This window comes from Gavia stellata, unplaced genomic scaffold, assembly GCF_030936135.1.
Source record: "Gavia stellata isolate bGavSte3 unplaced genomic scaffold, bGavSte3.hap2 HAP2_SCAFFOLD_42, whole genome shotgun sequence".
Lineage (NCBI taxonomy): Eukaryota > Metazoa > Chordata > Aves > Gaviiformes > Gaviidae > Gavia > Gavia stellata.
The window spans coordinates 1,933,408-1,984,477 of NW_026776913.1; the positions used below are offsets into that span (position 1 = coordinate 1,933,408).

Sequence of the window (51,070 nt, forward strand, 5' to 3'; positions counted from 1 at the left end):
GTCCTACGGTCTCCCACACCTGCACCTCTCTCTGCAGGCTGTAGACATCCACCCTGCTACCCCACCTGGCTCTCACCTGAGCATCTTCCTTTACTGATATCTCTCCATCCTTCCTCGTTGTCCCTTGCAACACAAAGCCTTGGGTTGATCCAGTCTCCTTCTGGGTGACTTCTTATACCACAGCACTGCCCTTCGAGTGACATTTCTCTTTCCTTGTGTCCAGTCTGGAGCTCTCCAGCTGCCCTTTGTGCTATAAGTTCTCCCTCATGCCGCTTCCCCCTATGAAAAAAAGATTCCATCATCCCTGAAACCACCTTTCCAGCAGTCTCAGGCTAATCCTATACTGCTCTGAGCCTCTCTGTCACTGGGTCAATGCTGCCCAGGTCCCTCAGCCGCCCCACACAGGTCATATTCACCCAGTCCCGTACCCCATCTTGGCAGACCTGCACTCAACACTCTCTAGTTCCTCCTGACTTCTCCAAATTGGGGAGCCGCCCACTGGGACACACCCATGTGTGTGGAGCCACACCAGTGCTGAGTCAAGGGGGATGATCACTCAAGTTGTCTGGGTGGCCCACACTCCTCCTAACACAGCCCCACGTGCAGCTGCCCTTGTTCATAGGGACCGTACGCTACTGGTTGTAGTGCATCCCTCGTAGTGCCCAGGCCCTGCTCCTCAGCTGCTCACGTCCCAGCCTGTCCTGATGTATGGGGTTATTCTCCCCACGCCCCCCACCACTGCAGCTCGGATGCAGAAATGTTGAACCATACGACTGTCACAGAGTTCCTTCTCTTGGGCTTCCCCTCCCTCCACCATCAGGAGTCCCTCATGGCAATCGCTCTCCTGGCTTCACACCTGGTAATCTTAGGGACAAACCTGCTGATCATTCCCTCATTCTTGCTGAAGGAGACCTCCACAGTCCCACGTACTTTTCCCTCTGTAACCTCTCCTGTTTGGAGGTTTTCATCACCATATCCATCATACCCAAAGCTGTAGGAAACTTGTGCATGGCCAGCAAAGCCATATCCTGCCCAGGCTGCTTAACTCAGTGCTACTTCTGCTCCCTTCTGGGCTGCATCTTCATGTATGTCCAGCCTTCAAGTCACCACATTTCCTGAAACAAGGCAGTGGCCCTTCTCAACACAGTGCCAACTCCTTTGATGAGTCCCTTTGTTTTCAGCCTCAGGAACCAGCTGATGAAAGATGCTCTCAAGGCAGGTTTCAAAAGAAGTGGGATAATCTTCAGAAACTGCTTTTCCACCTGAGGAGAGGTGTTGTAAGTGGATTTTGAAAGGGGAGAGGGGTGGGGAGGGCAAACACATGATTATGATGCATCTGCAGAAATGAGACCTCTCTTTCTTAGCAGTGTAAGATCTCCTTAATCGAATATCACACCAGACTCTCTTCTGCAACACGTCATCATAAGATGACCCTGCATAGCAATGCCTTTCAAATGACCTACAAGCACTTTACAAACCCTGGTGAATACCACAGTGGCATTTTCTAAGCGTGCAAACCAAGACAGAGAGCAACAAGCAGAGGACTTCATCCCTCCATGGCACACCCAATTCTCAACAAGCTTCGCCCTCGTCCGGTTCTCATGCAACTGCGCCTTCCTTCTAAATCTGGTTTCCTGATTATTTTGGTGACAGATCTTTGCTGAACCTCTTAGTCTTTAGGAAATGACAGGACATAGGTGGAACACAATGAAGAGAACAATAACAGCTTAATTTTTCCACCAAGTGGAAAATACATCTCCGTTAACGTCCTGGTCAGAACAAAAACATGCCTGAAATTCAGTCCAGTTGAACTGTTGAGAATGACCTCTCTTCTAATTTGGTCCAGAATCTAGAATATTGGTCAGGAATGTAGTTTGGAGTAACAGTGCACCTGTCTCCATATCACTCATGTTTGGTGAAATAAATGTCCAGTCCTTGACACAATGCTCCCAGAGCCAATACTTCAGCTAATCCAGCACATTCAGTGGAATTCGCTTGTTCAGACATAGACTTTTATAACTTTAATGTCTAAAAAGATGAGTTCATTCTCTGGCCTCCTTTGATAGCGGGGAAGGATCAGCACTCTAGAAGGTGATATCGTCTCCTCCTACAGTGGTCTTCAGGAGAACTGTACTTAGCATAGACTTGGCAGCTTAGTTTTCCCATAGGTAATGCCAAGTGCCCTGAGCCACATACCGGGCAACGTGTGGTCGTTTGCAGAAGAGATGGACTCTTGCTCAGCGGGGCCATCCTTTGAAGACATGAGGGTTACAACTGTGCCTTAAAGTCTCTCCCAAATTAAAAGGAAACCTCTCCTCTTCTCTAATCCCTGCCACAGTGTTGCCTGTTTGTGCCAGGGGCTCTTTGCACAGCGGCAGCTATGAAGCGAGACCACGTGTTTTGGTACAGCCCTGTCCTGCCTGTCTTCTCATTCCAGCTCCTCTTTCTTTAGATACCATCTCTGTGTCCTGGACACTGCTGAACCCAGATACAGGCAGCGTGGTGGTCAGTGCAGTCAGAGCTGTGGGGCATAAGCTAATGGGCACTCACACACCTCAGTGGACAGGCAGAGGTTGGGGCAGAGTGTATGGGGCCAGCGTGCCAAGACATGTCCCTTATGTTCTCAACTCTCTTAATCTCTCGCTGTCTCTTTCTCCATCTTGCTCGTATCTTAGGGATCCATCTCAATCCCTCAGCTCTCTCACAGTTGTCTCTCAGCCGTCTACATGGGATGTGATTTAGAGCGAGCAGTGAATCTGAGGCACCCTCCCCATGGAAGCACCTTCAGGAACAACGCACCCCAGTGTAGGTGGGGTGAATGACTGGGCTCCTCCATTCCAGGAGCTCTCTGGGCTGTCTAGGTGACTGCCTCAGCCATCTCCAACTCACGGTAAAGATAGGAAGTTTGAGACAGGGAATCATCAGGGACTTGTGCCAAATTGGGGAGCCACCCACTGGGACACACCCATGTGTGTGGAGCCTTCCCATTTGGACTCACACTTGTACCCTACATCTGCACCAGAGCTGCAGTCCTGAGGATCCCAACCACCATGGGGAGGCAGAAGGCCTTCTCCACCCGCTCCTCTCACCTCATCGTGGTGACTGTTTTCTATGGCACCCTCGTCCTTGTCTATATGACACCCAGGACAGCCTCCCTGAGGCAGCTCCATAAAGTCCTCTCCTTTTTCTACACCATCCTCACGCCCCTGGTCAATCCACTCTTCTGCAGCCTGCGGAACAGGGAGGTCGAGGGGGCTCTTGGAAATGCACTCAGAAAAACTGTGGCCTGCATTGAGAGCTCATACATGTTGTGATCCACCAGGAATAAACAGGTGGTGGATCTCTTTTGATCAAGTGGGGACCACTCGTAAGTGCCTCTTTTGTGTACCAGGTATATCTTTAGAAGTGCAGAATCTTGGGACTGGTTGTGGAATGAGAAGCGGGAGAAGGGAATTTGTGTCTTAAAGAAATATAGGTCTGGTCTTGAAGAGTGTAAAAAACTTGCCTGGCTTTCTTCCTTCTTTAAAGTAAAGCCAGTTGTGATCCTGGAAGTGGGAGCTGTTGAAATGCCGGACCTGCCCAGGAGTGGGAGGAAACTGACTCTAAGCATGCTGTTTTCTCTTCTGTCACCCAGCCAGGCTGAGGCGTGGCATTCCTGCATGTCTGGGATTCCTCTGGGCATCTCCCTATTGGCAGGGAGAAGTGGGCAGCTGGATCAAGCCCTTCCACTGGACATGTCTAAATCCAACTCGGTGAATCCCATCCCTCTTGTTCTCTGGGCTTCCTAGCAGAGGACAACTGTGAAAGCTAGTCTGATAGGGTCAGCGCCTCTGAAAAAAAAAAAAGTAGATCCTTGCGCAGAGGAAAGATGCACAAGTTGGGTCTCAGTTTCCCCATCTTTTAACACAGAAATCATTACTTCCCCCTTCTTTCCTTCTCATATTCTGACTCCCATCCAACAATGTAATTACTTATTTGTGTCCCACTGTCTGACTTAGATACTGCAATCCGAGTCCTCCTGTTTTCTTCTTTCTTGCAAAAGAGAGCAAGGTCAGCTCATGGGGCATGACTGAGCACAGACACCCCCAGCAGCAGGCTCTCCCCATTTCCTAGGCTGAGGCAAGCGCACAAGGTGGGAATGTCTCCATCATCTCTGATTTGCGCAAGGGCCTTCAGCCCTGACATACTCCCACAACACACTTGTTCCTCCTCCACCCACAGACAGAAATTCCTTCCCACTTCCAGGCTCAGGTCTTGGCTGCAAGAATTTGCTGCACTTCAGAAGAGGCCTTGAGCTTCTTGGCTCTTCTTGGTGCTTAAGGCAATCTTCTGGGCTCCCTCCAGATTTCATGGGGGGACTTCTTGTCTCTAACAAGGACTTTATGACAAGTTTTTATGAAATGTTTGTTTTTCTGTCATTCCTGTGTGTGGAAAGAGTAGACACAGAGAAGGAGGATATACACCAAAAGGGATGCGAGTGAAGTGCCAGTAAGAACCAGGTGAGCTCCCCCCATGCCTGTGGCTTCCTGGCAAGGAGTCTGTCCTGAGAAGGGGATCCAGCCTCTACCCCACTCTGGAGTGGGGAATCAGCAGCACTCGTGCCTCCTGGGGGACACAAACGATGACTTTTCAAGGGCACCTTTCCTCTGAACTGCTGTAGATTTGTCCTTGAGGATGAGGTATAATGGCCAGCACTGCAAATACTGATTTAACTGGCATTGCCCAGAGTGGTCATCAGAGATGCAAACTGCTATGCTGCAGATAATTATATTAAGGCAGATTAATGTTGCGGGTTTGGTTTTGTTTTGTTTCTTCTTTTTTGATACTGATACTCTTAGGGAAATCACACAAGCATCTGAAGGATTATTGAAGGTTTTCTGAGAGAAGCCCCAGCAGATTAGCATCTCAAGCAATGGGGTGCCGGAGGGCAAGGGAAGGATGGTTTGGGCACTGCCCTGGGATTTGGGAAACGGAAATGAGTTCTCCTCTCCTTGACACCCTGCCCTTCTCAGTGAGGGCTGTGAAAAACTCTGCCAACTAGGTCGGAACTCACAGCCGTGTCAGGGAACTTCTGTCGAACTGCAGGAATGTGGTCCTGACAGCTCAGGCGTTGAGTTTCCATTGGAGTCCAAACTGCTACAATTCACAATGCCTCCGTCTTCACTATGACACTGGGTGTTGTGTGACACAACTGTCCTGGATCTCCAGGCAGGATGGGCAAAAGTTTGATACCTGAACCAGAACTTTTCCTCTTCCTGGAAATGTCAATGCCACAGGCTCGAGCCAAGAGGCCCAAGAAACAAAACTTCCCAGAGAATCAAGTAATGAAAACCTCCCCCCAGCTGTGGGACTTGCTCTTGACTGACAGAGAATTTGTGAGTCTGGACAAATTTGTGAGTCTTCACCTATTTTTCCCTCTCTCTTTGTAACTTGGCTCTCAGCATTTACATATTGAAACTGCTTTGCCACTTTGAAAATGTGTCTTTGAGAAACTAGCTCGGGATATTTTTATTACCTTTTTTTTAGCCCAAATGAATATGCAGCATTGAAGTGGGTTTCCATATATGGAGCAGTTTTGCACAATGTCTGCTCCAAGAGGAGAAATATCTCAGCCTGCATCTGGAAATGAATGAAGCTGTGGGGGGTAAATGTGCTTCTTCAGACAATATGTGGTATGCATGCAAGAGAAAATGTTGTGAAGGTGATTGGGCATGAAAGAAATGGAAAACTGCCCATCCAATGGAGCTCTGCAAGCGGAGGATGGAGCCGTACATAACTTGGCATGATCCAAGTGGGATCAGCATGGAGAGAAGACTTTTGTAGGGAAGGCGTTGCAATGGAGTACCTTGACGTCACCGAACTGAAAAAGAGAGATTGGACAGTGTGCTGAAGTGACAGGCAGAAGTGTCCTCGGCTAAAAGACCTTTGCTAAGAGGACTTTGGAGGGATTTGGGTTGCAGAGATTTGAGGTCGTCCTTTCAAGACCTAAGCAAGCTGAGCTTTGGAGACAAGTGAAAATAAGGAAGCTCTCAAGGATGTTTTGGGATTCGTTGTACTATCTTTCCTCTCTCTTATAATTTAAAGATTACAGTATTGCCCTTAAGTAATCCATGCTCCATATCTTTTTTCTCTGCTTTTTTGAGGAGGGGGAGGTGGAAGAGAAGAATAGTTTCTTTTTTAACCAAAGGCAGCCAACGGGCAGATCCCAGGTTAGCGAAAAGGTACAAAGGAAGGCAGAATTTTGATGTGGTGTACACTGGCACAAGAGGATTACCTGCATTTCCATTCTCTGAAGCCCTAACTGGGCGGCAGAGAGCCTGGAAGCTCAGAGCTCCCTTCATCTGCCCTGCATTTCAGCATGTAAAATTAAGCTAACCTAGTCATAAAGTTGGTTTTGATTCTCTTCACAGCCTAAAGCACAGCATGGGGCGGGAGACAGGCAGGACACCTAAAGAGGACTCACACTGCTCTGCAAAAAAGCTTAGGTGCTTGCGGGAACCACAGGAGGCATGGCATACCGATTCCAGGGTTCAACGACCTGGTCAAATGCCCTGTCTCCTTCTCTGTAATGGTGGCATTGATGCATGGCAGTTATGTGCGGACTCTGTACAAGGATCATAGAATCATCAATTCATAGAATGGTTTAGGTTGGAAACGACCTTTAAGATCATCAAGTCCAACCATAAACTTAACCCTGCTAAGTCCACCACTAAACCATGTCCCTCAGCGCCTCATCCACACGTCTTTTAAAACCTCCAGTGATGGTGACTCAACCACCTCCCGGGGCAGCCTGTTCCACTGTCTGACAACCTTTTCAGTGAAGAAATTTTTCCTAATATTCAGTCCAAACTTCCCCTGGCACAACTTGTGGCTGTTTCCTCTTCTCCTATCACTTGTCACTTGGGAGAAGAGACCAGTATCCACCTCTCTACAGGGGGACAATCACTTCCCTAGTCCTGCCGGCCACACTGTTTCTGATACAAGCCAGCATGCAGTTGGCCGTCATAGCAATGTTGGCCAACAGATGAATGTTTCTTTTCCATAGGTATTCAGAGAGATCCTTCTTGTGCTCGGAAGAGGCTGTCCTGCAAGGCCTATCACATTTCCAGAACTCCTTCCCCCTTCAGAGCTGCTTCCCACGGCACCACTTGGATCAGTACCCCCGTACATCAAAGTCTTCTCCTCTGGAGTCCACCAGCCTGTGCTCTGCTGCTGGCCTTCCTCTGACACCTGGGACCCCAATATTTCCTTGTTTGCCAGTACCACCTCCAGGTGAGCATCCCCCTTGTTGGCCCTACCTGGCAGCTCTGTTAGGAACTTGTCCCAGGAGCCTCCAGGCTGCCGCCATCCTGTCGCTTTGCCTGGCCAGGGAATGCCAGGGCACTTACAGTCCCCCACAGGAACCTGCTCCTTAACCTGGACACTTCCTCGGCTTGCTGAGAGAGGACTGTTGCTGTTTCCTCTCCCTGACCAGGTAGGATATGACTGCCGAGACCATGTCACCCTTACTGACTTCTCTTCTCATCCTCACTCACAGAAGCTGGCCCAACCTGTTGCCCATCTCATAGAGGAGCTCCATATATCCTAGTTGCTCCTTCACACAGCGTGCTTCCCCCCAATACTTGTCCTCCCTGTCACCTTCTCCATCAGAGCCTGTATCCCTGCACTGCAGCACCCCAGCTCAGCAAGCTGTGCCACCACTTCTCATTTAATCCCAAACCATCACAGTAGAGTGACACGTCCTGGGGCTTCAGCTCCTCCTGCCTGTGCTCCAGCTCCTCCTGGCCATGCACCTTTGGGCTGCAGCACCTCAGCCGTGGCACCGGGGTGGAGTGCAGACTTCTCACAGGGAAACCTGATCACTGGTCCTGACCAGAAGACCATTGTGAATCGAACAGTTAGTGCAGTGCTGCGCTGTGCTGCGTGTACAGCGTGGCCTCCACACCTGTACTGTGCTGAAGAGATCCCTTGGGCACAGGACAACCTCAGCAGCTCCTTGTCACAGTGCAGCCTGCGGGCAGCTCCCACGCGGTACTGGCCATCACGGCACCTGCATGGCCTTGTCTCTGTCTGACAATGCAGCAGGAAGGTCTCATGAGAACATCATTTCTGACTGACTGTGGAGAAGAGGAAGAGAGTCGTTTCCTCCTAAGGGAATACAGTATGAGTTTGATTGACCAAAACAGGAGACTGTCTTCTCTGGACGGGCTCTGCATGGTGTGCTGCACATGGCTGGGAGTCCCATCTGATGTTACACCACCTAGGCATCCCACCACCTAAGTGGATCAAAGATTACCTATACTCTTCTTTCCTTATAATCCTCGCCCTCACAGCATTTTAAATGGTACCTCACAGAGTGTGAGTACCTTCCTTACTGGGATCATCATGGACCAGGATCTACTGGTGAAGAACTCTCCCAGCACACTTGGATGCAGCCCCTACGGTCCAATGGACTGGTAGGTGTGCAGTTTGCTCAGGTAACCCCTGGCTTCATCCCCATTCACAGCTGGTTGTTCTCCTCCAGAGCCCTGCCTCAAAGCACAAAGGCCTGGGAGACCTTTAATGGTGGAAACTGAGGCAAAGGGGACACAGAGCATCTCGGATCTATCTACACCTACTCTTACTAATCTTTGCAGTTGTTCCACAGTCTCTCTGTCTCTTCCTTAACTCTTTCTGAAGTAGCAACAGCTCATCTAGGTGCCCTTGAATTCTTTTTTGGGTTTCAATTGAGTTTTGGTATGGACAACTGCTGTGCTTGGAGGATGCGGTCCATGAAGACAAGATGTGCGCAAGCACACTGAGAAAAGGATTCTTCTGTTCCTGGACTGTATCATCATGGGAGTGAATAAAGATCCCTGTGTGATGTGCTTTGTGTTCACGCAATGCCTGCAGCTATTGGGCAGAGAAGGGACAGACGTTGCCTCTCTGATGACATCTGATGACCAATACCTCTGAGTGATGGCAACAGCAATGGCACACAGGCACCAAATTGCATTGTCTGCAATGCCGCCTGCGGTGTCTTGTCACGCACCCACCCTGAATGGGAATTGCTTTCCTGTTGGTCCTGTGATTTTCTTGCCAGCCCTGGCATCTCATGTAGCTCTGTGGGCCTGGATTTGAACATTACATTGAGCAGCTGCCTTGAATTCTGTACCACAATGTGGGGATGAACACGAGACACCTGCCAATACAGTCAGTGAAGGTCTAGTGAATCCAACACATGGAGGAGAGGAAGAAAGAGACTGAGCTCTCCCTATGGCATACGACTGCATTCCATCCTATGAATATCTCTATAGGCTGACCTGAACATAACGAGTAGGGACAGGTTCAGTTGCCCTTAATTTGGGCAGCAGCTGTCCTTTCAGTTGGCCAAAGGAAATTCCCAAGAGCCTCCAAGAAGATGCCCCAGATGTTGGCCTGTCTCTACATCAGCCTGCACGTACCTTCAATCTGTCTCTATTACCGGCACATATCTTTGACCACCTCTGGCACCTCAGATGTCACCAGACAACTGCATCTGAACAGCTCACTCCTGGCCTCCAGCTCCATTAATTACCATGGGAGCTGAGAGCAGGAGCTCACATGCAGGTGCCTATTGTGTGTCCACCTGAAGGGGGGCAGGAGGAATCCCACCTGCTGTGGGTCTGTGGTGTGCATGGGAGGGAGCTGAGTGCCCTTCCAGCCCCAGCACTCCAAACCCAGGATGAGATGCCTTGTCGGGCTCAGCTGCATCCCTTCGCTCAGCAGGGGTAAAGGAGATCCCTGCCTGTCGCTGTCTGGCTGTCCTGTCTAAAGATGGGCCAAGAAAAGTTGATATTTGCGTGTGACTCTGTCTCTCAGCAGGGAAATGTCAGTGCTGGGAAGAAGTGTCTCTCCCCAGCTGCGGGAGGGAACCTCAGTGATTGCTCCAGCCTGTTTCACAGCAGGTTCCCCTGGAGCCCCAGGGACCCCTGGGGGGAGTCCCGAGGGGCAGAGAAAGTGCCACCTTGGGCTGCTCCTCTGCTGCTGAGCTGGGCCGGGCTCCTGGGATGGAGGGAGCTCATGGCAAGCGGGCAGCGCTGAGGAGAGACAGCTCTGGCCAGGAGCAGCTCCTCTGCAGAGCACAGCAGGGCTGAGGGCACTGCCTGCAGGCACCGAGGGGAGAGGATCAAGGCAGAGAGAGGTTAAAGGCAGTCTGGAATGGGAGGATGCTGAGAGCTCACTTGGAAAGATGTTTTCACAGCCCTTGACACGGTAAGTATCTGGCTGAAGGGGAATGGATTTGCGGTTCCTACATGACTCTCCAAAAGCTTTTACACCCCACAGACTATGGGATCTTTTGGGAGGGTTTTCCTCTGGAGGAGGAAAATGTGCTCCAGAGCAGGTATTTCCTGCTGCACCATCAGAGGGACAGGACTGCCTTCTCCCAGGGATGATATCAGGGATGTGAACTCGGATTCTTCGTTCTTGCTGTCAGGCTCTCTGGGGATGGGAGTTTCATCTGCAGAGTCACACACTGATCTTGTGCGTCCTTCCATGCAAGTGTGTCCATGGGAACAAGGGTCCCAGCTTTCCTCACACCTGTGAGGCTGTGGACAGTGCAGTCTGTGGGGCTGGGGAATGAGCTAGTTTTCCCTTAGTGAGACTCCATCATGAAAAACATAGGTATCTCCTTGAGGTATCCTTCATGCTGTGAGCTGCCCTCCAGGATGCAAATCTGTCCCAAATCTTTGTATTATCTGAAAGCACCATGGATAAGCACAGAGATGTTATGACCAAGGAAATGCTGTTGGGTTGGTGAAATAAGCCGTGTGTGTCCTTGGCTAGAAATGGGTTGCTGAGACGTCGAGAAAGAGTGAGACATTTAATGGTCTGCAGTGGATCCCTCCGCTCTCAGCAGTGTCTGGGGGCTTTTCACAGAAACAAAGCAGTGGGATCGCCCTCAGTCTCAGAAAGACGCAAACCCAGGGCATCTCAGACTGACGGACAGACCAGCTCCCCTCGCTCTGCTCTAACCCAAAGGCAATCCTCTTGCTTTCACTGTGTTCTCACTGCATGCAACAGAAATACTGAGGGTTTCTGAAATCCCAAAACCATCCTCAAACAAGATGGGGGAATTTAAAAACAAAGAGAAAACTTTCAGTCTGCTTTCTGCCAACCTCGTTCCTTAGCACTGGGAATGCAGATGCTGACAAGCTCTTCTGCATTAGGGGTGGTTTCATCTGACATATTTGAACACCAGGACTGGCCCCTGCTTCCACCGTTCCCGTGAACTCACTGCTGCAGAACAGGGCTGAAACCTCAGCAGCCCACTTCTCACAGCATATTCAGGCAGCACCAAACCAGTGCTTCAGCCATGGAGCTGAAGGAAGGTCTCCTAGAAAAGTAAATCAGGGGAGCAGGGTGTGTAGCAAGGGGAGGGTCTGAAGGAAATTGCTTTGGTTTTGCTCAGAAAAGTCTCCCCTAGCTTCTCAATGACTTTTCTTCCTTGCACAGGTCCCTATGCCCAGAGGCAGCAAATGTCCAACAGCAGCTCCATCACCCAGTTCCTCCTCCTGGCATTCGCAGACACGCGGGAACTGCAGCTCTTGCACTTCTGCCTCTTCCTGGGCATCTACCTGGCTGCCCTCCTGGGCAATGGCCTCATCATCACCGCCATAGCCTGCGACCACCACCTCCACAGCCCCATGTACTTCTTCCTCCTCAACCTCTCACTGCTTGACCTGGGCTCCCTCTCCACCACTGTCCCCAAAGCCATGGCCAATTCCCTCTGGGACACCAGGGCCATCTCCTTTGCAGGATGTGCTGCCCAGGTCTTTTTCTTTCCCTTCTCAATGGTAGGTGAATATTTTCTTCTGACCATCATGGCCTATGACCGCTACATTGCCATCTGCAAACCCCTGCACTACGGGACCCTCCTGGGCAGCAGAGCTTGTGTCCACATGGCAGCAGCTGCCTGGGGCAGTGGGTTGCTCACTTCTCTGCTGCACACAGCCAATACATTTTCACTACCACTCTGCCAAGGCAATGCTGTGGACCAGTTCTTCTGTGAAATCCCACAGATCCTCAAGCTCTCCTGCTCAGATGCCTACCTCAGGGAGGTTGGGCTTATTGTGGTTAGTATCTTTGTGGACTTTGGGTGTTTTGTTTTCATTGTGCTGTCCTATGTGCAGATCTTGAGGGCTGTGCTGAGGATCCCCTCTGAGCAGGGACGGCATAAAGCCTTTTCCACGTGCCTCCCTCATATGGTCGTGGTCTCCCTGTTTATCACTACTGCCATGTTTGCCTACCTGAAGCCCCCCTCCATCTCCTCCCCATCCCTGGACCTGGTGGTGGCAGTTCTGTACTCAGTGGTGCCTCCAGCAGTGAACCCCCTCATCTACAGCATGAGGTACCAGGAGCTGAAGGTCACACTGAAGAAGCTGATTCTGTCAGTAGTCTCTCAGAAGCATTAACCTGCCCGTGTCTCTTTACAAGTCATTCAAATCCACCTTGGAACCTCCTGTGCTTTGGGCATTTTATGTGTGATAACAATGTTTATCCAGGAATGGCTGCATCCACTCCACTCCACCAGAGGCACGAACCCAGCCCGTCTGACCCAGAGGCCTGTTTGCATGTTTCTGGCACAATGGTACAGCCTCCCGTGTCGTGTCTCCGTAATAAAAGGGGATTTCCTCATTGCCGGTGTCTGGTGGTTGGGTTCTTCCAAAGCTGAGGTCAGGTTGAAGAAATTGCCCTTACGAGGTCATGCTGCTTTGCTTGGGCTCTCCATGGGCTCAGGGGAGAAGGGCATGGGGCAACGTGTTAGGGAATGGGCCTGGGATGAGCCTTCACCTGTGGGTTCCCAGTGTCCCGGGAGATGGTGAATGATCCACAGGGATCTGCCTGGGACTGGCTCCGCATGGCTTGCAGGCACCACAGCCTGCTCGCTCTGCAGAGCACCACTGCCAGCTTGGGGTCCTGTGGGGAGCACAGCAAGGGGGCAAGAGAGGCCAGCCAGGCCAGCACGGACACAATTCCTTGGGAAAAGGCTCTCTGGGGGCAGGGACATCCCTGGACAAGAGCAAAGGAGCAACTCTGTGCTTCCAGGGGGGCAATAAATCACCAAGAGAAACCTATTTCTGCATGCACCAGCTCGGGGCAGGCTTCTCTATTGCTGGGGCAGCCGGAGCAGCCTGAGGAGCCCCTGGGCCAGGAGTCTTTTCCCGGGAGAGGGACTGGCACAGAGGGTCTTGCTGGCATTGGACGACAAGGATGTCTTGGAGACAGGAGCAGGGGGCACAGGGAGACACTGGCCTCTGTCTCCTCATGCCATGGCTGGCCCTCAGCCCTGGAGCTGATGGGAAGGCTGAGACACCTCTCTGCCCCCCAGGAGTTACAGTGACTTCCAGAGGGGCTGGGGCTGGGGGGTTGAGTGCGCAGAGCTTTGCAGCACCCATCAGTGGGCACTGCCGTGGGGTCAGCCCAGAATGGGCTGCTTTTCTGGGCTGGGTAGGGGAGAGATGGGTGGGAGGTGGGAAGTGATGGGGAGAGCCAGAGAGGGACTGGGCTGGGCTTGAAAGTGCTCGGGAGAAGAACACACTAAAGTTAGCTGAGCTGTTGGACCATGCAGGGTGCGGACTCACGCGAGGGGGTTGGTGGTGCAGAACCAGGGCTCGTGGAAGGCAGCTGAGACTTGCAGCCGCGGGAGGGATGAGGCTGCTCTGTGCTTTTGGAGGCATGGAGAGTTGGGGAAGGTGGGCCAGGGCATTTGTAACCCCTCAGCCTTTCTCGCTGGCTGTTTCCAACACTGGCAGCACACCCCAAGTTTACAGGTGAATTTTCCTGCCTGTCCATCTCCATTCTCCTGCTGGGCTCAGAGCTTGAATCACTTTGCTTGAAACAAAGGACCTCCAGGATGGTCAGGGACTGGAGCACCTTTCCCATGAGGAGAGGCTGAGGGAGCTGAGCTAGTCCAGCCTGGAGAAAGGAAGGCTGAGAGGGACCTCATTGCTGCCTGCTACAAAAACATTCTAGAGAATAGAGGAAGAGGCTTTACACCATGGTGCATGGCCGGAGGACAATAGACTGTAGGTGGGAGGTGAAAGAGGAGAGATTAAGCCTGGAGATAAGGGAAGTCTATTTCACCATGAGCTGAGCCAAGCGTTGGAGCAGGTCACACAGAGATGCTGTGCAGACTCCGTCCCTGGAGGTTTTCAAACTCTGACTGGACCAAGCCTTAAACAACCTGGTCGGACACTTTTTTCTGGCAGGTTGGACTGCAAAACTCCCAAGGTCCCTTCCGACTTGAATTGATCCTATAATGTCAGGCCCTTTTTCTGACAGCAACAGAGCAAATGTTTATGGGACAAGAATCTTCCTCTGCTGCATGTGACCACCTAAACTAACATCTAAGCCAGCAAAGAGACGTCAAGACCACCGTGTGACTCTCTCTCTGCAAAGACTGAGGGGTATCATTGACAGTCCTGAGCAGGAACTGTCTTGGGGGCACAGGGCTCTGTGTGTTGTAAATACTCTGATTTTTTTAAAATAATCAAAATATGATCATATAGAAAGGTTAAATTTGATTAATAAATGAAATAATAAGATACAAATGCATAAGTTAGGATTGTGAAGTTAGAAACAATAACCATAGGAACCTCACCAGGGAGTCACTGTTCCATTCTAAGGAACTAATAGTAACGAGATGGAACAATGAAGAATTGAATAGAAAAGTCTTGCTTGAGTCCTGTGACCATGTGACCTGATATGCACCAATGATGCTGCTTGGAAAATTCCTTACCTTTCCCATCTTGATTTGAATATCAAGAATGCCGATCAATAGATATTAATAGAAATAACCATTGATTATTTTAAGTATGGATATTGATAGAATAGTATAGTCCAAAGAGCGATTAATAAAAATTAAATTACATATATATTTTGTATGAAGGTAACTAGGTATGATTTATCTGTGATTTATTCATAAACTAACTGTTGAACAATGTAGCATTGTGAAGAGGTAGAATTTGCTTGTCAAGAGAATGATAAGTTGTAGGCCTGGTCAGTAAACCGGGGAAAACTAAAGAAGATTCCAAGAATGGGATTTTGCAACCAACCTGAGCATGCGCAAAGATTGGGTTCAACTAAAGGACACCATGAGGAAGACTATGGCCGACCACCAGAGGACCTTTAGACGACCACCTGTATACCTGAAGGCGCATGCGTCACGAGCATTTACATATATTAATGAGTTCTTGGAAATTGTATGAATATGTTAATTGTTTCTTGGAAATATGATGAATATGTATACTTTGATTGTATATAACTTTTGTAGCAGAGAAACTAAGCACGCACACGAGGTGGAGCGATCTCCTGTGCGTCCAGCACTGCAATAAAGAAGTGCCTGCTCACCTACATACACTGTGTAGATGAGTTTTTATATTACAGATTTGTAACATGTGCAAGACACAAAATGACCTTTTTTAAAATGCTGCCAGCCTGATAAGAGACATGTTTAGAAAATGTCAATAAAAATAAAGCAAAGAACTAAACATGAAGATGCAAAGCAAAGAAAATGTTTAAAAACACTTTTCAGCTTTTAAAATCTTCATTGTTTTATTTTCTTGTGTTTTAATATACTGGTCAATGGGGGGAATTTGTGTCCTTGTTCTTTTTTTTTTTTTTTAAAAGGAAGGTTTTTTCCAGAACTGGGTTTAGATGTAAGACACAAATGCCTTCAGCTATGGGGACACAGGCACCTCCTGCCAGTACAGATGCCCTGGACACCCCCTGCCCAGCCTGAAACTGTAGCTCCCGAGAAGCTCTGCTCTCCCACACATCCTGTCTGATAGCTGCCAGTCCCGTGCAAAACCTCAGGTACACTCAGGTCTCTAAAAGTGGCCCTGGATATTTTATGGTCAGACAGACAAGGTCTGCCTGGAAAGATGAACAAATCTGCAACATTAAAAAAACATATATAAACACATTTTCATCAGCTGAAACAATGGAGTACTTCTAATATAATGGCAATGTTTTCACACCATGTCAGAATGGGAATTTGCAGGAATTGCATTGATCATAGGAGAAAAAATAGTCATCTCCTGTACTTGCATTACGACTACTCTATCTATTATATTACGTTGCATATTTAATGTCCCTCATCTTTCAGGTGTTCCTACCTCTCCTGGTTAAATGACCATGTCTAAGGGCATCTTTTCAGCAGATGTATTGGGACATTTGCCCTTCCCATTGCTGGCCAGATTTCCCACTCCCCTTGCTCTTTGTTCATTCAAATACCGTCCACCCATCTGGTTGCTGCTTTGAGCGTCAGGGAGTTAGAAACTTGCCCCATCTTTCTGAAGTCACGTTAATTCTTTAATCAGCTCCTTAATTGCGTTTCTACCTATCTCTTCCTATCTCTCTCTCTAAACCATTTCTTGCACGGCTATCGTTGTTGGCCATCTCCACCACAGGATGCCCTACACTGTCCCACACTTGCACCTGTTTCCCTGCAGGCTGTAGACCCACTATCCGCTTCCCCACCTTGCTGTCACCCTCACAGGTCCCTGCCTGTACCGATGTCTCTCTTTGAAACAGAAAGCCATGGGCTGATCACAGACAAACACCGCCAGCCCCGGTGACCTCTTGTTGCACCATGGCATAACCCTTCAAGTGACATTTCATTTTCTCTCATGTCTAGTCTCAGCCTCCAAAGCTTTTCCTTTCTCATGCCTCTTCCTCTACAAAGAAAAGCTTCATCCTCTCTGAAACCACTTTTCAAGTAGTTGCAGGCTACTCCAACATTGCTCTGGCCTCTATGTCATGAGGCCAAAGCAGCCCAGGTCCCTCAGCCTCTCTGCACGAGTCATGTGATTCAGCCCCTTCACCCCATCTTGGCAGACGTCCTCTGGACCTTCTCCAGTTCCTCCCCACTCCTGCAGAACATGGAGCCCCACACCAGGACACATTATTTTGGATGTGGCCACACCAGTGCTGAGTCAAGGAGGGAGGTAACTGCCCTTGTCTGGGTCGCCACGCTCCTCCTAATTCAGCCCCATATGCAGCTGGCCTTATTCGTGCCCAGCATGCTCCACTGGCTCCTAGAGCATCCCTTGTAGTGACCATGGCCTTCTCCATAGGGACACTCCTCAGCCATCAGCTCCAAGCTTGCCCTGATACATGCCCTGATGCAGAACTGGCCACTTCTCCTTGTAAAGCTTGGTGAGCTTTCTCTTGGAGAAATCTCAGAGTTTCTCGAGGTCCCCCAGAACTGAAGCTTCATTGTGTCAGCTGTTAATGGGTGCGTGTAGGTGGCTCACCCTGTCCTGTGGTGCCTCGAACAAGACGACAGCATGAGGAACTGAAGGACATGATGGATCATAAAAGGAGGTACTAGTTTAATGGACTTGCTGACCAAGGTAAGAATTCCCAAGGCAGCCATCCCAGAAACACCAAAGGAGAGCAACAGGCAAGCAAAGCCAGGGCCAGTGGGTAAAGTGAAAACAGAGGTGGGCTTCTTGTATGAGAGGCATTGAGGATGACCAAAGGGAAGAACTTGGGATGGGGGAATCAGGGAAAAAGGAAGTTGGAGGTGAAGCAAAGGGTACAAGCAGGGCTGCTTATGGACACCTGCCAAGTAGCCCTCAATCTGAGCAGGGACATCAGCATGGCTGGGCACACCTCTGCTGTGCCTGTCCAGGAATGCACACAGAGAGGGGAGCAAACAGGAGGAATTTGGAGTCTGTGGGCAGTTCCTGAGCTGTAATCTGACTTAGATACCAGAGACACAGTCAGACAGCTCACACCACTGGAATGTGGCCATGGCTGGATGGAGGCTCTTGAGGAAGGACGGGGCAGGTCAGTGAGGAGGGGAAGTTGCCCTGTATGTGGGCGAGCAGCAGGAAAGCATGGAGCTCTGCTTGTGACAGACGATGAGCCAGATGAGAGCTGATGGAGCAGGATAAGTGGGCAGACCAACGTGGGTAACGTAGTCGGTGTCTGCTGTGGACCAACCGTATTCGGAAGAAGCAGCAGATGAGGCCTTCTTCAGAGAAGTAGAAGCCTCTCGTTCACAGACCTTGGTCCTCATGGGGGGCATTAGCCAGTCAGGCACCTGCCCGAGGGGCAGCACAGCAGGGCACAAGACACCCAGGAGGGTTCTGGAGGGCACCGAGAACCTCCTGAGCATTCAGAGAGGGTGTTAGGAAAGTCAACGTCCATCTCGAGTTCAATCTGGTAATTCAGCCTGGATGTGAAAGGCCTCAACAAAGGATTCAACAACAGTCCAGGAGCAAGAGGAAGGCTTGGGAAAATGCAGGCCTACTGCTAGATGGGGCAGAGACCCTAGTGACAGAGAGCACAGAAAGGGCCAAGGTACTCCATGCCTTTTCCTCTCTGAGTTTACTGGTAAGACCAACCTTCAGGAATCCCAGGCACCCAAGACCAGAAGCAAGGAGCAAGGAAGACTTTCTCTTGGTGCAGGAGTCTCAGGTTAGGGAACGTTTAAGCAAACTGCACATGCGTAAGTCCTTGGGACCTGAGAGGATGCTCTCATGAGTGCTGAGGAAGCTGGCTGACGTCATTGTAGGCCACTTGAAACCATGTGTGCAAGGTCGTGGTGACTGAGCGAGGGTCGTGAGGGCTAGAAGAAAACAAAGGTAAAACCTATCTTGAAGCAGGGCAAGGAGGAGGATGCAGGGAGCTGTCAGCCTGTCTCCCATTATACCCCTATAGACAAGCTGAGCAAATATGGTCTAGATAAGTGGAAAAGGAGGTGGACTGGAAACTGATGGAATGGCTGGTCCCAGAGGGTTGTGTCCAGTGGCACAAAGTCCAGCTGGAGGATAATCAGCAGTGGTGTTGCAAAGGGGTTGTTACTGGGTCCCATTCTATTCAACTTTTCATTACAGTCCTGGATGATGGGACCAAAGGCATCCTGAGCAAGTTTGTGGATGATACAAAATTGGGAGGAGTGGCTGATACACCGGCTGGTTGCACTGCCGCTCAGAAGGACCTGGGCAGGCTGGTGAACTGGCTAGAGAGGAACCTCATGAAGTTCAACAAAGGGAAACACAAAGACCTGCCCGTGGGCAGGAATAACTCCATGGCCCAGTACAGGCTGGGGGCTGACTGGCTGGAAAGCACGTTTCTAGAGAAGGATCAGGGGGTCCTGGTGGAAACCAAGCTGGCCACGAGCCAGCAGTGTGGCTGTGTGGCAAAGCAGACCTACAGCCTCCTGGGCTGCATTCAGGAGAGCTTGGCCAGCAGGTCGAGAGAGGTGGTCCTTCCCCTCTAGTCAGCACTGGTGAGGCCACATCTGGAGTGCTATGTCCAGTGCTGGGATGCCCAGCGAAAGAGACATGCACTTACTGGAGTGAGTCCAGCAAAGGGCCACAAATATGATGAAGGCACACAAGCATCTCTCACAAGGAGAGGCTGAGAGAGCTGGGACTTTTTAGCCTGAAGAAGGGAAGGTTCATGGAGATCTCATCAATGTGTATCGATACCCAATGGCAGGGAACGAAGATCAGGGAGCCAGACTCTTCTCCATGCTGCCCAGTGACAGACAATGGGTAGAATCTGAAGCACAGGAACTTCCATCTCAACACAAGAAAACACTTTTCTACTTTGAGGGTGGTTGATCACTGCAACAGGTTATCCAGAGAGGTTGTGGAGTCTCCATCCATGGAGATACTCAAAACCCAGCTGGACCCTGTATTGGGCAACCTGCTCTAGACTAGGCTAGGCAATCTCCAGAGATACTGCCAAGAAGGGTCAGAAGGAACCAATGGAGGTGTCTAGTGCTACGATGTGCTCTGAGCAGGGAGAGCTTGTCAGTAGGATCACGTTGGTCAGTGCTTTTCCACTTGAGTTTTGAAAACCTCTGAGCCCCACACTCTGTGCTAATCAACTATGAAAGTGACTGGTTGTTTTCTTAAACCTCAGTTGAAATTTCCCTTCTAGCTTCTTGTCCTCATTGTCTCTTGTCCTCTTCTGCCCTTCCTGACTGCCAGGCAGATCCTCATGCCTACTCTGACCATGGACAATCACAACCTTCTCTCCAAGTGTGGCCTCATTGAGATCCCCTGCGACTGCACAGCCAAGCATTGGTGGCCAGCTCCAAGCAGACCTACACCCTGGGGGTCCCTGCGTGGGCTCAGAGGAGGTCATGTGGAGACACCCAGCACCTCACACAGAGGGAATGTGGCAGTGCCTGTGGGCTGGCACCAAGGTAGAGTTTGAGGCAGAAGGGGTGAGCAGAGAAGCCCTCCAGCAGCTCCTCTGCATACCTGGTCAGGGAGTAATGCACTTGGTGGTGCTCGTGAGTGAGGACGATGGCATGGGAGGGGAGGTACTACGAGCTGTGGTGCAGGGCACTGGGACTCAGCCCTGCTCTGGGGCCTGCCAGGGTCTGGGCATGTGGGAGCCCATGCAGGTCTGGCTGTTCCCCCAGTGCAGACACTGAGCCCAGCAAGAGGATGGAGCTGGTCATATTTCAAAGATCAGCCTTCACCTGGTCCACGGTGAATGGCCAGGGCTGGAAATGGCTGGTATGGGGAACGAGGACTGGGCGTGACTTTGGGGTAAGGGCCAGCGCATGGGGTGGAGGAGGCTGTCTCAAGGGCATGTGCTGGGCACAGAGACCAAGGGACAGCAGCAAACTCATATGGCTCCCCAATATCTTCCCAGGGCCCCGAGTTCGTGGTGCTGCTCTGCAGAGCTATTTGGCTGTGGTGCCTGGGGCCACCAGTGACTCCACACTGGCCTTCCTGGTCAGGGAGGGAAGCAGCTCCAGCTGGATGGGGATGACTGCTGCTAATCTCCCCAGTGCTCTGGGGAGATCCCATTTCATTACAGGGATGCCATGGGGGAGGTATAACCCATGAGCACACAGCGGTGGCAGTAGGAGGGGTGTGAGGTCACCATCACTATAACCCATGAGCACACAGCAGTGGCAGTAGGAGAATATGAGGTCACCATCACTATAACCCAGGCGCACACAGCAGTGGCAGTAGGAGGGTATGAGGTCACCATCACTATAACCCAGGCGCACACAGCAGTGGCAGTAGGAGGGTATGAGGTCACGTCACCAGTGGCAGCCCATGGCCATCGGGGCTCGGTGCAGAGCAGCCGTGTGCTGTCACAAGGGCATCACGGGGGACAGGAGCTGCCCGGCCCCATGCCTGCGAGGCCGAAGGAGCAGCCCCTGCAGCCCTGGCTGGAGCAGTCGGGGTGGGGGTGGCTCGGGGGCACCGCAGGGATGTGCCAGGGCACGGCGCCAGGGGGAAACCACAGACTTCCTGCCTGGGCGTGATGGGGGGGAGCGCGGGGAGCGCTGCGAGGCCACGTGGGCTGTGGTTTGTGCACCTGCAGGCTGCAGCTCCGGAGCCACCCGCGGGGAATAACGGCCCCTCAGTGACATGCCAAGAGTCAGGGATGCATGTGAGCCTGCGGGCTGCATGTCTGCTGCCAGGACAGGGACACATCCCAGCTCCAGCTCATTTGAAGGGACCTTCCATGGGGCTCTCCAGGGAGGGACAGGCGAGCCAGCATTCCTGGCATGGGGCTCTGGCCTGGGCTAAGGCCCTTTCGCAGCTGCTGCTCCCAGTGCAGCGGGGTCTGTAGCAGGGGCAGGGGCTGTTCCCTTCCCTTCCTGACACAGCCCTCAGTGCAGTCCCAGCCCTGCGGTTCCCATGGCAGGGGGATGGCTGGACACTCGCGCCTTGGGCTCTTGGATGTGCCCAACATAGGAGATGCTCAGTGCTCCTGGTCCACACAGCAGGGTTCAAGGGGTGAAAAAATGCATTTCCCCCACTACAACCGGTCCTGTCCTGTGATGTCCCACCACCACAGTGACGTGACATTTGCAGCGGAGCCATCCCTCATATATGGTCATGAATTGAACTGGAGAAGTTCATTGGAGGGCTCGGCTGTGTCGGAGGGGAGATAGCTCCCGATAATGTCTAAAAAGGTGCTGCTGCTGCTTCGATTGGCTCCTTCTGTAGCTGGGCTGGCATGTGCGGAGATATATTGCCATCCCGCTGCCATTGTCCCCATGAGTCCCCAGGTGCTGTGGCAGGGAGTGTGGCAGAGCAGGAATGTGCTGGCAGGGCAGAAGGCTCAGGATGGGCACAGAGGGACTCCTGTCCCCTGAGGTGCTGTGGCTGCTTCTCTGGGTGCAGCTGTGCAGAGGTAAGTGCCGACTCCCTTGTCCCACAGCCCAGGGCCAGCGGGTACCAGCGTGGTCATTGGGATCTGTCTGGGAACGGGGTTTCTTTGCAGGTGCCACTGAGACGAGGGCCAGAAGGTGCTCAAGTCCATGGACCCTGTGCCTTTCCCTGTGCCCATCTGGGTGGGAGAGAGTGTCTCCTTTTCCGGGGTTCCAGTGTTTAGGGCAGCCTCTGCCTAGCTTGATTCATAGACACCCTGTCCTGGGGTACCCTTTTGGACACCCCCCTCTTCCCCAACACGGTGCCTTTGGAGCCAGTGGTGGCCTAGCTAGTGATGGCAGCACCCAGAGATCCCCAGGGCACTGCCAACCTTTGGGCTACCCCGGAGGGTTTCTGTGCGGCTCGCTGCCCCCTTGTTCCAGGGGAGCCCTGACCCCATGACAGCAGTTCGTACCTCTCAGAGAGAAGGGGACCGGGCATCTCCAGTAGAGAGACATCCTTCCTGGGGGGCCTGGCTCAGTGCAGGGACTGAACTGACACCAGAGGCGAGGAGGGGATGTGGGTTGGGGGACCATCGGGATCGTCTCGGTCCTCCCTGGGAACATGGAAAGCCCCGGCATGGGGTTGGGTTTGGACGGTGCTGGGGCAGGCGGTTTGCATGGGAAGCTGCAGGCCTGGGTGCCTGGGGCTGTTCAGGGGGTGCTGGGCTGTGGAGGAGCGGGTGCCCAGTGCAGGGCTGGGCAGTGTGCGGGTGGGTATGGGCGGGGGGGCACGTGGTCATTGTAATGGGAAAAGGTACCTTGTGTGGTGGGATGGCGAATGACTCAGCCAGGCCAGAACTCAACACCCCCAGCCTTGTGCAGCCCCTGAGGATAGAAGGGACCCTCACATTGTACTGGGGACAGCCTGGAAGGGAGTGGGCTTCCACCCTGGTACCTCTGACTCTACCTGGGCAGGGGGTTCCCCCAGACATGCAGTGCTAAGGCTTGGTGCTCTCCTGACCCATCCCATGTTGTTGTTTAAAGGAGCTGCGGAGGTGAGGCTGGCGGATGGCGGCAGGCGCTGTGCCGGGAGAGTGGAGGTGAAACACAGGGGCCGGTGGGGGACCGTGTGTGATGACTATTGGGGCATGGATGATGCTGCAGTGGTTTGTAAGCAGCTGGACTGTGGGTCTGCTGTTGAAGCTCACCAGGCTGGCTCTTTTGGGCCAGGATCTGGCTCCATTTGGATGGATGATGTTGGCTGTAAAGGCACCGAATCTGCCCTGTCTGACTGCACACACGATGGATGGGGTGAACATGACTGTGTTAGCGGTGAGGATGCTGGAGTGACATGTTCAGGTAAGGGATCAGCCTGTTGCCTGCCTTTGGGGCTGGGACAGGCAAAGGAACCTGGCTGTGCCCTCAGGGAGCAACAAGCAGATGTCTAATCAGGGCCCAGTGTGGCCAATCACACTGCCGAGCCAGGACTGTCGTTGCTGGTGTAATCGGTCTCCAGGGAAAGCCCAGTGGGAGCCTACCCCAAGGCAAACTAACTCTGCCTCAGTTTCTCAGCCCCGCCTCAGTTGGTGTCTTGGGCTGCAGATGAATCCTTCATGCCTGACCCAGGGTGTCCATTGGGCTTCATCAATCTCCACCTATTCTGCCAGTTCCCAGACAAAAATGCTGAGGGTCCCTGTCCTGGAAACACCACGGGGGACTTGCTTGGCACCCCACATCTTGGAGGACTGGCGTGAGATGGCTGGTCACACTGGGTAATTCCCCCTCACAGACATGAGCACCTCGACTGAATTGAAGGGACTTTTTAGAGTGGTGGGCCCTGGGCAAAGGAGCAGGGTGGCCACAAAGCCCTTTGCTGCCTGTCCCGAGGGCTCAGGGCTTGGTGGCTGCTTGACCCTGGCTGCTTCTTCCATCGCCAGAGTCCCAGGCTGGCACTAGGACGTCCCTGAGACTGTGACAGCCCTGCGGGGACATGACCCCGTGCAGGTTGTGCTGGCCACTGCCCAACCTCTCCTGCCTGCCCACATCTCCCTACACTGCCCCATGACACGAGGGACTTTGGCAGCACTTGCAGATCCTCATCTGTGCCGGCTGTTCCGTGAGAGTAGGCATGGGCCCAGGGGGGCATGTGAAACTCCTGCCCCTCTGTCTGGGTGTTGATCCGGGTTGTGCACACATCCAGGCAGAGCGTTGTGTCCCTGGCTGAGAACATTCCCCCTTGAGCAGGCATCAGAGGGGTCTGGACAGGCACCAGCCATGATTACAGCTGCAGCATTTCTGTGCTCTGTGACATCTCCTGCTTAAAAGGAACCTCCCAGCACCCTAGAGCACCCCTGGGAGTGTGTTGTATTTATGGCTGTATCAAGGTGATGGCCCTGCCTGGTCGCTAGCTCTGCAGGGACTGAGCAGGCTGCAGCAGTCATTATCATCTGGGCCAGTTCTTGTGGACCCAAACTGCGCACACCACTGCGGTGATGGGGGGACCATGCCGGGCAGTGAAGGGCACTTTGTGCAGCAGCAGATTGTCAGAGTGGAGCCTGGTGCTGCACCAGACACATAAACTCTAGTGCCCTGAGGGTGTAGAGAAGGGGTGCGGGGAGGGCGGGGCTGGATGTGTTTATGTCACCAACACTCCCGCACAGCTTCCTCTGGGATGTGCAATGGGTGATTTGGTCATGGCTTGCTTGAAGGTCACCAGAGATGTGGAAATGTAACTGCCAGAGGGCTCTGGGAACTCCCAGCTGCTTTGGTTTTTTTCCAGGATTTGTCCGGCTGGTGGAAGGGAAGAGCCGCTGCTCAGGACGTGTGGAGATCCGTGATGGGGACCAGTGGAAAACCGTCTGTGATTCCCACTTTGGTCCCAAAGCTGCTGACGTGGTCTGCAGGGAGCTGCAGTGCGGCGTGGCCCTGCCTGTCACTGGAGGAGGTCACTTTGGAGAAGGGGTCGGTCCCATCTGGGATGGAGCGCTGCAGTGTGTGGGGAATGAATCCCTCCTGGCCTCCTGCCCCAGAGGGTCCCCCAGGGACCAGCCCTGCACCCACGTGAACAGCGCTATTGTCACCTGCACATGTAAGAATTCCGGTGGGGTGTTGAACACTGGGTTGAGCCCCAGCCTGGGGCGGGGGAGGCAGGTTGTGCTGTGGAGACAAGGGAACTGGGGTATCTGTTGCCACAGGCTGGCAGAGAGGTGACCTTCCTGGGGGATCCTCGACAAGGGCAGGGCTGGGCTGAGGCCTTGGGGACAAGGAGGGGGCATGGGTTGGGAGGGCTCCCTGGGATCACCGTGTTGCCCCACAGGGGGCACAGAAAGGTCTGAGGGTGGAGAATGGGTTGGGAGGTGCCCTAGGCAGGCTGTGGTCCAGGGGAGCTGGGGGCCCCGGGGAGAAGCAGCAGTGTGTGCCTGGGGGAGCCCTGGTGGGGACAGGTCTCTTCTCAGGGTGCTGGCTGGGGAGGTGCGGGTGCCCTGGGCTGGGGACAGGGGACAGCTGGCCATTGGGTGGGAGTGTCAAGGTCTGTGGGGCCACAAATGACGCAGTAGGGCTGGAGCTGGGCACCCCCAACCTTGCACAGCCCGTGGGGATAGAAGGAACCCCTGCACTGCCCTGGGAACAGCCTGGCGGGGAGTGGGCTCCCACCCTGGTACCTCTGACTCCGTCCGGGCAAGAGTTTCCCCAGACCCACAGTGCCGGGGCTCGGCACTGTCTTGACTGGTCCTGTGTCAGTGTTTGAAGGTGCTGCGGAGGTGAGGCTGGCGGATGGCGGCAAACACTGTGCCGGGAGAGTGGAGGTGAAACACAGGGGCCAGTGGGGGACCGTGTGTGGTGACGACTGGAGCATGGATGATGCTGCAGTGGTTTGTACGCAGCTGGACTGTGGGTCTGCTGTTGGAGCGCCTCAGTACGGACACTTTGGGCCAGGATCCGGCCCCATTTGGATGGATGATGTTGGCTGTAATGGCACTGAGTCTGCCCTGTCTGACTGCACACACGGAGGATGGGGTGAACATGACTGTGGTCACGGTGAGGATGCTGGAGTGACGTGTTCAGGTAAGGGAGAGCCTGTTCTCCACCTTGGGCGGTAGGACAGGGAAAGGGACCTGGTTGTGCCCTCAAGGAGCAACACATGGACGCTTGAGCAGGGTCCCATGATGTTGGTTGAACTGCTGAGCTGGGATTGTCATTGCTGATGTCCTCCATCCCTGGGGAAGGCCCAGTGGGAACCTGCCCCAGGGTGTCCATACCCTGCCTGGCCCCTGAAGTGGCTCAGATAAATCCCCCACCCAGCCCCGCAGTGTCTGTTGGTTCCCATCTTTCTCCTCCCTTTCACCCAGGGCCTGTCTGGCAGCACTGAGGGGAGGGCCAGGTCCCCCCATGCCAGAGGCACCAAGAGTGACTCACGCAGACACCCACAGCCGCAGGGAAGGGCGTGAGATGGATGGGGAATTTTGGGTTGTGCCCCCTGGCAGACAGGAGTCCCTTGGCCCAAGCAAAGGGATTGCTTGGAGAGGAAGACCACGGGGCTTGGGCAGACGAGTGGGGTGGCATGTGGCACTTCATTCCTCTCCCAGGGTCACCCCACAAGAGACTTCCCGTGAGGATACAGCCCTGACCAGGCAGTGCTGACCCGCTGCCCAGCCTCTCAGGTCTCTCCCAGTGCTGGGCTGCCTTGCACTTTTGGATGTGCCACCGTTTACTGGCTCTCCTCTGTGCCTGCCCTTGCACTGGGAGCTCGTGGAAGCCCAGGGTTGCTCTTCTGTCCACTCTCCTGCCCTCTTCCCGGCTGTTGGCCAGGGACATGCGCATCCAGAAGTGCACTCTGGCCATGGCTGAGGACCTCTTTCCCAGGAGGGTGCTGGAGCGGGGGGCTGGTACAGACACTGACCGCAGGTACAGCCTCACCATGCTTCTGCTCTGTGACTTACTCCATCTACCCGAAGCACCCCAACAGTTCAAGACGCCCTGGGGAATGGGGTGCATTTCTGGCAGCTCCAAGGGGTTCCTCACGTCTGGCCCTGAGCTCAGTGGGGCAGAGCAAGCTGCAGCAGCCAACAGCGCCTGGGCGCATTTCCCTGGACCCCAAGTGCTTCAGGTGCTGCAGTGCCCAGGGACCAGTGCCAGGCAGCCCCAGGCCTCTGGGGCAGCAGCAGTTTGTCTGAGCGGTGCCTGTGGCTATGGCTTTGGGAGAGAAGCAAGCCCACAAGTGCTGTGCTGATTTCTGAGGAGCAGCAGGGGGGCCCTGATGTGTTTGTGCCATCAGCACCCCCTGAGAACAGCAGGGGTGGTCGTGGGGCTTTTTGCCCGTGGCAACCAAAGGGCTGTGGGAAATCTCAGGGGTCTTTGGTTGGTCCAGAATCTGTCCAGCTGGTCTGAGGGGAGAGCCGCCTCTAAGGACATGTAGCGATGCATGAGGACGACCTCTGGATAACTGTCTGTGACTCACACTTTGGTCCCAAAGGCAGCAACATGGTTTGCAGGGTCTGCTGTGGGTCTGAGATAGGCACGTACCCTTGAGTGCTGTGATGGTGTAGTGAAGGGGCGCAAGGGTTCCTGGATGCCTTTGTGGCACCAACACTCCCCCACAGCTTCCTCTGGGATGTGCAATGGGTGATTTGGTCATGGCTTGCTTGAAGGTCACCAGAGATGTGGAAATGTAACTGCCAGAGGGCTCTGGGAACTCCCAGCTGCTTTGGTTTTTTTCCAGGATTTGTCCGGCTGGTGGAAGGGAAGAGCCGCTGCTCAGGACGTGTGGAGATCCGTGATGGGGACCAGTGGAAAACCGTCTGTGATTCCCACTTTGGTCCCAAAGCTGCTGACGTGGTCTGCAGGGAGCTGCAGTGCGGCGTGGCCCTGCCTGTCACTGGAGGAGGTCACTTTGGAGAAGGGGTCGGTCCCATCTGGGATGGAGCGCTGCAGTGTGTGGGGAATGAATCCCTCCTGGCCTCCTGCCCCAGAGGGTCCCCCAGGGACCAGCCCTGCACCCACGTGAACAGCGCTATTGTCACCTGCACATGTAAGAATTCCGGTGGGGTGTTGAACACTGGGTTGAGCCCCAGCCTGGGGCGGAGGAGGCAGGTTGTGCTGTGGAGACAAGGGAACTGGGGTATCTGTTGCCACAGGCTGGCAGAGAGGTGACCTTCCTGGGGGATCCTCGACAAGGGCAGGGCTGGGCTGAGGCCTTGGGGACAAGGAGGGGGCATGGGTTGGGAGGGCTCCCTGGGATCACCGTGTTGCCCCACAGGGGGCACAGAAAGGTCTGAGGGTGGAGGATGGGTTGGGAGGTGCCCTAGGCAGGCTGTGGTCCAGGGGAGCTGGGGGCCCCAGGGAGAAGCAGCAGTGTGTGCCTGGGGGAGCCCTGGTGGGGACAGGTCTCTTCTCAGGGTGCTGGCTGGGGAGGTGCGGGTGCCCTGGGCTGGGGACAGGGGACAGCTGGCCATTGGGTGGGAGTGTCAAGGTCTGTGGGGCCACAAATGACGCAGTAGGGCTGGAGCTGGGTACCCCCAACCTTGCACAGCCCGTGGGGATAGAAGGAACCCCTGCACTGCCCTGGGAACAGCCTGGCGGGGAGTGGGCTCCCACCCTGGTACCTCTGACTCCGTCCGGGCAAGAGTTTCCCCAGACCCACAGTGCCGGGGCTCGGCACTGTCTTGACTGGTCCTGTGTCAGTGTTTGAAGGTGCTGCGGAGGTGAGGCTGGCGGATGGCGGCAAACACTGTGCCGGGAGAGTGGAGGTGAAACACAGGGGCCAGTGGGGGACCGTGTGTGGTGACTATTGGGGCATGGATGATGCTGCAGTGGTTTGTAAGCAGCTGGACTGTGGGTCTGCTGTTGGAGCGCCTCAGTACGGACACTTTGGGCCAGGATCCGGCCCCATTTGGATGGATGATGTTGGCTGTAATGGCACTGAGTCTGCCCTGTCTGACTGCACACACGGAGGATGGGGTGAACATGACTGTGGTCACGGTGAGGATGCTGGAGTGACATGTTCAGGTAAGGGAGAGCCTGTTCTCCGCCTTGGGAGGTAGGACAGGGAAAGGGGCCTGGTTGTGCCCTCAGGGAGCAACACATGGACACTTGAGCAGGGTCCCATGATGCTGGTTGAACTGCTGAGCTGGGATTGTCATTGCTGATTTCCTCCATCCCTGGGGAAGGCCCAGTGGGAACCTGCCCCAGGGTGTCCATACCCTGCCTGGCCCCTGAAGTGGCTCAGATAAATCCCCCACCCAGCCCCGCAGTGTCTGTTGGTTCCCATCTTTCTCCTCCCTTTCACCCAGGGCCTGTCTGGCAGCACTGAGTGGAGGGCCAGGTCCCCCCATGCCAGAGGCACCAAGAGTGACTCACGCAGACACCCACAGCCGCAGGGAAGGGCGTGAGATGGATGGGGAATTTTGGGTTGTGCCCCCTGGCAGACAGGAGTCCCTTGGCCCAAGCAAAGGGATTGCTTGGAGAGGAAGACCACGGGGCTTGGGCAGACGAGTGGGGTGGCATGTGGCACTTCATTCCTCTCCCAGGGTCACCCCTCAAGAGACTGCCCGTGAGGATACAGCCCTGTCCAGGCAGTGCTGACCCGCTGCCCAGCCTCTCAGGTCTCTCCCAGTGCTGGGCTGCCTTGCACTTTTGGATGTGCCACCGTTTACTGGCTCTCCTCTGTGCCTGCCCTTGCGCTGGGAGCTCGTGGAAGCCCAGGGTTGCTCTTCTGTCCACTCTCCTGCCCTCTTCCCGGCTGTTGGCCAGGGACATGCGCATCCAGCAGTGCACTCTGGCCATGGCTGAGGACCTCTTTCCCAGGAGGGTGCTGGAGCGGGGGGCTGGTACAGACACTGACCGCAGGTACAGCCTCACCATGCTTCTGCTCTGTGACATATTCTGTCTACCCGAAGCACCCCAACAGTTCAAGACCCCCTGGGGAATGGGGTGCATTTCTGGCAGCTCCAAGGGGTTCCTCACGTCTGGCCCTGAGCTCAGTGGGGCAGAGCAAGCTGCAGCAGCCAACAGCGCCTGGGCGCATTTCCCTGGACCCCAAGTGCTTCAGGTGCTGCAGTGCCCAGGGACCAGTGCCAGGCAGCCCCAGGCCTCTGGGGCAGCAGCAGTTTGTCTGAGCGGTGCCTGTGGCTATGGCTTTGGGAGAGAAGCAAGCCCACAAGTGCTGTGCTGATTTCTGAGGAGCAGCAGGGGGGCCCTGATGTGTTTGTGCCATCAGCACCCCCTGAGAACAGCAGGGGTGGTCGTGGGGCTTTTTGCCCGTGGCAACCAAAGGGCTGTGGGAAATCTCAGGGGTCTTTGGTTGGTCCAGAATCTGTCCAGCTGGTCTGAGGGGAGAGCCGCCTCTAAGGACATGTAGTGATCCATGAGGACGACCTTTAGAAAACTGTCTGTGACTTACACTTTGGTCCCAAAGGCAGCAACATGGTTTGCAGGGTCTGCTGTGGGTCTGAGATAGGCACGTACCCTTGAGTGCTGTGATGGTGTAGTGAAGGGGCGCAAGGGTTCCTGAATGCCTTTGTGGCACCAACACTCCCCCACAGCTTCCTCTGGGATGTGCAATGGGTGATTTGGTCATGGCTTGCTTGAAGGTCACCAGAGATGTGGAAATGTAACTGCCAGAGGGCTCTGGGAACTCCCAGCTGCTTTGGTTTTTTTCCAGGATTTGTCCGGCTGGTGGAAGGGAAGAGCCGCTGCTCAGGACGTGTGGAGATCCGTGATGGGGACCAGTGGAAAACCGTCTGTGATTCCCACTTTGGTCCCAAAGCTGCTGACGTGGTCTGCAGGGAGCTGCAGTGCGGCGTGGCCCTGCCTGTCACTGGAGGAGGTCACTTTGGAGAAGGGGTCGGTCCCATCTGGGATGGAGCGCTGCAGTGTGTGGGGAATGAATCCCTCCTGGCCTCCTGCCCCAGAGGGTCCCCCAGGGACCAGCCCTGCACCCACGTGAACAGCGCTATTGTCACCTGCACATGTAAGAATTCCGGTGGGGTGTTGAACACTGGGTTGAGCCCCAGCCTGGGGCGGGGGAGGCAGGTTGTGCTGTGGAGACAAGGGAACTGGGGTATCTGTTGCCACAGGCTGGCAGAGAGTTGACCTTCCTGGGGGATCCTCGACAAGGGCAGGGCTGGGCTGAGGCCTTGGGGACAAGGAGGGGGCATGCGTTGGGAGGGCTCCCTGGGATCACTGTGTTGCCCCACAGGGGGCACAGAAAGGTCTGAGGGTGGAGGATGGGTTGGGAGGTGCCCTAGGCAGGCTGTGGTCCAGGGGAGCTGGGGGCCCCGGGGAGAAGCAGCAGTGTGTGCCTGGGGGAGCCCTGGTGGGGACAGGTCTCTTCTCAGGGTGCTGGCTGGGGAGGTGCGGGTGCCCTGGGCTGGGGACAGGGGACAGCTGGCCATTGGGTGGGAGTGTCAAGGTCTGTGGGGCCACAAATGACGCAGTAGGGCTGGAGCTGGGCACCCCCAACCTTGCACAGCCCGTGGGGATAGAAGGAACCCCTGCACTGCCCTGGGAACAGCCTGGCGGGGAGTGGGCTCCCACCCTGGTACCTCTGACTCCGTCCGGGCAAGAGTTTCCCCAGACCCACAGTGCCGGGGCTCGGCACTGTCTTGACTGGTCCTGTGTCAGTGTTTGAAGGTGCTGTGGAGGTGAGGCTGGCGGATGGCGGCAAACACTGTGCCGGGAGAGTGGAGGTGAAACACAGGGGCCAGTGGGGGACCGTGTGTGGTGACGACTGGAGCATGGATGATGCTGCAGTGGTTTGTAAGCAGCTGGACTGTGGGTCTGCTGTTAGAGCGCCTCAGTACGGACACTTTGGGCCAGGATCCGGCCCCATTTGGATGGATGATGTTGGCTGTAATGGCACTGAGTCTGCCCTGTCTGACTGCACACACGGAGGATGGGGTGAACATGACTGTGGTCACGGTGAGGATGCTGGAGTGACGTGTTCAGGTAAGGGAGAGCCTGTTCTCCACCTTAGGCGGTAGGACAGGGAAAGGGACCTGGTTGTGCCCTCAAGGAGCAACACATGGACGCTTGAGCAGGGTCCCATGATGCTGGTTGAACTGCTGAGCTGGGATTGTCATTGCTGATTTCCTCCATCCCTGGGGAAGGCCCAGTGGGAACCTGCCCCAGGGTGTCCATACCCTGCCTGGCCCCTGAAGTGGCTCAGATAAATCCCCCACCCAGCCCCGCAGTGTCTGTTGGTTCCCATCTTTCTCCTCCCTTTCACCCAGGGCCTGTCTGGCAGCACTGAGTGGAGGGCCAGGTCCCCCCATGCCAGAGGCACCAAGAGTGACTCACGCAGACACCCACAGCCGCAGGGAAGGGCGTGAGATGGATGGGGAATTTTGGGTTGTGCCCCCTGGCAGACAGGAGTCCCTTGGCCCAAGCAAAGGGATTGCTTGGAGAGGAAGACCACGGGGCTTGGGCAGACGAGTGGGGTGGCATGTGGCACTTCATTCCTCTCCCAGGGTCACCCCTCAAGAGACTGCCCGTGAGGATACAGCCCTGTCCAGGCAGTGCTGACCCGCTGCCCAGCCTCTCAGGTCTCTCCCAGTGCTGGGCTGCCTTGCACTTTTGGATGTGCCACCGTTTACTGGCTCTCCTCTGTGCCTGCCCTTGCACTGGGAGCTCGTGGAAGCCCAGGGTTGCTCTTCTGTCCACTCTCCTGCCCTCTTCCCGGCTGTTGGCCAGGGACATGCGCATCCAGCAGTGCACTCTGGCCATGGCTGAGGACCTCTTTCCCAGGAGGGTGCTGGAGTGGGGGGCTGGTACAGACACTGACCGCAGGTACAGCCTCACCATGCTTCTGCTCTGTGACATATTCTGTCTACCCGAAGCACCCCAACAGTTCAAGACCCCCTGGGGAATGGGGTGCATTTCTGGCAGCTCCAAGGGGTTCCTCACGTCTGGCCCTGAGCTCAGTGGGGCAGAGCAAGCTGCAGCAGCCAACAGCGCCTGGGCGCATTTCCCTGGACCCCAAGTGCTTCAGGTGCTGCAGTGCCCAGGGACCAGTGCCAGGCAGCCCCAGGCCTCTGGGGCAGCAGCAGTTTGTCTGAGCGGTGCCTGTGGCTATGGCTTTGGGAGAGAAGCAAGCCCACAAGTGCTGTGCTGATTTCTGAGGAGCAGCAGGGGGGCCCTGATGTGTTTGTGCCATCAGCACCCCCTGAGAACAGCAGGGGTGGTCGTGGGGCTTTTTGCCCGTGGCAACCAAAGGGCTGTGGGAAATCTCAGGGGTCTTTGGTTGGTCCAGAATCTGTCCAGCTGGTCTGAGGGGAGAGCCGCCTCTAAGGACATGTAGTGATCCATGAGGACGACCTTTAGAAAACTATCTGTGACTCACACTTTGGTCCCAAAGGCAGCAACATGGTTTGCAGGGTCTGCTGTGGGTCTGAGATAGGCACGTACCCTTGAGTGCTGTGATGGTGTAGTGAAGGGGCGCAAGGGTTCCTGGATGCCTTTGTGGCACCAACACTCCCCCACAGCTTCCTCTGGGATGTGCAATGGGTGATTTGGTCATGGCTTGCTTGAAGGTCACCAGAGATGTGGAAATGTAACTGCCAGAGGGCTCTGGGAACTCCCAGCTGCTTTGTGTTTTTTCCAGGATTTGTCCGGCTGGTGGAAGGGAAGAGCCACTGCTCAGGACGTGTGGAGATCCGTGATGGGGACCAGTGGAAAACCGTCTGTGATTCCCACTTTGGTCCCAAAGCTGCTGACGTGGTCTGCAGGGAGCTGCAGTGCGGCGTGGCCCTGCCTGTCACTGGAGGAGGTCACTTTGGAGAAGGGGTCGGTCCCATCTGGGATGGAGCGCTGCAGTGTGTGGGGAATGAATCCCTCCTGGCCTCCTGCCCCAGAGGGTCCCCCAGGGACCAGCCCTGCACCCACGTGAACAGCGCTATTGTCACCTGCACATGTAAGAATTCCGGTGGGGTGTTGAACACTGGGTTGAGCCCCAGCCTGGGGCGGAGGAGGCAGGTTGTGCTGTGGAGACAAGGGAACTGGGGTATCTGTTGCCACAGGCTGGCAGAGAGGTGACCTTCCTGGGGGATCCTCGACAAGGGCAGGGCTGGGCTGAGGCCTTGGGGACAAGGAGGGGGCATGGGTTGGGAGGGCTCCCTGGGATCACCGTGTTGCCCCACAGGGGGCACAGAAAGGTCTGAGGGTGGAGGATGGGTTGGGAGGTGCCCTAGGCAGGCTGTGGTCCAGGGGAGCTGGGGGCCCCAGGGAGAAGCAGCAGTGTGTGCCTGGGGGAGCCCTGGTGGGGACAGGTCTCTTCTCAGGGTGCTGGCTGGGGAGGTGCGGGTGCCCTGGGCTGGGGACAGGGGACAGCTGGCCATTGGGTGGGAGTGTCAAGGTCTGTGGGGCCACAAATGACGCAGTAGGGCTGGAGCTGGGTACCCCCAACCTTGCACAGCCCGTGGGGATAGAAGGAACCCCTGCACTGCCCTGGGAACAGCCTGGCGGGGAGTGGGCTCCCACCCTGGTACCTCTGACTCCGTCCGGGCAAGAGTTTCCCCAGACCCACAGTGCCGGGGCTCGGCACTGTCTTGACTGGTCCTGTGTCAGTGTTTGAAGGTGCTGCGGAGGTGAGGCTGGCGGATGGCGGCAAACACTGTGCCGGGAGAGTGGAGGTGAAACACAGGGGCCAGTGGGGGACCGTGTGTGGTGACTATTGGGGCATGGATGATGCTGCAGTGGTTTGTAAGCAGCTGGACTGTGGGTCTGCTGTTGGAGCGCCTCAGTACGGACACTTTGGGCCAGGATCCGGCCCCATTTGGATGGATGATGTTGGCTGTAATGGCACTGAGTCTGCCCTGTCTGACTGCACACACGGAGGATGGGGTGAACATGACTGTGGTCACGGTGAGGATGCTGGAGTGACGTGTTCAGGTAAGGGAGAGCCTGTTCTCCGCCTTGGGAGGTAGGACAGGGAAAGGGGCCTGGTTGTGCCCTCAGGGAGCAACACATGGACACTTGAGCAGGGTCCCATGATGCTGGTTGAACTGCTGAGCTGGGATTGTCATTGCTGATTTCCTCCATCCCTGGGGAAGGCCCAGTGGGAACCTGCCCCAGGGTGTCCATACCCTGCCTGGCCCCTGAAGTGGCTCAGATAAATCCCCCACCCAGCCCCGCAGTGTCTGTTGGTTCCCATCTTTCTCCTCCCTTTCACCCAGGGCCTGTCTGGCAGCACTGAGTGGAGGGCCAGGTCCCCCCATGCCAGAGGCACCAAGAGTGACTCACGCAGACACCCACAGCCGCAGGGAAGGGCGTGAGATGGATGGGGAATTTTGGGTTGTGCCCCCTGGCAGACAGGAGTCCCTTGGCCCAAGCAAAGGGATTGCTTGGAGAGGAAGACCACGGGGCTTGGGCAGACGAGTGGGGTGGCATGTGGCACTTCATTCCTCTCCCAGGGTCACCCCTCAAGAGACTGCCCGTGAGGATACAGCCCTGTCCAGGCAGTGCTGACCCGCTGCCCAGCCTCTCAGGTCTCTCCCAGTGCTGGGCTGCCTTGCACTTTTGGATGTGCCACCGTTTACTGGCTCTCCTCTGTGCCTGCCCTTGCACTGGGAGCTCGTGGAAGCCCAGGGTTGCTCTTCTGTCCACTCTCCTGCCCTCTTCCCGGCTGTTGGCCAGGGACATGCGCATCCAGCAGTGCACTCTGGCCATGGCTGAGGACCTCTTTCCCAGGAGGGTGCTGGAGCGGGGGGCTGGTACAGACACTGACCGCAGGTACAGCCTCACCATGCTTCTGCTCTGTGACATATTCTGTCTACCCGAAGCACCCCAACAGTTCAAGACCCCCTGGGGAATGGGGTGCATTTCTGGCAGCTCCAAGGGGTTCCTCACGTCTGGCCCTGAGCTCAGTGGGGCAGAGCAAGCTGCAGCAGCCAACAGCGCCTGGGCGCATTTCCCTGGACCCCAAGTGCTTCAGGTGCTGCAGTGCCCAGGGACCAGTGCCAGGCAGCCCCAGGCCTCTGGGGCAGCAGCAGTTTGTCTGAGCGGTGCCTGTGGCTATGGCTTTGGGAGAGAAGCAAGCCCACAAGTGCTGTGCTGATTTCTGAGGAGCAGCAGGGGGGCCCTGATGTGTTTGTGCCATCAGCACCCCCTGAGAACAGCAGGGGTGGTCGTGGGGCTTTTTGCCCGTGGCAACCAAAGGGCTGTGGGAAATCTCAGGGGTCTTTGGTTGGTCCAGAATCTGTCCAGCTGGTCTGAGGGGAGAGCCGCCTCTAAGGACATGTAGCGATGCATGAGGACGACCTCTGGATAACTGTCTGTGACTCACACTTTGGTCCCAAAGGCAGCAACATGGTTTGCAGGGTCTGCTGTGGGTCTGAGATAGGCACGTACCCTTGAGTGCTGTGATGGTGTAGTGAAGGGGCGCAAGGGTTCCTGGATGCCTTTGTGGCACCAACACTCCCCCACAGCTTCCTCTGGGATGTGCAATGGGTGATTTGGTCATGGCTTGCTTGAAGGTCACCAGAGATGTGGAAATGTAACTGCCAGAGGGCTCTGGGAACTCCCAGCTGCTTTGTGTTTTTTCCAGGATTTGTCCGGCTGGTGGAAGGGAAGAGCCACTGCTCAGGACGTGTGGAGATCCGTGATGGGGACCAGTGGAAAACCGTCTGTGATTCCCACTTTGGTCCCAAAGCTGCTGACGTGGTCTGCAGGGAGCTGCAGTGTGGTGTGGCCCTGCCTGTCACTGGAGGAGGTCACTTTGGAGAAGGGGTCGGTCCCATCTGGGATGGAGCGCTGCAGTGTGTGGGGAATGAATCCCTCCTGGCCTCCTGCCCCAGAGGGTCCCCCAGGGACCAGCCCTGCACCCACGTGAACAGCGCTATTGTCACCTGCACACGTAAGGACTCGGGGTGGGGTGTTGAACACTGGGGCTGTGCCCGGGGTTGGGGAACAGAACAAGGACCGTGCTGGGCCGGGTGTGAGGGCAGGAGGGATGAGGGGATTGTCTGCAGCATGAAAATAGTGCAGAAGGAGAAGAAAGGCATGCTGTTCCTCTGGCCTCCCCGCCAGCTACTGGGGGTACAAGAGCACCAATCCGCCCTCTCTCCTCCTCCTCTGTCCCCAGAGTACACAGGGTTCAGGCTGGTGAACGGCAGCACGCCATGTGCAGGGAGGGTGGAGGTCCAGGTGCTGGGGACCTGGGGGACCCTCTGTGCCTCCCACTGGGATCTGTCGGATGCCCACGTTCTCTGTCATCAACTCAACTGTGGGTTTGCCGAGTCCATTCCTGGAGGAGAGTATTTTGGGAGAGAGACTGGCCCTGTCTGGAGAGACTCATTCCACTGTGACGGGACTGAAGCCCACCTGGGTCAGTGCCCAGTGATCACCCTGGGGGCCTCACCATGCTCCCACGGGAGCAACGCTGCTGTTATTTGCTCAGGTGAGTGCCGGAAAAATGCTGCCTTAACTTCATTCGCCCTTTGTGTGCATCATGGCCACCCAAAGTAGGGGTCGCAAGGCAGTACCAGGCTGAATTTCTCCCTGGAGAAACCCAGGAGCCAACGGGAGGGCTTTGCCTGCTTAGTCTGACCACTCTGCTGCGGGAGAGCTGAGGACTGAAGCATCAGGGCAGTGGCTTAGGCCCTGGTGCCGCTGCCAGGCCTGGGCTCCTCTGTTCCTATACTTTGGGATGAGCCCAGGACAGGGCTGCAGGGCACTGCCTCAGCCCTCTGGCTGCAGACAGCTGCATCCCATCCCCACAGAGGGCCCTGCAGAGCCTCATCCCACCACCCAGGCAGGAGCCCCCAGCAGCAGCAGACCTGGGTGTGAGCTGTAGAACAGGCCAAAGCTTTGCCCTCTCTTCTCACCAACACAAGGCTCAATCTTGTCCTGTTTGGTCGGAAAATCCCCTCTTGCCCTGCTCCCTGAAGGGTACCATGCTCCCCGGTGCCGCCAATGGCTGTGGTATCTCTGCTCTCCCTAGGCTCAGCCAGCTTTGCATCCCTGCGGCTGGTGGGTGGAGGGAGCCGGTGCGATGGGCGAGTGGAGATCTTCCAGCATGGGACGTGGGGCAGAGTCCTGGATGACCAGTGGGATGTGCAGGAGGCCAGCGTGGTGTGCCGGCAGCTGCGGTGCGGAGAGGCAGGGGGAGCTTACAACCCCCCAAAGCCGGAGCGAGGGACGGGCCCTGTGGGGCTGCGAGGGGTCAGGTGCACAGGGCACGAGGCCAACCTGACCCTCTGCAACACCTCGCTGCCTGAGAGTGCACTGGCGGCAGGGGTTGCGGAGGACGTGGGAGTCATTTGCTGGGGTGAGCGGCGTTGCACGGGCCCCCCAGGTGACAGGGTGGGTGGGCAGCCGGCCCCTGAGAGCAACAGGGGTTTCTACCCACTACAGGGAGCCGGCGGGTCCGGCTGGTGAACGGGGCTGGGCGCTGCGCCGGGAGAGTGGAGATCTACTACCAGGGCAGCTGGGGGACTGTCTGCGACGATGGCTGGGACCTGTCTGATGCTGCCGTCGTTTGCCACCAGCTGGGCTGCGGAGGGGCAGTGGAGGTGGCTGGCTCTGCTCAGTTTGGGGAAGGCTCCGGGCAGATCTGGCTGGATGGCGTGAACTGCTCCGGGGCCGAAGCTGCTCTCTGGGACTGCCCTGCCAGGCCCTGGGGGCAGCACGACTGCGGGCACAAAGAGGATGCGGGAGTCGTCTGTTCAGGTCTGTGCTGGGAGCTGTGGTGGGAGCCTGGTTCCTGGGGAGGCCAGGACACACGGAGGGCCGGGCATGGCCAAGGCTCTCCCTGGCTGCCTCTGAGCTCCTGCCCAAGCCCGTCCTGTGGACACCCATGCATGGGCACCCTCAGTCCCACCGGGGGTCCCTGGGGAGCTCAGCTGTCCCCAAGGGTTAGCGGGAAGGGCAGGGGTGTCTGTCCATCAGGGACTTCTCTCTGCCCCTGGGTGCAAGGCGGGTGTGCTGGCCCTGCCCCTGCCCGTCTGAGTGCCTGGCGGGTGCAGAGGTGTCCTGGCTCCCACAGCCCCAGACCAGCCTGTTCCCCCTTGGTGCCTTTCCTCCCAGAGCTCGTGGCCCTGAGGCTGGAGAACAGCGACGGCTGCTCTGGGCGCCTGCAGGTTTTCTACAACGGGACATGGGGGAGCATTTGCTCCAACTCGATGACTCTCGACACGGTGTCGCTGGCATGCAAGGAGCTGGGCTGCGGAGACAGAGGATCCCAGGAAACAGGCCTGCCCTATGGTAGGGTGTCTGGCCCCGCGTGGCTGGATAAGGTGCAGTGTGGGGAGAAAACCAGCTCCTTCTGGCAGTGTCCCTCGGCTCCCTGGGACCCACAGTCATGCGAAGACCTGCGAGACGAGGTCCACATCATCTGCAACGGTAACTCTGAGCCGTTTGGGCACCCGTGTCACCCCAGATCCTGCTACCCGCTGGGCATAGTCAAACACAGAGAAAGGGCTTGGAGGGGCTTTTCCTTTCCATGTCAGACCCTTGTGTTGCCAGTGGCACAAGCATGACCGCAGCCACACATGTCCAGCAGCAGTTGCCACCCAGGTTGCCAGCAGTGCCCAGGGGAGGCAGAGGTATCTCTAGGTGAGGCCTCAGAACAGACTAGACAGGATTCAGAGGTGCCTTCCCTCCATGGACACCCTCCTGCTGCTCTGCAAACCAGGGACCTTTTGGGGCTGAGCAATCTGGGTCCCCCCACAGTCCAACGCGTGTCCCCTGAATGACCGGTGTTCAGTTGCTGCCGTGATCATGATGGCAAAGGGAGGCACAAGCAGAGCTCAGCCCTGCTCTGTTCTGCACGATCCCCCAAACAAACCCCTTCACCACAGTGTTTCCTTCTTCAGGGGGACGCCCAGAAATGCCCCAGAGCCCGTTGGCCCCGTGCCCCAACTCCACGAGCTGCACAGGTAGGGAGCTGCTCCCCTGTGTACCCTTCTTGTCTGGCAGGGCTCTGCCAGCTGTCTCAGTGCCATGGGAGGTCTTTGCCTTCTCCAGACAGGGAGAAGATTCGTGCAGTGGGAGGCGAGGACGGGTGCTCAGGCAGAGTGGAGGTCTGGCACCGTGGCTCTTGGGGGACAGTGTGCGATGACTCCTGGGACATGCGGGATGCTGAAGTGGCGTGCAGGCAGCTGGGCTGTGGCCCCGCAGTGTCTGCCCTGCATGAGGCTGCGTTTGGGATGGGGATGGGCCCCATCTGGCTGGAGCAGGTGGAGTGCCAGGGGACAGAGCTGTCCTTACAGGACTGCTGGGCCCGGCCCGGGGACAGCGGTGTTTGCCGGCATAAGGAAGATGCTGCCGTGCGCTGCTCAGGTGAGTGGCAGGACTGGGACCCCTTGCTTGGGTATTGGCAGGGAGCTGGGGAAGGCCTTTTGTCCACTTAGTCCTGGCATGGCCCCTGACCTCCCAAGAGCAAGAACGTTCCTGCAGAGTGCAGGAGCCTGGTGCCAGGTGGGGAGCAGTCTTGGTGGAACTGGACATCCTCTGGCCACTGCCCGTGGGGCCCTGCAGCCCCAGGGCTATCCCCTGGGCTGGCTGTGCCATCCTGCCTGCTGCCCACAGCAGAAGCCCTGGACCCAGTCCCAGCCTCCCTCTCTAGCACTACAGGAGGGGCAATTTGGGTGGGATGTGTCAAGGACACCTACAGACACATACACGGTGTGCTGAGGAGGAGGCTGTGTGGTACCCGCACACCCGCCCTCTCAGCTCAGCTCTCCTTTTCCTCCTCTGCAGCTATAGCCAGGACAGCAGCATCCCCACCCCGAGCAGGTAACTTGTCCTCCCCCCAGGGCTGGGTATCCCCCCAGACTGTGACCCACAGCTGGATGGAAGGGGCTCCTTGCTAGGGTGTGAAACTCCCAGGAGGAGGCACTGGGTGGGTGGTGGAGGGTTAGGGAGGGTTGTAATTTACTCAGCAGGGTGGAAGCTTCCCCGTCACTCACCCCTGGGGCCCTCCACCCCCTGCTGCCTTGTGTGATGGGGGTCAGGACTGGTGCTGCCTCCACCTCTCCCGGGCCTGCTGCTGCCCCTTCCATGTTCTTGCCCATGCAGATCCCACCCGAGGCCGTCTGACCAGCAGTGGGAGAGTCTCAGTGCCCGTCATCATCTGCATCATCCTGGGGGCCCTTCTCTGCCTGCTCCTGGCCCTCCTGGCTGGGCAAGTGCTAAGCGCCAGGGCTGGGCGCAGAGGTGGGTCCTTCCACAGCTGTCCCAGGGGGAGATGCCTCCTGGAAGGGCTTTGGGGTGCTGCAGGGTGTCAGCAAGGGGCACGAGCAGAGCTGGGGGGATGAGACTGTGTACTGCCACCTGTCCCATGCACGGCCCCATTGAGTGCCTGGCTGTGGGGCACCAGCAGCAAGGGGTGGAGAGAGCCCAGAGGCGGGGGGAGCTAGCGATAGAGCGAGGAGAGAAATGGCAGAGTGGGGATGGCCAAGGCTGGCAGTGCTCTAGGTAGCGCTGGAGGGGGCTCTGGGGCAAGGGAGATGACAGGAGGAGTGCAAGGCAGCATGGTCCATCTCCACGGTGTCAGGCCCCCGGGCTGTCCCTCTGCCCAGCCCTTCCCACTCCCTAGCAGGGCAGGGGCTCTGCTGTGGACCCATGGGGCAGATAAGGGGCAGCTCCAGGTGGAGAGGAAACATGGGAGCTGCTCTGGGGTCAGGCAAGGGGGCATGACCCAGGGGCCAGAGGGGCATGAGCGCTGTCTCCAAAGGGGTGATGCGAGGATGACACTGCCCCAGATAACCTCCACAGTGATGTTGCCCTCACTGAGGATGTGGCAGCTGTGCCTGGGCAACACAGTGGGGCTGTGCTGTAGGACCAGTCCCAAGGAACAGGTCTGCGGGAGAACAGTGGGGTCCCATTGCCCTTCTGCCTTTCCCTGTGCCAGCCCTGCCTGTGTCCCCAGGCTCCTGGAGAGCTCAGGAACCATTCCCCGAGGCCGTGTATGAGGAGGTTGTTTACAGCCCAGCGTGGGAGAAGCAGGCGAGGTTTGGTCGCTCAGGTGGGTGTGGGTCGTCCCTGGAGGCGCATCTGCAGGACCCTTTTCCCTGGCCATAACCCAGGGCTGATCCCCGTAAGGCCCCCAGCCCATTCAGCGCTGGGGCCGTGTGGTCTGTGGGGAGAGCATGCAGGTCCTGGGCCCGGGAGAGGAGCTTCCTCCCAACCAGCTTTGCCCATCCCAGCTGGACAGCCCCTCTCTGCCTGCCCCTGCACCCCATGGGACAGCCGAGGAGTGAGGGAAGGGGCTGTCCTAGGGCAGCTCTGGGAGCACCTTTGAGACAGGGTTTGTCCCAGGGGAGCAGGGTGAATTCCCATCCCTCTTCCCTATTCAGCCCCAGCTCGGTGGGTCCCCCTTCCCCAGCAGTGCTGACCATGAGCCAGGTCAGTGGGGCTTGCTCCATAACACCCGCTGTGCATCCCTCCAGGCTCCTATTCAGAGGAGTCCCTGACCCAGCTGCAGCCCTACCCTGGCGTGAGCGAGGAGGAGGATGGTCTGGGATCAGCACCAGGTAACGGAGGCAGGAAGGGGTTGATCTCCCTGCAGACTTGCGATGGACAAAGGTGTCACTGAGTGTCACTGTCAGAGATGGGCAGGACCTGGGGGTCTCCCATGGTGCTGCCAACACCAGTGTCTCAGCCCTGTGTCCCAGAACATCCTCCCGCCCTCTGCTCTGCAGGACGTACCTTCTCACTGTCACCAGCTCCCCTCTGCTTTCAGATGTTCTTGTCCTGCCCGGAGGTGAGCCAGCGGATGGCTATGATGATGCCAGGGAGGTTTCTGACCCAGAGGAGGATGCTGCCCCTGGGCAGGGAGCTTGGGAACTGCCCAGGGTGCCAGAGGAGGGAGCAGGGACCAGGGATGCAGCCAGAGGTGAGAGGGAAATTCAGTGTTGCTGGTTCCGGGGGTGTCATCCCTGGCGCCACCCAAGCCGCTGCCATACTGAGACCCCAGCCTCATGGGAAGAGGGAACCTGACCCAGGAGTTTCCCTTGGAGGGACTGGGGGTGGGAGAAGGAGCTGAATGTGGTGAGGAACAGGGAGGGAAGTGATGTACAGAACCCATGGGGCGAACTGCAACGTCCTGCTTCGCTGCTTGCAGGGGGCAGCCTGCACTCCCAGAGAAGTGCCGGGGTCCCTGGAGCTGAAGGAGTCACCTCGTCCCTGTCCCTGGGGAGTACGGGCTATGATGATGCTGAAGAGGTGTCTCTGGCACATCCTTGTGAGGACACAAAGGCTGTGACACCGGAGCTCAGTGCACAACAGTGCCCGAGCCCCAGGCCAGGAGAGCCCAACCCTGCTGTGCCGCTGGGTGCAGCCAGGAGGGAGGAGAGGTCTGTGCAGCTGGGAGAGCTGTGAGCTCCAGGGCACCATCTCCCTTGACCCATGCGCAGCAGAAACAGTCCAGAGTTTCCTCTATTTTTCTTCCCATTCTTATGCTGTACATCATATTTGTTCTTATTAAAAGTCTCGGGGGACTTTGACCCTGAGCTGCTGCTTGCCTGCCCAGGTGTCGCGGTGTCTCCCTGAGGCTGGTCTAGGGGAGCAGAGCACAAAGACATGGTGGTGGGGAAGGGGTGTGTCTCAGGGACAGCAGGCTTGGGGTGAGGTTGTGGGGCTGCAAGAGCCCATGGTCCCTGGGGGATAATCGTACTGACAGAGACACTTCCATCCTGCTGGCCACGGGCAGTTTCTAGTCAAAATGTCTCTCTGATAGGTCCCATGATGCGACCCCAGTGGGAGCACCCACTTCCTCACCCCGGGGTTTCCCAGCTGCTCCTTGCCCCAGGCCCTACCTTCTGGTCCCACAGTGCAGAGGCCATGACAGAGCTGCCATGTCAGGGTAAGCCCTGGGCTGTGGCCCCACACAAGTGAGCCCTAAGGCGGCTGCAGTGCCCTGAACACCCCAGCCCACCCCAGGGGGGTCATGGCCACAGATTACCTCCCACAATGGTTCGGAGGCAGTTCTGCTCCCCACTGCCCCAGCACAGGGTGCAGAGCCACTGTCTGGGACACATGGGACTGGAATTCCCTCTCCTCATGCTCTGCCAGGACCCAAGTCTCCAGGGGCTGTTCCTGCTGCCCAGGCACTCGCAGACCCCGAGCACTCTTGTCACAGCCGCAGAGCTGCCTTCTTCCTGAGCAGGGGCTGTAAGGCTCCATGGCAGCCCTATGACCCCCTCCTCCTGCTCCCCTCCAGCCCCCACCCCTGTCCTCCTTTGCCTCACCAGTGGTGCCAGTCTGGGTTTGTGTCGGGGCAGTACTTGTGTGCAGGTACAGGAGGGGTGGGAGCAGGGGGAATGGGGGCACCTTTCTCTCAGCGCTGTTGGAGGGCCAGGGGGATGGAGAAAGGATCCCCACGAGACGTGTGCTGCAGCCAAAAGCCATGTCCCAGCCCCTGGCCTGGAGAAGGGCCCGTCCAGGAGGATGCTCATGTAGGCACATTACCATGGCAGAGGAGATTTTTGTGTCCCTCCCCTAAAGCAGGTACTGCTGGGAGCTGAGCCAGGGTCCATCTCTGCTCAGGCTTTTACCTGCCCCAGTGCCCACGGCAGAGAAACCTCTTATGCAGAAGCCAGGCAGGGAGAAGGATTTGACACCTGGGCAGGAACTGGTGCCCAAACTGCCCTCCCTGCTCCCACTGGTGGATCTCCACACCCCTCCAGCTCTTCCCCAATGGACTCCTCTGCTGCGGGCTGGAAGGTGCGTTGGCTGTCTGTGGCAGGGCTCCCTGTGGGGAGCAGCTGCAGCTCAGTAGCACTGCAAAGAGCAGGATCTGGCCCTAGAGGAGAAGAGAGGCAGCAGCTGTTGCCAGCATCCTCTTCTACGGCAGCGTTGCCCCATTCCCTGCTGGGAGCTCCTCTACACCTGGGGTGACCCTGGGGGGACCTGGGGGAGCCCAGGCTCACACATCCCTCTGCCCCACACCCTGGAGCCTTCCTGCTGGCAGCCCCCATGGGAGAGCAGCGATGGGTGACATTCATGGGCACTGCAAACAGCCTCCTTTCCCTGGAAAACTACCCACTGGGGCAAGCTGCAGCCCTGCATCTCAGAGAAGTAACGTATAAAAGTGAAGTAAAGAGGAAGGGAGGAGTGTTATCTTCTGAACACAGGATGGCGGGGGCCTCCGGGCAGTACAGACACTGACCTGCAGACTCAAGGTGCCCCAGGTGGGGACCAGGGAGAAGAGCCCAGTGGTGGTCCTGCGCCACCTCCCCGCCAGCTCTGCCCTCCCACAGGCGTAATATTTCTCCCCTGCTCTGGCACCTGGTAGAGGTTTGCGTCCTCCTCCTTGGGGAGATGAGCCACAGGCCTGGGTGTGCTTGAGGGGGCAGCACAGCTGAGCAGAAAGAGCCCATTTCATGGCATTTTAGGACCTGAACATTCTGGCCCTGCAGGCTGGCTCTGTTCTCTGCAGGAGGCAGGATCATCACTGTGCCCCAGATCCGTGCTTGCTCCTGCAGCTCCCAAGGACCGACCTGAGGGGGGGTCACAGTGAGAGCCCAACTCTCAGCACTGCTGCCCTACGCTGGGCAGAGCTCGGCTGTTGAAAACCCAGAGGAGAGCAGCCTTATTTCTCTTAGTTTGGGCTCACCGTTCCCGGGGGCTGGGCGTTCTGCAGTGAAAGGCCATGTCTCACAACCCATTTTGATTGAGGGTGTTTTTGCTGATGGAGCAGCTGAGGCACCACCTTCTGGCCCTCACCACCTGGGCATGGCTTTGGACAAGCCTGTGCATCCCTGATCCCACCATCACAGGGTGGACGGAGACACCCAACACCCAGAAACAAGAGGTGGGCACCGGCCCCACCAAACCCACCTCTGCAGGGCTGTGCCTGACCTCAGCAGCTCCAGGTTCCCTGAGCTGAGGCTCTGCTCTAAGCCAGTGGTGACAGCGGAAGGAGAAGGAGCTGGAGGCAGGGTCAGGGTAAGAAATGTCATTCCATTCCTCCAGCTGGGGGTCCCACAGCCCTGCCCAGGCTCCTCCAACTCAGACACCCTACCTGCTGGCACAGAGGAGTGTTTCCCATGTGGTATGGCATCTCCACCTGGAGACAGGACAATCTCAGACCCTTATCCCTGGAGACCCACCAGGGCAGCATGGCCCTGGTCCCAAAGGACACCTGGGCTGTACCAGCACCCTCACACCACATCTCTCAGTGCAGCCAGAAAGGATTCCCAGTGTGCTGACCTCTATCCCCTCCCTGAGGTCTCCTCACAGGGGCACTCTGCTGCCAAGCATTGTCCCTGGGCGGTGGGTGGGGTGGGTGTGTGGTGCAGGGCAGTGACCTGAGCTCAGGTCCAGCACAGCTACCTGCTTCTCCTCCAAGAGGGGGCTCAGCAGAGGCAGCGCACACAGCCCTCCTCACCTCACAGCCAAGCCCTGGGTGGGCAGGGCAGGCCCACAGAGCCTGGGGAGGATCAGTGCCTGCACCTGCCTGAGGCTGGGGAGTCAGGGCAAAAGCACCCCTGGAGATGCTGGCACCTGAACCCAGGACCGCCGACATGCGAAGTGGGCACTCTTCCACTGAGCTACATCCCCTTGACACCTGCCAGCATCAGAGACACTCGCATCCTGTTGATGTGCCTATGACAAGCACAGTCTTGTCCCCTGGGTGCCCAGGGACACTGCAGACAACAGCGCTTGAATCCTCCTGAGATGGGGGAAGTCAGGACCAGCACTCTGCTGGGGCCCGATCCTGGCACAGGGCTGCACTGCAGAATGCTGCCCCTTCAACATCTCTGCAGGGCAATGGGGCAGGAGGAGGCTCTTGCTGCAGGTGCTGCTGCCATGATCTGGCCTACTCCATGGTGTTTCAATGGAGAAGAGGAAATCCCTTCCCCTGAGCCTCCTCTGCCACCCAGGGCAACAGCCCTCTGTGCCACATCTGTCCCCAACTCCACAGCAGGAGCAGTGCAACAGGGGGAGGGGAATGCCCTCCCTGAGGTGAGGTACCCCCAGGCTCTGATGGCACCCCAGGGCATGTGGTGGAGAGGACATGGGGGCAGAAATCCTACACCTCTTCCTCCAGGCACTGGGCCTCCCCCTGCACCCCTCTGTCCCCCAGCATCCCTGGAGGTGGGGTGAACAGCAAGCTTCCATCTCCCTGGGGCCAAGGGTGTGGGTAGGGCTCAGGGACCTTCCCACTCCTTCAGCCCTGAGGACTGTCCTGACAGCAAAGCAGTGCCCTGGGACAGCCCTGGCTGCGGCCTCTGGGGCAGGGTGGGTGAGCGTGTTCAGCTCTTCACTCAACGGTCGATGGTTTGACCACATGCAGGGGTGGTGTTGTCATGGTGGTAAAGCTGGGGCAATTGTGGTGCCCAATGCCATAGACTTTTCCCTGCTGAGCCCTTGCCTGGCAAGGAGGGTTTGTGCGAATTAAAGCAGACCACAGTCACCGTGAACTTCTGGGGTGGCTGAGTGGAGTTAAGGGGATGGACTGCTCATCTAGTCTGCTTTGCACACAGGGCCCCAAAGCCCATCCTCAGCAATGGCTCTCCCGTTCTTGCTCAAGAAAGACCTAGAAGGACTCTTGGAGCAGTGACAATCCTGCAGGCACTACCCCTGCGGCCAAGCATTTTCAAGCTCATGCTCAAAGCTGACAAGACAGCAGCTGTGCTGTGACAGACGGTCTCTCACCGCCTCTCACTTGCGCTCGGTCACAACAAACGCAAACTCCTCTAGAGGTGCATGCCTGGGGAGCCAGCCCTGAGGCAGCCGATCTGCAGGGAGCTAGGACGTGCACATTGCTGTGGGACTATAGTCCAGTATGTGCCATTCCTTGGCCTGACCGGTTGACTGGGGAGATGCTCAGGCTGGAGACAGAGAGGCATGTCCTGGGTCACAGTTGTCACTGTCTTCCTGATGGGTGAGAAGGGTTCTGTAGCAGCAAGAGGTTGCAAGAGTGGAGCCCAGCAGCTTGTTGGAGCTCATGAGCAGGTCTTTCTTCCTCTGGACAGTGTCTGATGGCTGTGAAGGGCTGCAGCTGGGCTGGACAGTCCAGTCTGGTGGGTGAGCATATTTGGGTATGGAAACTGGGGACTGTTGAGACAGGTGTGCTGTGAGCCCCGGGTTTGGTGCTGATGGGATGGAGAACACAGAAGCAGGTGTGATGCTGAGGAAATGCAGAGGGAGGTAAATCTGGAGCGTAAAAACGACATCCAGCGGTCGAACTGGTGCTGTACGGAAGTCACAGTGTGAGAGTTGGTGACGTTTAATGCTAGACCGCAGGGGAGCCACTGCTGGCATTTCTGTCCGGACTTGTGCCCTTGCAGCAGGGAGGAACTGATGCAGAGGGATGTTCATGTGGGGCCCCAGAGGGGTCCCCCTGTGCCGTGTATTTCCTTGCTGATGTGCAGAGAGCAGCATGTTTGTGTTTCATCAAACTTTGCAGCAGGGGGGCAAAGGGGTCCAAGAAACTCTGCTCAGGACAGCGTGTGACTAAGCCCATGCGCCACAGGGGACGATCCTCAGCACAGCTTTGTCAGCTGCCCTTCGCACATCTGAGGTCTCGCTGCGACAGACCTCTGGAGGGAGGCTGCTGCCGTTCAGGCCTCAGCTCCAGGGAGTGCCTCTCCCTGGCACTGGGGGGACGGTGGCCTCCCCCATGGGCAGTATGCTCTGGTCTGGGAACTGAGGTCCAGGTGAAGGATGTGTGTGAGGAGGGGTGCAGCCTGTGCACCATCGAGAATGACAAAGAGGACAGAGACAGGGTCTTTGCAGAGACCCCGCAAAGGAGGGATCCCGATTGCTGTGGAGCAGGGAAGGAGGGACAGATGCAGACCGCCCCGAAGAAGCACTGACTAGGGAGTCCTGTCCAGGGCAAGCCTGGGGACTTGTGGTGCAAGAGGAAGGCTCCTTCTAACCCCCAGATCTGCAGCTACAGTGCACGGGCAGTGCTCTGGCAAGAGGTGAAGGAGCAAGGAGGGCCAGGGCAGGATGCAAGAAGGCAGACAGGCTCTGCAAAAATCAAAGGGAGAAAATCATTGCTGAAGCCTGGGGTTGAACCAGGGACCTTTAGGTCTTCAGTCTAATGCTCTCCCAGCCGGGCTACATTAGCCCTGCCCCAGCAGCCCTTGTCCCAGTTCCACCCCGTCCAGGCCACCGGCTGACACACAAGAGGAGAGCGCCTTGGGGACATTCCCAGAAAAAAGCTGTGCCCAGCACCTGGCCTCTCCCTGCCTCCATGGCCAGGTGGGCTCCAGGTGTGGGGTGGGGCCAGCTTAGAGTAGGAGTGCCAAGATATGTGTCGGGCCTCAAGTACAAAGCTGACGGTGGTGAGGGCAAGTGGGCAGGGTAGGCACGTGCAGCTGCAAAAACTGAGGGTGGAAGAAGTGTGGGGTTGGTGGAAGAGCTCTCTCACAGGGAAGAGAGGGCCCAGGGGAGGCAGAGCTTGCGCTGGTGCCATAGGCTTTTGCTTCTTTCTTGCATGAGCAAGAGTATTTTTTTCAATGTTTGGAGATGATATTTAGGGGGAAAGAAGGCTTGAAAACCTCCAAGGATCAGGACTGCACAACCACTCAGGGCAACTTCTTCCAGTCCATGAGTGACCTTATGATTACGACCCCGTGGACCTCATGGTCCTTATCTCCCACCTGAACATTCTTTCAACTTTTGTCCCTTTCCTCTCATTTTCCCACCATGCACCATGACGAAGAGCCTGGCTCTATCTCCTTAACTGCCTGATAGGAACTGAAATGCTTGTATAAGGTTTCCCGAAGCCTTCCCGTCTCCATACTGAACAGTGTTCCCTCAGCCTTTCCTCAGGTGGAAAGTTCTCCAGCCCCCTGCACACTCACACACACCTGCCTGTACTGGTGCCCCTTCACTGAACTCACTCCGGTTGATCCATGTCTTTCCAGTATTGGGGGTAGTAGGCTCCAAACTCAGTGCGGTACTGTGCGTGTGGTCTAGTGAGCACTGAATAGAGGGGCAGAATGCCTCTCCCTTCTCTCCTGGATATGCTTCTGTTCATACACCTTGTTGTCCACCATGACCCCCAGGGCCTTTTCTGCTGAGCTGGGCCCCAGCTGGGGCTGTTGCCCAGGGTTAGGCCACCCCGCGGGTAGGACTTGGCATTTTTCCTCTCTGAAATCTAGTAGGTTCTTGTTGGCCCACTCTACCAACCTGTCAGAGTTCCTCCAGAAAGCAGCCCTCCCGTGTAGACACTGGTCCCTTGCCTCAGTTTTGTGTCATCTGCAAACTCTGTCAGCTCCTCCAGGACACTGATAACATCGTTAAGTCCCAGGAGAGACTCCAGTGCATCCAGTCAGTCTTTTGCTCACCTCTTTGCCCACCTATCAAGACTGTAGCTTCCTAGGTTCAATACGGGAGTATGGTGGGAGACAGTGCGTGGTGGGTTGACCTTGGCTGGCTGCCAGATGCCCACCCAGCCACTCTCTCACTCCTCCTCCTCAATAGTGCAGGGGAGAAAAAAGGGAAAAAAAAGCTCAGGGCTTGACATAAAAGCAGGGACATGACTTCCCAATTACCATCATGAGCAAAACAGACTCAACTTGTTGGAAATTAATGTAATTTAGTACCGATTCAAATAGGTTTGGATAGTGAGAAGAAAAGGTAAATATTACAATGGCACCTCCCCTTTCTCCCTTCTTCCCAGGCTCAGCTTGATTCCTTCATTGCTGTTTCCTCTACCTCCTTTCCCCGTGAGTGGTAAAAGGAGGAATGGGGATTGCAGTTAGTTCATCACACTTCACCTCTGCTGTTCCCTCCTTGCACTTTCCCCGTGGCAACCTTCCCACAGGCTAGAGTTCTTTCAGGAAATACCCAACTCCTCTGGCACTTGATCCTCCACAGGCTGCAGGGAAATACCTGCTCCATTGTGGTCCCTCCGTGGGCTGCAGGGCAATCTCTTCTGCGGCATCTGGAGCTCCTCCTCCCGCTCCTTCTTCACCGACCCTGATGTTTGCAGGAAGTTTTCTCACACCTTTTTTTGCCTTACTCCTGTCCCACTCTGGCATTTGTGCCCTTTCTTAAATACAT

General features: G+C 56.4%; 2 protein-coding genes across 2 annotated transcripts; both read left to right on the plus strand.

Moving 5' to 3' along the window:
* The first annotated feature begins 11,498 nt into the window (after positions 1 to 11,498).
* Positions 11,499 to 12,434, plus strand: LOC132321487 (olfactory receptor 14A16-like). The gene has a single exon (XM_059834978.1). The coding sequence runs from the start codon at positions 11,499 to 11,501 to the stop codon at positions 12,432 to 12,434; it is 936 nt and encodes a 311-aa protein (XP_059690961.1).
* Positions 12,435 to 22,085: 9,651 nt separating this feature from the next.
* On the plus strand, positions 22,086 to 43,597 carry LOC132321488 (scavenger receptor cysteine-rich type 1 protein M130-like). Its single transcript, XM_059834979.1, has 23 exons — positions 22,086 to 22,152; positions 23,156 to 23,470; positions 24,891 to 25,199; positions 25,853 to 26,176; positions 27,831 to 28,139; positions 28,793 to 28,967; positions 29,861 to 29,937; positions 30,771 to 31,079; positions 31,733 to 32,056; positions 33,711 to 34,019; positions 34,673 to 34,996; positions 36,651 to 36,959; positions 37,188 to 37,506; positions 38,056 to 38,372; positions 38,459 to 38,773; positions 39,131 to 39,445; positions 39,919 to 39,981; positions 40,070 to 40,384; positions 41,123 to 41,260; positions 41,976 to 42,071; positions 42,496 to 42,579; positions 42,789 to 42,941; positions 43,578 to 43,597. Exons 1-23 carry the CDS (start codon positions 22,086 to 22,088, stop codon positions 43,595 to 43,597), a joined length of 5,286 nt encoding a protein of 1,761 aa, XP_059690962.1.
* The last annotated feature ends 7,473 nt before the right edge of the window (positions 43,598 to 51,070 follow it).

Bases quoted from the DNA above. Each gene is read 5' to 3' on its own strand.
- LOC132321487 (XM_059834978.1), top strand. From the start codon at position 11,499: ATGTCCAACAGCAGCTCCATCACCCAGTTCCTCCTCCTGGCATTCGCA.
- LOC132321488 (XM_059834979.1), top strand. From the start codon at position 22,086: ATGGGCACAGAGGGACTCCTGTCCCCTGAGGTGCTGTGGCTGCTTCTC. The intron at 28,968-29,860 runs GTACGGACACTT...GCTGTTGGCCAG, and splicing joins TCTGCTGTTGGAGCGCCTCA to GGACATGCGCATCCAGCAGT. The intron at 37,507-38,055 runs GTGCCGGAAAAA...AGGCTCAGCCAG, and splicing joins GCTGTTATTTGCTCAGGTGA to CTTTGCATCCCTGCGGCTGG.